The 72,089-nt window shown below is 42.9% G+C and overlaps 3 protein-coding genes across 3 annotated transcripts in view; 1 reads left to right on the forward strand and 2 right to left on the reverse strand.

The window, feature by feature from the left end:
* Positions 1 to 4,225: 4,225 nt before the first annotated feature.
* LOC142385915 (interferon-related developmental regulator 1-like) lies at positions 4,226 to 25,527 on the forward strand. The gene is made up of 11 exons (XM_075472596.1): positions 4,226 to 4,445; positions 6,007 to 6,112; positions 6,205 to 6,286; positions 7,064 to 7,301; positions 8,569 to 8,655; positions 8,735 to 8,785; positions 8,878 to 9,015; positions 24,411 to 24,503; positions 24,617 to 24,745; positions 24,825 to 24,920; positions 24,995 to 25,527. The coding sequence occupies exons 1-11, from the start codon at positions 4,416 to 4,418 to the stop codon at positions 25,079 to 25,081; spliced, it is 1,137 nt and encodes a 378-aa protein (XP_075328711.1). The 5' UTR covers positions 4,226 to 4,415; the 3' UTR covers positions 25,082 to 25,527.
* Positions 10,490 to 15,779, reverse strand: LOC142385156 (interferon-related developmental regulator 1-like). The gene is made up of 12 exons (XM_075471399.1): positions 15,539 to 15,779; positions 13,898 to 14,002; positions 13,724 to 13,805; positions 12,821 to 12,945; positions 12,515 to 12,672; positions 12,374 to 12,424; positions 11,948 to 12,126; positions 11,757 to 11,865; positions 11,515 to 11,649; positions 11,273 to 11,401; positions 11,098 to 11,193; positions 10,490 to 11,023 (listed from the first exon to the last, which is right to left on the reverse strand). Exons 1-12 carry the CDS (start codon positions 15,567 to 15,569, stop codon positions 10,937 to 10,939), a joined length of 1,287 nt encoding a protein of 428 aa, XP_075327514.1. The 5' UTR covers positions 15,570 to 15,779; the 3' UTR covers positions 10,490 to 10,936.
* A 41,552-nt stretch (positions 25,528 to 67,079) lies between the features above and the next one.
* Positions 67,080 to 72,089, reverse strand: part of tmem168a (transmembrane protein 168a) — a 16,290-nt gene continuing 11,280 nt past the window's right edge. Inside the window, exon 6 of the mRNA XM_075471400.1 lies at positions 67,080 to 68,156. Within this exon, the coding sequence (XP_075327515.1) occupies positions 67,606 to 68,156 (551 nt within the window). The 3' untranslated portion in view covers positions 67,080 to 67,605. The remainder of the gene's footprint in view (positions 68,157 to 72,089) is intronic.

Below are 72,089 nucleotides of genomic sequence, written 5' to 3' on the forward strand. Positions count from 1 at the left end.
ATGTTATCTTTTCTTTTATCAAAGGAATTAAATCTTTGTCCTTGATTTTGGCTTTTGATAATATATATCACTTTGTATAATTTCATATAATTTCACTTTGAGATCACACATTACATACCATCTTTCTGTTTTACCTGTCAGGGTCTGTCTTGTCTGTTCATTGTTTATTTTTGTTAGTCTTGTCAGTTCCCTGTTTTATTTTTTCCTCACTTCCTGTTGTGTGTTACTTTAGGTTTCTTGACTTCCGCTGTGTGTGATTGCCCATTGTTTTCACCTGTGTCCTGTTTATTTATACCTTTTCTCCCCAGCGTTTCTTCATCAGATTGTCTGCGTATTTGGTGTAGCTTTCCGGCGATTTATTCCCTCATGATATATACATTACTGATTATTTTGACTTTGGCCTTGTTCTCTGGATATCCCTTTTTGCCTTTTTGCCTAGCGATTTTGTACCTTTGCCTTTACGGACTGCCTTCACGTGTACCGCCTTGGAATAAACTCCCTTACTTCTACCTCGTCTGCCTCTGGTCTGCTCTGTGGGTCCACTGTCTGCCTGATCCTGACACTACCCAAAACATTTACCATGACTTTTTATTTTTATCTATTTGTTTCATTTATTTATTTATCCAATTATCATCATTATTGTTAGTAGTATTATTGTTGTTGTCTAATATACAGTCATTTTAATGTTTATAATTTTTGAGCTTCTTGACTAATTTGAATTTCCCCCATTGTGGGATGAATAAAGATTTTTTCTATTCTATTCTATGTAAATCTTTGATCATTTAATATTTTGCTGCAGCAGTCTGATTACCATTTGATGATTAATGGATGTTCTGTTCTATTCTATTCTATTCTATTGAATGCCGTCTCAGGCGTTCTAAATCAACTGTTTGCATGACTATTTACTCTATGATAGAACATTCCACCCAGGATTCCTTTATGTTTGATGTTCACATCTTACAGTTCTTCCTTTATGAACGCCCAAAACACCTGACGCTTTTCTGAAAAGCTCCTCTAATTGCAGAAAAAAACCTTCCCATCATGGTTTTCTTTTTTGGGGGTTTCATATATAAGTGGTATTGAAGGGATGAAATTAGAACTTTTTCAAATGCACTGTCTGAAGCCATGGCTGCACTCACCACACTTTCTGCAGAGCCAAATGTTCTGCACAGGTCTTTAAACACAACCCTGGTGATATCTTGAAGATTTTCCTCGTTCATGAGGATATAATTTCTTTTCACTTTAGTCATCACCAGGAATGTTATCCTGTCTTTTATCAAAGGAATTAAATCTTTGTCCTTGATTTCGGCTTTTGATAAAAGCCTCAAAAACAGAGCAACGACGAGGTTGTTTGTCAGAAACTCTTTAGTAGACTCTGTTGACTCTGCAGAAAATTCCTCAACAATCGGATTAAAAGTAACTTTCTTTTTAGCAGTTTTTGTTGTTTTTAAATTATCATCGTGATGTTTGAGAATACTTTTGAGTTGTGGACCGTCGTCGGGAGCTTGAGTCTTTGTTGTTTTTAAGTTATCATCGTGATGTTTGAGAATACTTTTGAGTTGTGGACCGTCGTCGGGAGCTTGAGTCTTTGTTGTTTTTAAGTTATCATCGTGATGTTTGAGAATACTTTTGTGTTGTGCACCGTCGTCGGGAGCTTGAGTCTTTGTTGTTTTTAAGTTATCATCGTGATGTTTGAGAATACTTTTGTGTTGTGCACCGTCGTCGGGAGCTTGAGTCTTTGTTGTTTTTAAGTTATCATCGTGATGTTTGAGAATACTTTTGTGTTGTGCACCGTCGCCGTGAGCTTGTGACACGTGACTTGAATCGGAGGGTGACGCTGGGATTGTCAAGGACTCGGGTCCAGTCTGTGAATCTTCAGGTGGTAGAGCCCCTTTTTTAAGAAGGTTTTCAATATCTGTGAGTGCGCCTGCTACTTTAGCACTCTGAACTGGATCTGTCATCATCCAAAGAAAAACTGGCTGAAGAAACTTCCCAACAACATCTTCTGTGATGGAATACAGAACCTCGGGAGAAAAGTCCTTCTGTGTTCCCTCCATTGTATTTTTGGTTTCTGAAATGACTGAGTCTGATAGAAATAGACCCTTTGGTACAAAGGGAAGCTGATACACTTGGTCAGTCATCAAATGAGTGTACATCTCATCCGTTAAATCTTTTGAAAACGTCCGAACTTCCTTGGAACGCATGATGTTCTCCAGTTTCTCATTGAGCTCTTCTTCTGAACACCTGATTTCAGTCATCAAGTTGTTCAGATTTGTTTCGAAGGTGTCGAAATTAATCTCCGAAGTCCCCTGTTTTGTCATTGTGACCAATCTTTTCTTGGTGATCGCAGGTGAAGTTTCAGGCTCAGGAGACTCAGCCTCATCCATTTCCCCTTCAGGTAGAGGGGACTTCGAATTGTGCTCCATCTTCACGACAAATTGTTCATCTTGTCTCTCAAACGATTGCTTCAGATCCATCCTCATGTTGTCAAAGTGTTTCTTAACAAAACTGGAGAAAAAGGACGGCTGTTTTGGTCCTGTCTCTTTCGGGGTATCCGTCGGTCCAGGATTTGAGGCAAAGAAACGTCTCACTTCATCAATGATCAGGTCCATATTAAAAAGAGGTCCATGTGGAACACTGCTCCCGCTGGATCCAGCAGGACCCGCAGACTCGGGAGTTTCAACATTTTCCATGATGATGTCGACGATTTCAGCCGCTGCCCTATTTGCTGAGGGAGAGGGGCTGATGGGTAAACTGTTAGCACTTTCCTGAGTGGAACTCGATGTCTCAGATTTTGACCATTTCATCAGGATGTTGCTTATATCCTCAGTTAGTGAATCCTCAGAAATGAATGGTCTTTCGCTGTCAAATGATTGAAGGTTTTTAGTTTTACCTATACCTGTGCATTGTCTGGGACATTTGGTGTTAAGTGTCACTAAGCATCCTCTTAGATAGCTGGCAGCATGAGCAATCATGTCGCCAAGACATCTGATAGTAGACACGAGGCCACTGACGAAAATAGCAGGATTTGGGGGTAAATGTCTTGTTTCCATTACTTTGATTAAGAGAGAATTAACTCTCTCTTCTATCTCTTCCTCAGTCAGTTCGGTGAGTTCTTGGATGCCTCCATAGCTGTCTTGAGGGGCATTTAGACAGGTGGAGAAACTTTTGGTCAAGGACTCTCCAAGGTCAACTTTTACAGCTGTCAAAGTTAAATCCCCGTAATCCATGTTTTTTGGAGTGCGCTCTCGAGCCTTGGGAAGCCAGAATCTTAAGAGAACTGTTGACACAGTCTGTATAATGTCTGTTAACATTGCTGCAAGAATGGCTTGCATTTTAAAATCCGTTTTGCCAGCAACCAGCGAGGCCCACTGGGCTGCTGTGACTTTTTCCAGATGTCTTTTCACAATTGGAAGGATGTCTTCTTCTGTAATTGTGGATGTTTCCATCTGGATTCTGGTGAATTTCATTTTGTAGATCTTTCTTCTTCTCTGTATAGATGCAAAATAAAATTCTCGATGTGTCTTCACAAGATGTCTGCAATCCAGTAATTGTTGTAAGCGAGGTTTAGGGACACCTCCCGACCTAGGTGTAGGGGGCTTATAACAATTAAGTATGACGCAATTAAGTATGACGCACTAACGCACATCAGAGTATGACGTCACATAGAATGGTTAAAAAAAATAGTGGTGATAAACATCAGAGACGATGGAATTTTGGTCACGTGATCGCAATGCTGCATCTGCCCATCGGGAGCAAAGGGAAGATTCCCGCTGGGACACTTACGAGTTGGACCGCCGTCCCGATCAGGGAGAAAAGGTCTCGTGTCTGCCTGCAGATAGTATTATTATAGTATTATTTTTATTAGAAGTAGAAGAACTAACAGTAGTAATCGTGTAATATCTGTACACTCAGTACTTAAACTGCGTAGCCTATAAAAGTCATACAACATGCTTATTTCATGTATTTCAAGGCTCAGAGCGGATTTACACTTTCTGCACTGAAATAGCTATTTGCGACATAAACGGAGCGCTTTCAGGTTCAGTTTTCACTTCAGACAACTAAGCATAGCTATATGTTTCACCAAAGCAACCATAAATGGTTAGAGCCCTCTTCAGTGCTCTTGGCATCACGCGCGAACACACGCCACTATTCCGGGATTGGTCAGGAATGCCGGGAACCCTCCTCGTGACATGTCTGCCGGTATAAATACAGCGAGGCGCCGTGTTGTTATGCAGTTTTGGTGTATCAGAGGAAAATGTATCGTCTCGGCCAACAGTCTAGCCCCAAGATCGCCTTCGATTTTTTTTTATCCACTGTGCCACGGGATCATTTTCACTTTACTAGACAATACAATAAAAGCTGGTCGTGTATTGGCTGACTTTTGATCAAATTTGCCTTGAATCTGCACGAAAATGCCGAGGAACAAGAAGAAGAATAGCAGGGGAGAGTAAACGAGCGGCCTCGACGCTCTGGCCTTGCTTCTGCGTGGTCCTTCGGCTGGCGGTAGTTGTAGTTCTTTCTTTATTGTCGTTCCATCAAATGCAATTTAACGTGGTTACACTACGGACTACAAACGTTGGAAGCTGAGCTGTGTTAGATTCGGTTCTTTTAGTAGGAGGCTCAAGAACGGACCGAAGTAATTCAAGTGAAAATGAAGTGTTTATTTGTAGTCACACATCAAAGCATAACAGCGCTGGGCTCAGTGGAACAAAGCTCCCGCAGGAAGGCTGTCAGACTGAGCCATGATTTCCGGGTATCATGTTTATTTATAGCCTGATTGGTTGGACTCACATTCGACCGAGTATGATTGGACATGAGTAGGTTCAACATGCTTCGTCATATTCTCTGGATCAGCCCAAAACAATGTGTGCGTGTGTGTGTGTGTGTGTGTGTGTGTGTGTGAATCTGCCCTTGCTTTCCCAGGCTTTCCTAATTGTTTTGTCTTTCTACTCCTGGATCACTTTAGGTCATATGGAATAGTACTGAGACTTATTTCATTCATAATGTCTAAGAACAAAGCCAATTTTAACAACTGGTTTTTGAGTAACCTACAACAGTTATAAATGTGTACCAAACAGAAACCCTCTATCCTCTCACCTTGGAAACTAACAACGGCCACTCCCTGTCCGAAGGAAAATACACATGCGGTTGCTAGGTCAACATTATTTATCACTAGATAAATCTAATATTCTCTTAATACTCTAACATATTTTACCACTGTTTACGGCTTTATATAGTACAAAACAAAAAGTGGATTGAAGCAAAGTAGATTGGCTCCAACTGCATTAACGGTCAGCTGAAATTGCGTGTAACAAACACAAACATGCCTTCCAGAGGTGAATTTAGGCCAAGGCAGTGTCGCCTGTTGAGTCTGGTTTCAGTTTTATCTCCTATCTGAGGATAACTTTAGCCGGAATTTCTCAGAAGCCTGACTCGTAAAAATATAAACATTTAACAGGAGTCAAGATTTAACACTTATTTTAACTCCCAGGTTAATCTGGATTTCCACACAGGTCTCGGCGGGTTTCCTGTCTGCAGGGTTTCATTCTACTTTAGTCTCTTCTCGATGGTATTAACAAAAGTCCCCTTTCTTGGAAAATAGCTGACGTGAACTGTGGACTTTGGTTTGACCGGCTGCACACTTCCTCCTTTTACTGTGTCAAATCACTATCTGTTTATTCTGAACACGAGCTTTAAAACGGGGGCTGTAATTGCAGTGGTGGAGCCATGTTTCGGTGACCCGTGTGGCTCCAACCTGATCGCCGTTGTTTAAGCAGACAGCTAAAGTGAGTTTATTCCGATAGCCTTTTCATATGAGATGATACAAGCAGGACGGGATAAGCCGTGCAGAGGACACGCGACTGATTAGATAGCTGTGGTATTTGCTGTAGTACCTGTGTGGCGCTTGGGTTGCATAATAGTCTCACACCGGCCGGCTGTGCTGTTCCAGTGACTTTGATTATACTGAATTGCCTGTGTTTGTGTCACTCTGCTTCATTCTTAGGGGGCCAGCATGGAGCTGTGCAGCCTTTCAGTGATGAAGATGCCTCCATTGAGACCCTCAGTCACTGCAGCACCTTCAGTGACACCACAAGTGTGGCGGAGGAAGGTAGGTCCGGTTTGTATTCAGTGTTTTTGGCCTTTTGCTTGAACTTAAGCTTGTTTAACGAGTCTGTTTTCTACACCTTGTTGTGATTTCAGGCGCCGAGGCCAGTGAGGACACAGCCCAGGAGGATTTCCAGTATAAGCTGAAGGGGTTCATAGACAGCACTGTGGATAAGAGGTTCAAGTCCTGCCTTGTCTAAATTTTTACATGTTATCTGAGCTCCGGTGCACGTTTTTACACGTCCACAAAGCGAATTCAGTAAAAAAAGGAGTTCCACAAGAAAAACAGCGTGTTGTTTTCACAAAGAGTTTGCAACAACACACGGTTTTAGTGTTGTGGTCACCTTTTTAAACCAAAATTGGCACTTTTTATGCAGAATTTCAAACAATTTCCACTTGCTTAAACCTCTACCAATTGACTGCTTCCATAAACTGAAGTGGACTTAGGTTATTCATATAATTTAAGCAGAGAGATGGATGGTGATTTGATGGAAATGTATCTTTAAGTTTGTACGGATGAATATAAGACGCTACAGTTGGAGTCGGGGTGAGCAATCCTTCGCATTTGCTAGACACGGTGGGAATCGGTGAAAAGTTGTCTTGTTCCTGTTTTTCCCGCGGTGATCATGTGAAGTGCTGCTGCATTTTGTCACGCAGTACACATCCAGATGCAATGAAATGCACAACAAAATGCAGAGCAAACAGGCTATGTGCCTCAGATAAAGAACGGGCCGAACCAAACGTGTAACCTGCAACATGATGCGCTGCGGTGTGGCGTCACGTTGCCTTTAAACGAACTTCTGGAGTTTATCTTTCCAGGAATCATGATTCAATCACTGCTCATCAAAGCTGGACCTAATTTTTAGAAAGACATTTGACCTGGGACTGAACACATATAGTACCCTGCCTCTGTGTTTGTGTGGCGGTGTTAATGTTGGTGTATCTGTTTCCTCAGTGCTAAGACCCGACAGGGAGCTTTGGATGGGCTTAAGACGGCGATGGCTACACGGATCCTGTATGAGTTCATCTCAGAGAGAAGGATGACCATCACAGACAGCATCGAGCGTTGCCTTAAGAAAGGTACCAGAGAAGATAAAGATGCTTGTTGTTGTCGGCAGGTATTCTTTACTGATTGCACAGTTGACAACATGCGGGGGTTGTGGTACAGTTCCAGCAGCAGAAATGAGATGCTGGTGGGTTGAATGCTCGCGCGAGCGGTGTTGACCCTATATAGTGGCGGAAGTCGATGCGCGCCAGTAGTTGCAATTTTCTCCGTCACAGAGGTGGCGCTGCTAAGTGAAGGTTACCTCTACGCTACAACCACGAAAGTGGAGAAGAAAACAATGCCGCTGTCAAGAGCAGGAATACTGTAATTAATGATGCTGCTGCAGTTTTCGGATCATTTTAATTTTTTTAATTCAGTTAAAAGAGGTGAAGGTTTGAAGCCCCCGGCATCAACAGAGTCTCTGCCCTCTTCTTTGCCTTCACGTATCTGTAGGGTGACCACCTGCTCAAAAGCCAAAGGGGGGACAAGGGTGGACGCCTCACTGCCGCCAGACTCTTAGTGGTTTTTCGCATTTCTAGCACATACTACCTTACATGGTATATCAATTTATATATATATATATATATATATATATATCGATTCCTCTGTTATTGGTGATGTAATATATAACAATAATTATGATAACAATAATATTTTGAACATTCAATGACACACACTTTTTTTATCCACAAACCACAATCCACAACTAGATCTAGTCAAGTGTGCCGCGCCAACTGACTGACTGAAGTGCCTAGTGATGAGGTGCGTGAATTGACGTTCATCATCACTGCGAACGCTGAGTCAATTGTCATGGCAACAACAAATATTTGATAACAGCCAGCCTGTCAGATGCGACTGCAAAGGGTGTGTGTGTGCGCGCGCGTGTGGATCTGTTGTAGCTCTACAGTCTGCGGCGACTGTGCTGTTCTGAAATGTCAAGTAACGCTCGTTTGGCTATCTGGGTGGCGCGGGGAAAGTGACAACCCCAGCAAGAATCAATTATGCGGGACAAGCTCTGAATTTGCGGGACGGACTATTTTGGCCTCGAACGCTGTACGCGCACGCGCTATGCGGGACGGTTGGTCATCCTACGTATCTGTCCCGTAGCTTCTTCCACACATTCTTACAGAACTCTCCCTGTTTCCCCAAAGTTCTGCCCATCTCTGTGCACCAGTTTGGGGAGTTTACGTGCTCCCTGTGCTGTTTCACTGCAGTTTCGTACAGCTGCCTGTACAAACGCACCTCCTCACTGAGCCTGGTCTCACATCGGTCCATCCGGTTCGTTGTGCTCGGCGCCGCCAAGTTACAAAAATCGACTGGTGCACGACAACGCGCAGCGCCGTCTTTTCAAGGGAAGCACCAGGCCTGATGCGTCATTTTGACGTCACGGTGCGACACCGCCGTGACAGACGCGGCAACCATGCTACCGCCTTAAGACTCTGAAACCCATCTTCAAAAACATCCTGGCAGATGGATCAGCCAACATACAAGCCAGACAAGCTGTGAGTGTGATTGTGGGGATTTTTCTGAGTTCTGTCTGGATTTTTCCACTGAAGTTTGTTTGTTTTGTTTCTGTCAAAGGTGGCGACAAGTCTGGGACTCTGCACACTTGTTGCAGAAGATGACATTTTGGTGAGTTTGCAAGAACTTCTGTGTCTGGCCACGACTTGACACGAGTGTTTTTAGACTGAGAGATGACGTGTAATGTCGGATCCCTGCTGCAGGACGTGCAGGCCACCATGGAGTGTTTTGAGAACCTGTTCACCCGGTTGTACGCAAAGGCAGACGGGACCTGTCCTTCCACGAGTCCGCAGACGAGCCAGCTCTACACCAACGCCGAAAGATATCAACAAAAAAAACGGGCAAAAAGACATGAACCGAAAAACTAAACATGGATTGAAACTCAAAAACGTGACCTAAAACATGAAACTAAAAACAAGAGTCCATGGACGTGACAAGTGTATGTACCCTTCATTTTTTGATAGAAAAAACACAAATAAACAGTATGGCAGACCATGTCAGGTTCAACCCTTTTCATTGAGCTTTTGAGACTTTGGCTCCCTGACTAAAACACAGATGTTTGCGTTTATTCAGGCTTTCATTGAAAATCTTCCATCGCTTCAAGGAGCCAGTTTCAAGGTTAAGGATTTATTTGAGATGTACGCTGGATGAGGCCAACATGACAGCCTCCTGTGTCAAAGAAAACCAAAACGTTTTACTTTGCGTCCATCAGTCTGTCCGTTCAAAAGCATGTGTGTTAGCGGTCGTGTATCTGTTAGTCTCTAAATATGATACAGATATTTGTCTTTGTGACTCTTCAGGGATGTGAGTATGTGTGTGTTTCTGTATCAGAGCAATGGAGTTGGTATCATTTGAGATTGCTTACATATGTGTAAATCCATGTGTGCTATATGGTAGCTGAGGTTTATATTCCAGATGATTCATGTCAGCATCACATCTACCTGTGTGAGCTGTTTGACTTTAGGTCAAAGCTCTCCATTTTGTGGGAAATCTGTTTCTCCGGCTGTCCCAGTTTTAGCACCGTAACAACAACGAGGCTTTGCTGCTCACGTCGATGTGTCATTTGTGTTACTGTGGAAATTAGAGCGAGTTTTAAAAGCTGTCTCTTCAGCTTTTGCAACAAAATCCTCCTCCTTGTTTGTATTGCCTGTTGGGCAGTTGGAAGGTACTCCTGTGATTTAAGGCTTCTAGTTCAAAAAGTAAAGTTGTGATGGCTATGAAAGTCACGTCATGAGTAAGAGGACAAATTTTCCAAAGAATTGATAGTAAAATTATGTCTGTAGGTTAAAGGTTTGTGTTACACAGTGACAGGTTTCTGTACTGGGCCACTGTCAGTTGGAGCCTCCACTTTACACACGAATATTCCGTCTCATTGGAATGCATTATAAACTCAGCACGGTCGTTATGTAACTATGGAGACCGAACCGCAGCTGGGCACAAAGAAACAGGTACAAACTGTAGCGGTGGGACACTTTTCAACCACGCGCACTCTTGAAACTCTAATGTCCTGAGCAGAAACCATGAAAATTATTTTTTGAGCGCCGAAAGGTACAGATTAGCGTGCTGATGTGTTCAAAATGCAGCAGCTCTATTGCTCCCGAGGTGCTCGGTTCCCGAACAGGTTCAGCAATTGCTCCCACCAACAGACAACGTTATTGATGGGACCGTGTGTGGCTGCGTGACATTTACCTTTATCACGGGCCATTCCTCGCCGCTCACAGCCACCGTTACTGCTCTATAAAACAGTTTAGAACCACCTGGGGGGGGGGTGAAAAGTTGCTCAGTTTTTAAATACAGGAAAACAAGAAAACAATGTGCTTTTCCAGTGTTTATTTCACCATCCTTAGTCCTTAACATTATATACCCACTAAACAACATTTAGCTTACATAAATAATCTGCTACGGTTAACTAATTAGTGCAACTTAATATGAAATCCAGAGGGTTGGGTCAGACACAAAATATTTGTCTTGATGGAAAAACTATGTTACAAGACAAATTATGGAAATTTTTCAATAAATTACATTTTAGGGGGAAAAAAGAAAGGTCACGTGATGAGAAACTATACATCGAATGTACAACATAGCTATTCTGGGCACAGAATACTTCCTTTTCATGTGTAAAGTACTACACAACCCACGGTCCCATTTCAAAAGTCGAAACAAAGTGTTTCTTCCTGGTGGACGAACACATGAGCACAAACTGCATCTAAAAGCGGGGGGTAGAATCAACGAGTAAAGAAAAAGAAAGGCATAAGAAAAAGATTAAAACTCTCCCACATCCACCCTCTTGTCTCTGAACTTGCTCCTGGCCTTGGTCCGAGCCTTGAACGCGGCAGAGTTATGGAGATGCTGGAAAACAAAAGCGAGGCGATTAGATGGAAGCCGGGAGGGAGTCCGACACACAGACGATGGGAGCAGCTTACCCTTTCAAAGCGAGAAATTTTCATGGCCTTCATTGTGGCCGAATCAACCAGCATGGGTGGTCCCAGTTCAAACACGTCTCTGATGAACTCGTTCGCCTGGTTGGAGAACAGTGAATCATTAGGCTGAATGTAGGAAGCCCACATTTATGGTGAGACAACAAGGAAGGAAACATACCTGCAGGTGGTAATTCATTCCCGAGCCCACAAACTCCCTGAAGGCATCGTATGTCCTCTTTCTAACCCAGCTGTCAATGGTCATGCGTTCCGTCCCAAAGCGAATCGTCTCTGACTGGAAGTCACCTTCCTGGAAAATATAAAAATCAATCAGCACCCGGAATCCTGTGAGAATGGGCCTAAAACGTTCACCAATCACCATTAAGCCATCCGGAGTAAAAAGCAGGAAACAAAGAGACTCACCTCAACAGCCCTGAGTACGTCCCTGAACACAGACCGCTGCTTCCTCTTATCCGTCTTGGCTCTGTGCTTGTTGCAGTCGGTGGCTAACGCGTTCAGCTTATCGCAGAGTTCATCCCACTCACTGAATTCAAACTCCTAAAGAGACAGACAGAGATAAAAAAAAAAATATATCAATTGTGAGCCCTAAAAATGTAAGACACACTGGAAACAGACTGAAGCTTCATCTAAAAACCACAACTTACAGGATCGATATCCCTGGCCAGCTCGAAGAGCAGGGCGATGGTCTCCCCTGCAGCGATTCGCATGTTGACATCGTCGCTCTCGAGCAGCCTCGGTAGTTTGGACAGGTGTCTGCACAGCAAAGTATCAGTCCATTCAACAATCCCCGGTATAAATAATGCCAGTAAACATTCACTCTGGCCGTCGGTCTTACTTGTGCAGGATGTCTTTGAGCTGGTTGGCTGAGCAGATGGTGAGCAGCAGCGCCCAGGAAAGGAGGGCGTTGGTGTAGAGCTGGCTCGTCTGCGGACTCGTGGAAGGACAGGTCCCGTCTGCCTTTGCGTACAACCGGGTGAACAGGTTCTCAAAACACTCCATGGTGGCCTGCACGTCCTGCAGCAGGGATCCGACATTACACGTCATCTCTCAGTCTAAAAACACTCGTGTCAAGTCGTCGCCACACATAAAATATTTACGAGACGATGCTTAAGTTTAGCTGCCGATCCTGCTGACTTCATGAGAGCAGATCCGGCGCAATGATGTGCACAAACACAGATGTGACAGAACGCTGTCTCAGCAGGCTGCCCTCCAGCCCAGATGTCACACCACAAATCAGACACAGAAGTTCTTGCAAACTCACCAAAATGTCATCTTCTGCAACAAGTGTGCAGAGTCCCAGACTTGTCGCCACCTTTGACAGAAACAAAACAAACAAACTTCAGCCGACGTCGAGTGGAAAAATCCAGACAGAACTCAGAAAAATCCCCACAATCACACTCACAGCTTGTCTGGCTTGTATGTTGGCTGATCCATCTGCCAGGATGTTTTTGAAGATGGGTTTCAGAGTCTTAAACACCTCTTCGCTCTCAATTCCAGAGCCCAACTGAATGCACAACAAGCAGGCTAAAGAAGCTGCCGCTCGCTGCTCCTCGCCTTTGCCTGAGGAAGAATTTTTCCATGAGCATTCAACCCACCAGCATCTCATTTCTGCTGCTGGAACTGTACCACAACCCCCGCATGTTGTCAACTGTGCAATCAGTAAAGAATACCTGCCGACAACAACAAGCATCTTTATCTTCTCTGGTACCTTTCTTAAGGCAACGCTCGATGCTGTCTGTGATGGTCATCCTTCTCTCTGAGATGAACTCATACAGGATCCGTGTAGCCATCGCCGTCTTAAGCCCATCCAAAGCTCCCTGTCGGGTCTTAGCACTGAGGAAACAGATACACCAACATTAACACCGCCACACAAACACAGAGGCAGGGTACTATATGTGTTCAGTCCCAGGTCAATTGTCTTTCTAAAAATTAGGTCCAGCTTTGATGAGCAGTGATTGAATCATGATTCCTGGAAAGATAAACTCCAGAAGTTTGTTTTAAGGCAACGTGACGCCACACCGCAGCGCATCATGTTGCAGGTTACACGTTTGGTTCGGCCCGTTCTTTATCTGAGGCACATAGCCTGTTTGCTCTGCATTTTGTTGTGCATTTCATTCCATCTGGATGTGTACTGCGTGACAAAGTGCAGCAGCACTTCACATGATCACCGCGGGAAAAACAGGAACAAGACAACTTTTCACCGATTCCCACCGTGTCTAGCAAATGCGAAGGATTGCTCACCCCGACTCCAACTGTAGCGTCTTATATTCATCCGTACAAACTTAAAGATACATTTCCATCAAATCACCATCCATCTCTCTGCTTAAATTATATGAATAACCTAAGTCCACTTCAGTTTATGGAAGCAGTCAATTGGTAGAGGTTTAAGCAAGTGGAAATTGTTTAAAATTCTGCATAAAAAGTGCCAATTTTGGTTTAAAAAGGTGACCACAACACTAAAACCGTGTGTTGTTGCAAACTCTTTGTGAAAACAACACGCTGTTTTTCTTGTGGAACTCCTTTTTTTTACTGAATTCGCTTTGTGGACGTGTAAAAACGTGCACCGGAGCTCAGATAACATGTAAAAATTTAGACAAGGCAGGACTTGAACCTCTTATCCACAGTGCTGTCTATGAACCCCTTCAGCTTATACTGGAAATCCTCCTGGGCTGTGTCCTCACTGGCCTCGGCGCCTGAAATCACAACAAGGTGTAGAAAACAGACTCGTTAAACAAGCTTAAGTTCAAGCAAAAGGCCAAAAACACTGAATACAAACCGGACCTACCTTCCTCCGCCACACTTGTGGTGTCACTGAAGGTGCTGCAGTGACTGAGGGTCTCAATGGAGGCATCTTCATCACTGAAAGGCTGCACAGCTCCATGCTGGCCCCCTAAGAATGAAGCAGAGTGACACAAACACAGGCAATTCAGTATAATCAAAGTCACTGGAACAGCACAGCCGGCCGGTGTGAGACTATTATGCAACCCAAGCGCCACACAGGTACTACAGCAAATACCACAGCTATCTAATCAGTCGCGTGTCCTCTGCACGGCTTATCCCGTACTGCTTGTATCATCTCATATGAAAAGGCTATCGGAATAAACTCACTTTAGCTGTCTGCTTAAACAACCGCGATCAGGTTGGAGCCACACGGGTCACCGAAACATGGCTACACCACTGCAATTACAGCCCCCGTTTTAAAGCTCGTGTTCAGAATAAACAGATAGTGATTTGACACAGTAAAAGGAGGAAGTGTGCAGCCGGTCAAACCAAAGTCCACAGTTCACGTCAGCTATTTTCCAAGAAAGGGAACTTTTGTTAATACCATCGAGAAGAGACTAAAGTAGAATGAAACCCTGCAGACAGGAAACCCGCCGAGACCTGTGTGGAAATCCAGATTAACCTGGGAGTTAAAATAAGTGTTAAATCTTGACTCCTGTTAAATGTTTATGTTTTTACGAGTCAGGCTTCTGAGAAATTCCGGCTAAAGTTATCCTCAGATAGGAGATAAAACTGAAACCAGACTCAACAGGCGACACTGCCTTGGCCTAAATTCACCTCTGGAAGGCATGTTTGTGTTTGTTAGCTTACTCCCATAACACAGAAGTCTCACAGCTAAACGTGAATGTCTTTGGATACTTCAAGCCATGACAAACACTTGATTTCAAGTAGCTATCTTATCAAATCGCCAGCCGTTGTATTTTTGTAGAGGACATGCGTTGACGTGGACTATTTTCCCCGGAACCGCTGGTATCTAAAACTGGGGCCGCCTCTTAACCACCCGCCATCAGTCCAAAATGTCCGCCTTCCACCGCTACGAAGGGATAACCCTCCAAAAAGCCAATATACAAACACAAAACAACTATCACGCGTTAAAGTTGAATGTCAGCTAACGTTAGCCGATAATAACGTCTGTAGACGCAATTTCAGCTGACCTTTAATGCGGTTGGAGCCAATCCACTTCGCTTCAATCCACTTTGTTTTGTACTATATAAAGCCGTAAACAGTGGTAAAATATGTTAGAGTATCAAGAGAATATTAGATTTATCTATCGATAAATAATGTTGACCTAGCAACCGCATGTGTATTTTCCTTCGGACAGGGAGTGGCCGTTGTTAGTTTCCAAGGTGAGAGGATAGAGGGTTTCTGTTTGGTACACATTTATAACTGTTGTAGGTTACTCGAAAACCAGTATATAACCGTATCGTTGCAATTTTGCAAGTAACCGTAACAACGGTTGCTGTTTTGTGTCGACGGCTAGCTAGCTTAGTGTGTTCACAGGTCAGCTTCCAACGTTTGTAGTCCGTAGTGTAACCACGTTAAATTGCATTCAATGGAACGACAATAAAGAAAGAACTACAACTACCGTCAGCCGAAGGACCACGCAGAAGCTAGGCCAGAGCGTCGAGGCCGCTCGTTTACTTACCCCTGCTATTTTTCTTCTTGTTCCTCGGCATTTTCGTGCAGATTCAAGGCAAATTTGATCAAAAGTCAGCCAATACACGACCAGCTTTTATTGTATTGTCTAGTAAAGTGAAAATGATCCCGTGGCACAGTGGATAAAAAAAAATCGAAGGCGATCTTGGGGCTAGACTGTTGGCCGAGACGATACATTTTCCTCTCATACACCAAAACTGCATAACAACACGGCGCCTCGCTGTATTTATACCGGCAGACATGTCACGAGGAGGGTTCCCGGCATTCCTGACCAATCCCGGAATAGTGGCGTGTGTTCGCGCGTGATGCCAAGAGCACTGAAGAGGGCTCTAACCATTTATGGTTGCTTTGGTGAAACATATAGCTATGCTTAGTTGTCTGAAGTGAAAACTGAACCTGAAAGCGCTCCGTTTATGTCGCAAATACCTATTTCAGTGCAGAAAGTGTAAATCCGCTCTGAGCCTTATACATGAAATAAGCATGTTGTATGACTTTTAAAGGCAGTTTAAGTACTGAGTGTACAGATATTACACGATTACTACTGTTAGTTCTTCTACTTCTAATAAAAATAATACTATAATAATACTATCTGTAGGCAGACACGAGACCTTTTCTCCCTGATCGGGACGGCGGTCCAACTCGTAAGTGTCCCAGCGGGAATCTTCCCTTTGCTCCCGATGGGCAACTGCAGCATTGCGATCACGTGACCAAAATTCCATCGTCTCTGATGTTTATCACCACTATTTTTTTTAACCATTCTATGTGACGTCATACTCTGATGTGCGTTAGTGCGTCATACTTAATTGCGTCATACTTAATTGTTATAAGCCCCCTACACCTAGGTTGGGAGGTGTCCCTAAACCTCGCTTACAACCATTACTGGATTGCAGACATCTTGTGAAGACACATCGAGAATTTTATTTTGCATCTGGACAGAGAAGAAGAACGATGTACAAAATGAAATCAAGCGGTATGCAGGAGGAATTATTCACAATTACAGAAAAAGACATCCTTCCAATTGTGAAAAGACATCTGGAAAAAGTCACAGCAGCTCAATGGACCTCGCTGCTTGCTGGCAAAATGGTTTTTAAATTGCAAGTCATTCTTGCAGCGATGGTAACAGACATTATACAGACTGTGTCAGCAGTTCTCTTAAGAGCTGTGCTTCCCAAGAGGGATCCCAAGGGTTTCATCTGGAGAACCGTAAAAGTTGACCTTGGAAAGTCCTTTAACAAAAGTTTCTCCACCTGTCTAAATGCCCCTCAAGACAGCTATGGAGGCATCCAAGAACTCACCGAACTGACTGAGGAAGAGATAGAAGAGAGAGTTAATTCTCTCGTAGTCACAATAAAGGAAAAAAGGCATTTACCCCCAAAGCCTGCTATTTTCGTCAGTGGCCTCGTGTCTAATATCATATGTCTTTACGACATGATTGCTCAAGCTGCCAGCTATCTAAGAGGATGCTTAGTGACAGTTAACACCAAATGTCCCAGACAATGCACAGGTATAGGTAAAACTAAAAACCTTCAATCATTTGACAGCGAAAGACCATTCATTTCTGAGGATTCACTAACTGAGGATATAAGCAACATCCTGATGAAATGGTCAAAATCTGAGACATCGAGTTCCACTCAGGAAAGTGCTAACAGTTTACCCATCAGCCCCTCTCCCTCAGCAAATAGGGCAGCGGATGAAATCGTCGACATCATCATGGAAAATGCTGAAACTCCCGAGTCTGCGGGTCCTGCTGGATCCAGCGGGAGCAGTGTTCCACATGGACCTCTTTTTAATATGGACCTGATCATTGATGAAGTGAGACGTTTCTTTGCCTCAAATCCTGGACCGATGGATACCCCGAAAGAGATAGAACCAGAAGAGCAGTCCTTCTTCTCCAGTTTTGTTAGGACACACTTTGACAACATGAGGATGGATCTGAAGCAATCGTTTGAGAGACAAGATGAACAATTTGTCTTGAAGTTGGTGTCTTATGGGCCTGAAACTTCACCTGCGATCACCAAGAAAAGATTGGTCACAATGACAAAACAGGGGACTTCGGAGATTAATTTCGACACCTTAGAAACAAATCTGAACAACTTGATGACTGAAATCAGGTTTTCAGAAGAAGGGCTCTATTGGAAACTGGAGGACATCATGCATTCCGAGGAAGTTTCGACATTTTCAAAAGATTTAACGGATGAGATGTACACTCATTTGATGACTGACCAAGTGTATCAGCTTCCCTTTGTACCAAAGGGTCTATTTCTATCAGACTCAGTCATTTCAGAAACCAAAAAGACAATGGAGGGAACACAGAAGGACTTTTCTCCCGAGGTTCTGTATTCCATCACAGAAGATGCTGTTGGGAAGTTTCTTCAGCCATTTTTTCTTTGGATGATGACAGAACCAGTTCAGAGTGCTAAAGTAGCAGGCGCACTCACAGATATTGAAAACCTTCTTAAAAAAGGGGCTCAACCACCTGAAGATTCACAGACTGGACCCGAGTCCTTGACAATCCCAGCGTCACCCTCCGATTCAAGTCACGTGTCACAAGCTCCCGACGACGGTGCACAACACAAAACTATTCTCAAACATCACGATGATAATTTAAAAACAACAAAGACTGCTAAAAAGAAAGTTACTTTTAATCCGATTGATGAGGAATTTTCTGCAGAGTCAACAGAGTCTACTAAAGAGTTTCTGACAAACAACCTCGTCGTTGCTCTGTTTTTGAGGCTTTTATCAAAAGCCGAAATCAAGGACAAAGATTTAATTCCTTTGATAAAAGAAAAGATAACATTCCTGGTGATGACTAAAGTGAAAAGAAATTATATCCTCATGAACGAGGAAAATCTTCAAGATATCACCAAGGTTGTGTTTAAAGACCTGTGCAGAACATTTGGCTCTGCAGAAAGTGTGGTGAGTGCAGCCATGGCTTCAGACAGTGCATTTGAAAAAGTTCTAATTTCATCCCTTCAATACCACTTATATATGAAACCCCCAAAAAAGAAAACCATGATGGGAAGGTTTTTTTCTGCAATTAGAGGAGCTTTTCAGAAAAGCGTCAGGTGTTTTGGGTGTTCATAAAGGAAGAACTGTAAGATGTGAACATCAAACATAAAGGAATCCTGGGTGGAATGTTCTATCATAGAGTAAATAGTCATGCAAACAGTTGATTTAGAACGCCTGAGACGGCATTCAATAGAATAGAATAGAACAGAACATCCATTAATCATCAAATGGTAATCAGACTGCTGCAGCAAAATATTGAATGATCAAAGATTTACATAGAATAGAATAGAAAAAATCTTTATTCATCCCACAATGGGGGAAATTCAAATTAGTCAAGAAGCTCAAAAATTATAAACATTAAAATGACTGTATATTAGACAACAACAATAATACTACTAACAATAATGATGATAATTGGATAAATAAATAAATGAAACAAATAGATAAAAATAAAAAGTCATGGTAAATGTTTTGGGTAGTGTCAGGATCAGGCAGACAGTGGACCCACAGAGCAGACCAGAGGCAGACGAGGTAGAAGTAAGGGAGTTTATTCCAAGGCGGTACACGTGAAGGCAGTCCGTAAAGGCAAAGGTACAAAATTGCTAGGCAAAAAGGTAAAAAGGGATATCCAGAGAACAAGGCAAAAGTGGAAATAATCAGGAATGTATATATCACGAGGGAATAAATCGCCGGAAAGCTACACCAAATACGCAGACAATCTGACAAAGACACACTGGGGAGAAAAGGTATAAATAAACAGGACACAGGTGAAAACAATGGGCAATCACACACAGCGGAAGTCAAGAAACCTAAAGTAACGCACAACAGGAAGTGAGGAAAAAATAAAACAGGAAACTGACAAGACTAACAAAAATAGACAATGAACAGACAAGACAGACCCTGACAGGTAAAACAGAATGATGGTATGTAATGTGTGATCTCAAAGTGAAATTATATGAAATTATACAAAGTGATATATATTATCAAAAGCCGAAATCAAGGACAAAGATTTAATTCCTTTGATAAAAGAAAAGATAACATACCTGGTGATGACTAAAGTGGAAAGAAATGATATCCTCATGAACGAGAAAAATCTTCACGATATCACCAGGGTTGTGTTTAAAGACCTGTGCAGAACATTTGGCTCTGCAGAAAGTGTGCTGAGTGCAGCCATGGCTTCAGACAGTGCATTTGATAAAGTTCTAATTTCATCCCTTCAATACCACTTATATATGAAACCCCCAAAAAAGAAAACCATGATGGGAAGGTTTTTTTCTGCAATTAGAGGAGCTTTTCAGAAAAGCGTCAGGTGTTTTGGGTGTTCATAAAGGAAGAACTGTAAGATGTGAACATCAAACATAAAGGAATCCTGGGTGGAATGTTCTATCATAGAGTAAATAGTCATGCAAACAGTTGATTTAGAACGCCTGAGACGGCATTCAATAGAATAGAATAGAACAGAACATCCATTAATCATCAAATGGTAATCAGACTGCTGCAGCAAAATATTGAATGATCAAAGATTTACATAGAATAGAATAGAATAGAAAAATTCTTTATTCATCCCACAATGGGGGAAATTCAAATTAGTCAAGAAGCTCAAAAATTATAAATATTAAAATGACAGTATATTAGACAACAACAATAATACTACTAACAATAATGATGATAATTGGATAAATAAATAAATTAAACAAATAGATCAAAATAAAAAGTCATGGTAAATGTTTTGGGTAGTGTCAGGATCAGGCAGACAGTGGACCCACAGAGCAGACCAGAGGCAGACGAGGTAGAAGTAACGGAGTTTATTCCAAGGCGGTACACGTGAAGGCAGTCCGTAAAGGCAAAGGTACAAAATTGCTAGGCAAAAAGGTAAAAAGGGATATCCAGAGAACAAGGCAAAAGTCGAAATAACCAGGAATGTATATATCACGAGGGAATAAATCGCCGGAAAGCTACACCAAATACGCAGACAATCTGACAAAGACACACTGGGGAGAAAAGGTATAAATAAACAGGACACAGGTGAAAACAATGGGCAATCACACACAGCGGAAGTCAAGAAACCTAAAGTAACGCACAACAGGAAGTGAGGAAAAAATAAAACAGGAAACTGACAAGACTAACAAAAATAAACAATGAACAGACAAGACAGACCCTGACAGGTAAAACAGAATGATGGTATGTAATGTGTGATCTCAAAGTGAAATTATATCGTTACAGAATACGTTATTGCCCAAAAGAAAATAAATAAACTTCAAATACAAAATAAGAACTAAAGGTGATGCTGAGAGTTATTGTACAAAACTATTAATGTGGGTAGGAACACCTCCTGTACCAGCCCATATGACAGCAAAGCCTAAAAAGGCTTTTTCTGAACACATTTAGCTGTTTGATTCAAGATTCAAGATTCAAGAGGGTTTATTGTCATTCCAGCCATATACACAGTACACAGTAGCCTGGCTGACGCGTCCACAATCTCGATGAGATGGTGGTCTGGGAACTAGGTGTGCATTTTCTCGTATTTGAGGCGTGGTTTACGAATGCCTAGAGCCGTTTATTGGGTGCTACGAATGTCAATCAAATGACGTCAGGTATTTCCCATGCTGCTTTGCGCGCGATTCATAGCCAATTGTATCACTTATACCAGATAACGACAGAAATTCGACGAGGAAGAAGAAAAAAATGAAAAATAAAAGTAAACTTGCGCTCTAAGCTACTTAAATTGACAACAAAGTAGGCCTATATGCTATATTCTACATGAATTTTTATGTTGTAGAGTTGTGAATTTATTTTAATAATGGAGAAATTGAGCAGCCTTGCTTTGTTGTCTACAGTAGTAGCTCAACCCTCATCTTACTTTGAAGCTCCCAGCTCCCAGAAGTGACGTCGACGTAGCTTTAGCAGCAGAAAAGCTATCAGGCTTGTGTTGATGAGTGGCCTGGAAAACCAGCGCCAACTGCTGGACGGCAAAATGTTTTGCCTGCGGTTGGGTCTGGCCTCGAACCACTTTTCATTTTGAAAATACTGCCCTGAATCTGGCAGATGGCAAGTAAACCAATCACAACGCAGAGATGTGTTTTGAATCAACACGGGCGGGGCAGAGGGTTCTGGTGCGGGGTTTTGAGGGAGTGACGACAGAGCAGTGCGACGTTGGGCAGTGGAAGCGAACATAGACAGCGAAAGCACAACAAGAAAGATGGCGGCGGCAATGGAACAGCGCTCGTTTGATTCAGCCTTGGCATCAGTTTTGGAAGAGTCCCCTCCCACCAAAGCTTTCTGTCGCGCTTACTACGTTACAGTCAGTTGCGCTGATTGGTCAGAGCGTTGGCCTATAGGCACAGACACGGTTTGAAAGACAACGGGTTGTGCTCATCAACAATGTTCCGTTGTATCCATTGATCGGAGCCAGACTAAATTAGACATCCAATCCATTTAGGCTGGTTTATCAGGCTAGTTGATGAGGGATATCGATCCTGTAAGTTGTGGTTTTTAGATGAAGCTTCAGTCTGTTTCCAGTGTGTCTTACATTTTTAGGGCTCACAATTGATATTTTTTTTTTATCTCTGTCTGTCTCTTTAGGAGTTTGAATTCAGTGAGTGGGATGAACTCTGCGATAAGCTGAAGGCAAGGCAAGGCAATTTTATTTATAGAGCACAATTCATATACAGGGCAATTCAAAGTGCTTTACAGCTACATAAAATCACAAGAAGGCAATAAAACCATTAAAAAGGAATAAAAAAATAAAAAATAAAAGAAAGAAATTAAAAAAGAAAGAAATTTAAAACCCATTAAAATAATCATTAAGTAATTAAAAAGTGAAGAGTGCAGATAAAATACTTTCAGGTGTCATATGCACAGCTAAATAGAACTGTTTTCAGCCTGGATTTAAACATTGTCAGAGTTGAGGCCTGTCTCACATCTTCTGGAAGACTGTTCCAGATTTTAGGGGCATAAAACTGAAACGCAGCCTCACCTTGTTTAGTCCTGACTCTGGGCACCAGCAGGAGACCCCTCCCTGAGGTTCTCAGAGCCCGAGTTGGTTCATATGGCTCTAACATGTCAGAGATGTACTTTGGCGCTTGACCGTGAAGAGACTTGTACACAAGCAGAGCTGTTTTAAAGTCTATTCTCTGAGCGACAGGAAGCCAGTGCAGAGACCTGAGCACTGGACTAATATGGTCGTATTTCCTGGTTCTAGTCAGGACTCGAGCAGCAGCGTTCTGGATGTACTGCAGCTGTCTTATAGCCCGTTTAGAGAGCCCAGTGAGCAGGCCGTTACAGTAGTCTAACCTGCTGGAGACAAACGCATGGATCAGTCTCTCTAAGTCTGGTTTAGACACTATTCCTTTGATTCTGGCAATGTTTTTTAGATGGAAAAAAGCTGCTGATGTTACAGATTTAATGTGGCTGTTAAAGTTCAGGTCTGAGTCCAATATGACCCCGAGATTTCTAACTTGATAGTTAGGTTTTAGAGAGAGAGTCTCAAGGTGACTGATAACACTTTCTCTTTGTTTCTGTGGGCCACAGACAATGATTTCAGTTTTGTCTGAGTTTAGCTGGAGGAAATTGTTTTGCATCCACACACTGATCTGTTCGATGCAGCGACACAGTGTATCTACAGGCCCGTGTTCTCCTGCCGTCAGTGACACGTAGATCTGAGTGTCATCTGCATAATTGTGGTAGGACACATTATAGCTGCGTATTAGCTGGCCTAGTGGAAGCATGTACAGATTGAACAATACGGGTCCCAGGATTGACCCCTGGGGAACCCCACAGGTCATAGCCATTTGGTCTGAGACACAGTTACCAATTTCAACAAAATATTTCCTGTCGTCCAGATAGGACTTGAACCAGTTTAAAGCACGACCAGAGATTCCCACCCAGTCTTCTAACCTCTGTAATAAGATCGCATGGTCAACTGTGTCAAAGGCAGCACTCAGGTCCAGCAGAACTAAGACTGTGACTCTACTTGCATCTGTGTTCAGGCGGATGTCATTTGTCACCTTGATCAGAGCTGTCTCAGTGCTGTGGTGGGGCCTAAAGCCTGATTGGAAAGTATCAAAAGCATTGTTAGACAGGAGAAAGTCACTAAGCTGTTGGTATACAACTTTTTCTAGGACTTTGCCTAAGAATGGCAGGTTTGATTTGGGCCGGTAGTTGTTCAGTACTGTGGCATCAAGATTGCTCTTCTTTAGAAGAGGCTTAATGACAGCAGTTTTTAAGGCCTTTGGAAATGTTCCAGTCTGGAGTGAGATGTTGACTAGATGAGCAAGTTGTGGTAACAAACTGCTCAGCACAGACTTTAGGAATCTAGTGGGTAACTCATCAAGGCAGCACGTTGATGAACTCAGACTGCAGATGGTCTCTTTGACTGTTTTGTCAGTAACAGGTGTGAAATGTGTCAGCTCTAGGTGTTTAGCTGGCTGCAGAGTAGTTATTTGTGTTGTGGAAATTATTGCATTTTTAATGCCTTGCCTTGAATATTGCAAACTCATTACACTTGGATGTAGAAATGAGTTCTAAAGGCAGTGAAACTGGAGGGTTTGTTAATCTGTTTACTGTAGCAAACAGGACACGAGAGTTGTTACTGCAGTTTTTGATGATTTCAGAAAAATAACTCTCCCTTGTTCTACGCAAAGTCTGGTTGAACACACATAGCTTTTCTTTGTAAGTCTCATAATGAACCTGGAGCTTTGACTTGCGCCATTTCCGTTCGGCTCTCCGGCACTCCCTTTTCTGTGCCCTGACCGACTCTTCTTTCCTCCATGGCGCCCTTTGCCTACTTTTAACCATTCTAACCTTGACAGGAGCAATGGTATCCAAAACATTTAAGAGACTTGATGTGTAAGAACGCGTTAGCCACCGACTGTAACAAGCACAGAGCCAAGACGGATAAGAGGAAGCAGCGGTCTGTGTTCAGGGACGTACTCAGGGCTGTTGAGGTGAGTCTCTTTGTTTCCTGCTTTTTACTCCGGATGGCTTAATGGTGATTGGTGAACGTTTTAGGCCCATTCTCACAGGATTCCGGGTGCTGATTGATTTTTATATTTTCCAGGAAGGTGACTTCCAGTCAGAGACGATTCGCTTTGGGACGGAACGCATGACCATTGACAGCTGGGTTAGAAAGAGGACATACGATGCCTTCAGGGAGTTTGTGGGCTCGGGAATGAATTACCACCTGCAGGTATGTTTCCTTCCTTGTTGTCTCACCATAAAGGTGGGCTTCCTACATTCAGCCTAATGATTCACTGTTCTCCAACCAGGCGAACGAGTTCATCAGAGACGTGTTTGAACTGGGACCACCCATGCTGGTTGATTCGGCCACAATGAAGGCCATGAAAATTTCTCGCTTTGAAAGGGTAAGCTGCTCTCATCGTCTGTGTGTCGGACTCCCTCCCGGCTTCCATCTAATCGCCTCGCTTTTGTTTTCCAGCATCTCCATAACTCTGCCGCGTTCAAGGCTCGGACCAAGGCCAGGAGCAAGTTCAGAGACAAGAGGGTGGATGTGGGAGAGTTTTAATCTTTTTCTTACGCCTTTCTTTTTCTTTACTCGTTGATTCTACCCCCCGCTTTTAGATGCAGTTTGTGCTCATGTGTTCGTCCACCAGGAAGAAACACTTTGTTTCGACTTTCGAAATGGGACCGTGGGTTGTGTAGTACTTTACACATGAAAAGGAAGTATTCTGTGCCCAGAATAGCTATGTTGTACATTTGATGTATAGTTTCTCATCACGTGACCTTTCTTTTTTCCCCCTAAATTTAATTTATTGGAAAATTTCCATAATTTGTCTTGTAACATAGTTTTTCCATCAAGACAAATATTTTGTGTCTGACCCAACCCTCTGGATTTCATATTAAGTTGCACTAATTAGTTAACCGTAGCAGATTATTTATGTAAGCTAAATGTTGTTTAGTGGGTATATAATGTTAAGGACTAAGGATGGTGAAATAAACACTGGAAAAGCACATTGTTTTCTTGTTTTCCTGTATTTAAAAACTGAGCAACTTTTCACCCCCCCCCCAGGTGGGACTAAACTGTTTTATAGAGCAGTAACGGTGGCTGTGAGCGGCGATGAATGGCCCGTGATCAAGGTAAATGTCACGCAGCCACACACGGTCCCATCAATAACGTTGTCTGTTGGTGGGAGCAATTGCTGAACCTGTTCGGAAACCGAGCACCTCGGGAGCAATAGAGCTGCTGCATTTTCCTGCCAAGTGCAGTGCTGCCTACTGGGGGAGCGTTGAGGTGCTGATGAGAACTCACCCTTCAAATCGCCCGACCGATTGTGTCATAGCTGGACACGAAGTCTCTTATGGAACATCTGTCATTTCCCCCAGTTAAATTGTGTTAAATCGGAGGTTTAAATCATCTCTGCTTTGTTCTGTTTTGAACAGGCTCTTGTTTAGTCTGATATCCAACATGTGGATGTTTAATTTAATGCAATATGCACTTATGACCTAATTCAGATATCCTAAAAGCACCATTTTCTAGTTCTTAAGACTTGGTGTGATATCTCGTGCTCCTTTCCTCCATCCTCGGTGAAACCAAGAAGAAATGCAGAGGGAAACGTTGTGGCTGTTTAAGGTCGTGCTGTGCAAACTTTAAGGCTGTCTCATGCAGGGCTTCTTACGGGAGACAGCTGTCTCCTGCAATAAAACACAAAGGCGCAGGTGGTTTCTTCCTCCACATTATGCAAGACCAGGCCATTCATTACAAACTGGGGGGTCGTTCCTTTGCATTTCACTTTTTATGCTAAGGGGTTTGGATTCAGAAAAGGAGCTTTAACGGGCTGCAGTGGTAGTTGTCGCTTGTTTCTCTCTGCCTTTTGTTCCTGTTGTGTTTGATTTGTTCAGGCTTTCAGTTGCATTGTTGAGCAGCCAAACCAGGCGGTAATCCCATGCTCCCTAACACCGTCTGGTAGAACATCAAGAACCAGGAAATCCTTTCCTTTATTTACACTCTGGAGCCTTTTAGAGAAAATACATCCTTCCTCAATATCAGGACATGTGAGATGATTCAAATTAGTTTCACTTCTCGGCAAGTTTGTAAAGTTGGTGCAAAAAAAATGATCCGTGACTGTGTGAAGATACTAAAGAACACAATGCCTGATGCAATTTGGGAGCAAATGTAAATGTACTTTATTTATACAGCCCTTTACAGACCATCCTTACGATGTACCAAAGTGCTTTACAGCAGGTAATGAATATACAAAAGAATAAGTAAAAACAGTGAAAGCAATAAAATACAACAAAATCAAATAAGATAAGTGTCATCATACTACTGGGTATTAAAAGCAATCCTAAATAAGTAGGTTTTTAGCCTAGATTTGAAGATATGTGACACGAACCCAGTCAGAGCAACCACAGGTGGGCGGGTCATGGTACGAGGCCGCATGGGTACAACAGGAAGATTATATTTATATATGGCGGCATGAATGCCTGCAGCCTCCAGAAGCTTGGCAGAGAAGGAATATCCAAAGGAACTTTTAAAGAAGAAAAAGTGGAAAGATACTTTAAAGAGCATGAAATCAGGCTTATGAAAAGTTGAGCTTTTCATAAGTAAATCTGCTAGAGTTCAACATAAAACTAGTGTGGACAAGAGGACTTTTGTTGGACAACCCCAGTTACAAAAGTTGAACACATCAAATAGTGAAGGTTGGATATTTTATGATTAACTATCTGCTCCGGCCAGCTTGCGGTTCACACCTCTGACCAGTTGAATGAAAGATTTGACGCATCAGAACTCACAAAAGACGACAAAGGAGCAGCTGAAGTAACACTTGCACAGTCAACACAGCTCCCACTGAAACCATCAAATGCCACGCTAAAAAGGTGGAGTCGGACAAATACCTGCAGCTGCTCTCACATGCTAATGCTAATGTAAAACTGCATGGTAGCAGCTTTAATCAGTGTTTATTGTAAAAGAGGAAAAATAAGAAAGAGAACTTGGTTCTGGTGTCGATGGAAAACAAATTTCCTCAGCTATCTAAGGCTTCGGTGTAGATAAACATTATCATTTGATTAGATCACTCCTATCTCAGCTGCAACAGCCAGCCAGGTAGAGAGGAATGTGTTGAATGTTAATGGACCATTGTTATTATTCGCATTTCATCAGGGTCGCGTTGTATTCAGATGAAAAGCATTACCATGCAATTAGGAGGGGTAAAAGAGGATGAAATGAACAACACAGCTGATAAGGTGTCTCAGCTTTAATCAATATTTTGCCTTTTTTGCGTGTTGTTGAGCGCTCATCTCAGTTTAGGGGACATTGTTGGGCGGACGAAGGGCAAAACAGAATTTAAGGAGAGGAAAGTGCATTTTTCTGCCTTATTATCGCCTTATAACGGACTGTTGCCATTGAGCATTGGTGTGACATTGTCTTTAAGTTCACTCACATTCCAAAGCAACTGATTTTCTGCCATATAAAACAATGTTTGGTTTGACTTTCCAGTCTCTGTGGCACACAACTGCAGCAAAAATTGCCTCAAGCAAAGCCATTGTATGGCAGTCAGACACACATACAAGCGAAGATGGCCCTGTTTACACACACACACACACACACACACACACACACCCTCTCCAGATGGATGCTTTTCAATGGTTAACCAGGTTAATGTATTTATTCCACTTGTGAGCTTCAGGCACATCAGCAGCTGTTACCCCGTCACCCCCTGCAGATGAGCCTGTTTCTTTGTGGATGTGTGATGTTGACAATGGAGTGCCACATACCTGTACTCCCTGCTCTCCCTCCTCTCCCTCCTCTCCCTCCTCCCCTCCAGGATCTCTTTTTTTTTTCCCCTGGCCCTGCTCCCTGGAGCCATGTGTACACAGCAGCTATCACAATGAAAAATGGATAGAGAGATTAGCCGCACTTTGTCACTGAATGGATGTTGTGTGTTCTCCATCCCAAGACGCCAAAGGGCTTGTTGTTGTGACTGATAAAATGGCTACTGCCTCCTATGACTGCACGGAAATACAGCCATAGTGGAAGATTTGTACGGCTCTCTGTCACCTTGTGTACCACAAAGTGAGTGCACGGCAGGATGATTTCTGCTTTAAGTTTGGACAGTAGAAACTGGCATGTTTAGCTTTTTTGAGCCATTTGAAGCCGTTCTGCATCTGCTTGGTTTCTAGGGGAACATCATCCTGTGTCAGATCAGCTGTGGAATAATAAGATAGCTGTGGAGGTGGGGAGGCGGCACAGAGACTGTGAGGGAAGTCACCGCCACAGCAGGAACACAATAACCCCAGAGACAACTGGTGTATGTGTTTATTCTGGCTGTCGGGACGTGTTTTTATCTCAGCCAGCCTTCGTTGGTATTGAGCACTGAGCTGCAGCATTACCATAGCGACAGGTTTTGCGTTATCCAAGATACTGCACACATAACAAAATCACCACGTTAGTTGATCACTTAATTGTACCCACTTATTGACAGGTCTGCACACAGTTTAGAAAAGTTAAAGTTCACGCTCACACACTCCCACGGGGAAAAAAAACATGTTGGCTGTTATTCCCACAGTGAGTAGATTTGGATGTGTGTGCTTCTATGCTCTGTATGTTGAATAAAAAGTGACCGGTTGCTCAATATAGTCATGCTTTTGGCCTATAGGGCCTGTCTTCTTTCATCATCGTCGTCTGAGCTGAGAAAAGCAGCAGAAGATGACTCAAGATTACGCTCTGCAAACGTTTTATTGATGGCTTTCAGTGTTCAATGGAAGGCTTAGTTTTCCTGGTTATCGCATTATGGGGGGAAACAGGCTTGTATTTGACATCCTAGCTTTAGGGAGGAGCTGTTTTCTGGTAGATAACCAAATACCAGAAATGGTTCTTAAACTTAAAATGGTCATTATTCTGTTGAAAAAGACAGAAAAGATCATTAGTTGTACCCATGCAGATGGACTTGCAGTCTGTATCTTTTGCAAATGAGACGCTTCTCGTCATCCAGTGATGTAGACGAGGCAATCCGTGATGTTGTCCATATCCGAACCTGTTCAGATAGTAACAGGCACTTTGATGAACAAGCCTCCAAAACTCAGACTTTTCTTTCGCCCGTTTAATGCGATGAAACTGGCCCAACATGTAATCCCTGAACGTTGTGTTCCAGACTAGGAATCGATAGATTCTGTTTCACAACAGCCTCACAAACAGTTGTTAGAGTGTGTTGCGTTATTGTGTCTCTACTGGGGAGAAAAACAAACAAAATAGCTCAATTATGTTAATCTACAGCATGCAGTTTTCTGGGGAGAAGTGTTGCTTTAATCGTGTCAGTTCAGCCCGAGAGGTTATGTTTTTAAGGAAAGAATCAGTAAGAGGTTAAATCTCCATCTCCTCCTGTTTCTCACTGGAAAGCCTATCTGTTAGCTGAACGTAGGGGGGGGGGGGGGGTGTACTCATAACACCTGCCCTTTCATTGGTCACCTGTGATAGCCTTTTCACATATACTGCCTGGGACAATAAAGCTTAAAATGGCAGCTGACAATGAAAGATAATGGTGCCGTCTCCATGTAAAAGCATCCATGTCCCATGAAAGTACCACCGCGCAGAATTTAAATAATCAGATTAAATAGATCAAAAGGCACAAAAGCGGATAAACTATACAATAACTAATGGGTAAATCAAACCTCTGCGTTTACTGCAAAGTCACTTTTACGGTTAACATTGGGGCGCGAGGATATTTCAAAGAACATAATCAATAAGGCAGCATTATTTCTGCGTGACAAGATGAAATGCCATGCAGGGGATAATAAATTGTTTGTTCTCTTGTGAGTGCTTGGCTAGACGCAGCGTAATGAAAAATTGATAGCACAATTTAGTCAACGTTTGATGGATCTCCATCATGTGCTCTGACAGCAGAGCCAGCAGCAAACCACGTGAATAGTAAACATATTTAAAGAATGATTCGGCCAGAGAAACACCTGAGTTTATCTGTGCTTTATCCGATGTTAGTGAGGCGTATCTGCATCACATCTCTCTGGAGATATAAAACTGCGAACCTCCTCAGTGTACAGTTAATTTTGCTTACTTTGCTCTTAACCTGACTAAAATGTCTCTGCAGTCTGGGAAATGATGTCAAGGTGGGTGTAATGTTAATCTTCACCAGGTGGGGGCGCTTGTTCACCGTTTAGCCATCAACTGTATCACACATGAAATGATGGTAATCACCTCTGTGCTTGTAAAGGAGCATAACTGATAACACGGGCTGTCACTCTGAGGGAAAACATGATGTCATTAAACCACACGGGCATACACATTATAAAATAAGTATGTTTTTATTTTCAGCCGCTTGATTTTGATGGATTAAGACTACAATATTACGCCCCCCTCCTGACTAATTCAGACAGTATTTGTGTTTGTACTGGAATGATCTGAACGGATGACCTGGACTCGAGGTCTATGGGTCACAGCAAAAACATATAGCGACTGAATTCCTCACTTCTCATTCATCTCCCAGGAAAACAGAGCAAGCCTTATCTCATACTGTGCAAAGCTGACACCATATGGAATGTGGTTGTAGACTTGAAATAGAGTCAAGCGATACGCATTTGTCGTGCTGGGCGCAGATGCATTGTAGCCCCCACACTGCGTTACTCATAGCTACTGTACACTCACACATAAACGTGCATTACGTGCGAGTGCACGTGCACTTACAAGCACTGTTGCACTTTATTCTTCCACCTCTCCCTCAACAACCTTTTCCTTCCCTCTCTGCCCCGCACCCCGCCCTCCTTTTCTGTCTCTCACACACTCACAAACCCCCCCTTTCCTCTGTCTGTGCAGCAGTGACGAGCTCAGACCCCCGTCAGGGCTGACAACTGTTCGCCGGATGATGCCACAGAGAGGAGGCAAGAGGCCATAGTTAAGGGGATGACACTGTCTCCGTGTTCTGCAGCATCAGCCCCACACATTTAGAAAATGCAGCCCAGAAAAGCCACCATCTGTCAGGATGCCTCTCTCTTAGAAAGCCAATTTGTGACCTTCTCTCTTATCATTACCCCATTAGATTATTTTTCCATAATGAATAGGGTTAATACATTTAATACATAATACTAACATCTGAGGCTTAATCTAAGGGAGGCAGATGCTTTAGCTCCTGTACTAAAGCGCTGACTAACAGCCTGAGTCACAAGCAGCACTGCAAGATAGCAGGCTTTCCCCTCCCTGTGCTCTCCTTCTATCTTCTTCTTAAAATTAAACAGCTTAGACATTGCAAAAATAATTGGATGGTGACTTCACAGCATGGTGGAGAAATAAAGTTTGACATTTGAGAGGAATGCTGTGGTGAGTTTGTCAGTAACTACGAGGCTACAGCTAGGAGAGAGTCAGCTTAGCTTCAGAGGTGCTCGTAAACAGAATTAACATGAAGTTGAGCTAATCCAGCTTTTACCCGCAGGTATAACCACAAGTGGGCATTTTCATACCCTCGCTTTTGTGCAGATTAGATAAGCAAATAAATGTTGTCAGTTACTGCTTCAGCGTTAGTTGGGGGGTTTCAGAGCTTTTTGGACAGAAACATCACAATTTAACTCCACATTCTAAGTATTTCTGCCGTGAAACGTCAAAAAAGAAAGACAAATCAACAAATCCATCAAATTTATTTAAGTATATTCAATGATCGAATAAATTTCAACTTTTGTAGCTGTTCTTATCTCATGGTCAAATAGTAGCTAAAATGTAGCTAATGCTACTTGCAGTTATTTTATTGAAATGTCATGAGAACATGTGTGACCACATGTTAAATTTTAATATGATACATGGTGTATGACCATGATTTCTGCCTGTGACACCTCAGATGCTGAAGAAAACAACTCCTACACTAATTAACAATGGAATCACAGATTGTTAGCAAAAGAAATGGTATAGGCCTACTGTGCATTTTTAGTTTTGCATGCATTTGCAGAGTAGTTTTGCATTAACTGTACACAAGAGGTTCAAGTAACTGTATACAAAACAGTACGCAAGCTTTGGCCAGACTATTAGTCCTGATTAGTATTATTATTTGCAACCTTTAACTGTAGCCTATGTACAGGATTTATGATAAGTTCAGAAATAAATGGAAATTGAACTGAACCGTATCTTATTAATCCTCAAATTGAATATTATATTGCTGCAGTATACATTAGTGTTTGGAAAATGAAATAAAGTCATACAAAAAAAATCAATTAAATCAGAGTTTGATGGTCATAATACTTGTAAGATGTTTCCAGGAAGTGATGCAAAGAGGAAACTTAATTAGATTATCCTGTGGAGGCTAAGACAAAAACTGTGCACGGCATTTAAAGCGCCTGGAGGAATATGGAGTGGCGGTTTCACCCATGCAGGCTTCATTGAGTTGAATGAAATCTATGATTTCAGCTTGTAGTATTCACTGTACACAGAAGTACGTACAGCTCCTTGGGTGAAGACCAAGGTTGAATGCACAACTTAAGTCAACAAAGATTTCCTTTAAAGATATTCACAGACTTACTGGGGTATTATCATGTGTAGTCGAGCTTGTCCTTCAAAGGTTGTCACTGCCAGTTCTGCATCCAAACACTAGTAAAGGGTGCCACGCCATTAATTGTGTCCATGTTTGTTTGTTTTATTCAGTCACACAGTATACAACAAATGTGTTAGGTACAATCATAGCATTTGTTAAGTGACTGAAACGGCACAGGCTGAAGCGTAATGCTTATATTTAAGCCAATAAAGTAAAAAAATAGAAGAATAATGAAGCAAAATCATTAATAAACACAAAATCCTTCACAAATTATAAATACTTGTAGCCCTCAAAAATTGCGTTAGAAACCATTGTTTTAAAAAACAAAAATGTACTACAATTTCTTACATTTATATTAGCATCATTCCATAATGAAACCCCAACAACAGATATGCATGTCCTTTTCATTTCTTTTTTGGCCTTTGGTACAGAAAATTTGTGTCTCTTGAATTATACTTTGTTTCTTGAGATGAGAAAAACCTTTGTATGCTGACTGGGAGTAACTTTGATTTCATGTTCATGTTTCATTTCATTGTTTCATGTTGTGAATATAATCTCCAACTCATAATGAATATTAATGAAAATAAGGGGTCAACGAACTGACCTGTGAAGCACTCTGAAACTTAGATCCTGCCACAGCTGCAGCTGTTTGTTTGATCCATCACTCACCCATCCATCAAGACATTTCTTTACTGTGTGATGGCCTGCAGTAGAATACCTGCCTCATATCTTTTCTTTCAGCTCTGAACGTGCGCGCTGTAGTGATGTTTGCCCAGGACAGATGATAAAAAAAAAAGAATTTAAAAGAAAATCCGACTGACATTGATCTTGGTCTATTCTGGAAAGCAAAGTTTCCCGTCAGCCATTTGCAGGATTTATATTGTTTCACTTTTGCCAGAGGGGATGTGTACATCAGCTGTTCCGTAATCAATTTTCTGTCTCCACCTGGTTATTTTTATGCAGGCACACACCGGTGTGTATCAGATTGTGTGTCTTGCACCTTAATAGGAGACTGTGATAATGTATTCATGAAGTCATCAATTAATCTGTCACTCATGGGATGAAAGCAGCTCAGCCTTATTTTCAGTGTTCACAGTGGATCAAAGCCGACATGGCGGGTTGCATGACATGCACCTTTATAGAGGAGACAAATTTTACAGGATACTTTATGAGGTGCACAATTGCTGCACAAAGACACACTTTTCACTCCCACAGATGTTGAGACAACCCCCCCTCACATACACACACATCCCACAACTGTTTCGCTTTGCCAGGAAGGCTGTTGCCAAGGCACAGAATGAGCGAGTTGATTGGTCGTCTCTGCTCATCACTGCAGGAATTCACCAGCTGGATTGGCTGGTTTAATAAAGGAAGCTTTTCAAGATGTTCTCTTATCTGCTCCTTCACCAGCCATTGGATCTCTCATTACTCTCATTATTGATACACACTTCTCATCCTCTTTAATTTGCTCCGCTTCAGAATTTCTTCTTTTAATACCGGCTCTCTCTCCCTTTTTTTCTTCTTCTTCTTAAACCAGGCAAGGTGTGAGAGGCTACAGATCTGTCCACATCATTATAAGAATCATGATGTCTGAAATGATCCGAGCTATTTGGACTCCCGCTACCACATGTATGATGGATTGATGCTGATGCTGTATGCAGTGGTTATACGACACATGCATCATCATAGAATAAAAATCCTGTGTATGCTAGCAGCCCACACAGGCACTTTAGCTGTCAGTGGTTTATATCTGTTGATAAGCACCAATAACAAAATATGTCCTCGGCTTCAGGGTGAGCATGCTTGTGTGTGTTTGATGCATGACTGCGAGTGTGCGTGCCTCACGCCTCTGGCCGTGTGTGACTGTGTGTGTGCGACAGCGCTTCGATGTATGTTCTGAATTAAAAAAAGGTCGCTCAGAGCAAGGATGACTGCTCCAGCAGCCCCCTCACATACACACAGCCAATCTCCATCTACAAAGATGGTATCGTTGTTTACGTGCTCCCTCCTGAATAGAACAAAAGGGGTGAAAATGCATACCCTAAAAAACAACAGGTGCTTATGTAACTGTTTATGTTTATGTATTTGGCAGAGACTTGCTAATGAGGACACAATGCAGCTAACATCAAAGCTGACAATAAGCTTCAAAGAAGGAAAACCACCAGTCAGACTCTGTCAGAGGTGACAGGGGTGACGGTGTAGAAATAGAGTGCAGTGGAGGGGGTAGGGAAGTATGGTGTAAGAGCTAGAGTCGGAGATGCTCTCTGAAGAGTAAGAATGTAATGTAAGAGCTGCGTCTTCAAGAGTTTCTTGAAGATATTCAGGGACGCCCCTGTTCTGGTAGCGCTCAGTAGGTTATTCCACCATCGTGGAACAACACATGAAAGAGTCTGGATGGTCTTGTAGGCGCTGCTAGACGACAATCCTTTGACCACCGGAGTAACCCAGTTGTGACGTAAGCCTTTATGAGAGCATTCAAGTAGATGGGAGCCGTTCCATTAAAGGACAAGACCGTTTTTTTTGACATTGGGCCCTTGATTTCACATTATAACATGATGTTCTACTCACCCCTGCTTGTTGTTGGTCATTTGGAGCTGTTCCGAAGATATTCGAGAGGCGTCTGGCTGCTCTCTTGAGATATTCGGCCATGAAACGGTTTCCTATGGGCAAGCTTATACAGGCACAAACTATGCTGTTTATAATTTATTAATTACTGTACACTAGCACTGATAACGTGGAGGTGCGTCGCTTACTTAAAAAAATCCGGGTTACTAATTTTGAATTTTTGTCGCAAAGTGGGTGTTACTGACGTCATCATCGTGCTACTGCCACAGACAGCCCACAGACAAACACACACAGACTTTACGACAAAAATTCAAAATTACAGTAACCCGGATTTTTTTAAGTAAGCGACGCACCTCCACGTTATCAATGCTAGTGTGCAGTAATTAATAAATTATAAACAGCATAGTTTGTGCCTGTATAAGCTTGCCCATAGGAAACCGTTTCATGGCCGAATATCTCAAGAGAGCAGCCAGACGCCTCTCGAATATCTTCGGAACGGCTCCAAATTACCAACAACAAGCAGGGGTGAGTAGAACATCATGTTATAATGTGAAATCAAGGGCCCAATGTCAAAAAAACGGTCTTGTCCTTTAAGGACTCTGTAGGCTAACATCAGTGACTTGAATTTGATGCGGGCGGCTAAGGGCAGCCAGTGGAGCTGTACGAACAGAGTGGTCACGTGTGCTCTTTTAGGCTGATTGAAGACCAGGCGCGCCGCCATCTTCTTGACAATCTGCAGAGGTTTCACAGCAAAGGCTGGGAGACCAGTTAGGAGAGCGTTGCAGTAGTCAAACTGGGAGATGACCATAGTCTGCACCAGGAGCTGGGTGGTGTGTTGGGTTAGGTACGGCCTGATCTTTTTTATGTTTAACAATGCGAATCAGCATGATCGAGGGCCAGAGGCAACATGATCTTTAAAGGTCAACTGGTCATCAATCATGACAGCCAAGTTTCTAGCTACCTTTGATGGAGCAAGAGATAGGGATTCAGCTTGGATGCAAATGCTGTGGTGTATGGTTGGTTTGGCTGTGAGGACAAGCAGTTCAGTTTTAGAGAGGTTTAGTTGGAGATGATGGGCTTTCATCCATGTCGATATGACAGTCTGAGAATCGTGCTGAGACTGTGTGGTCGTCTGGTGGGAATGACAGATAGAGCTGGGTGTCGTCAGCATAGCAGAAGCCATGTGATCGGATGATCTGGCCCAGTGAGGTGGTGTATATGGCAAAGAGAAGAGGTCCCAGTATTGAGCCTTGGGGGACCTCTGTGGCGAGGTGGTGAGTTCGACATGTGAGAAAAAATAGCACAATTGTCACAACTGTCTGATATATTGATGCCAAAGTTAATCGAGGATTAGAGTTGCGACAGACAATGAAAGAAGGAATAATTCCCCCTAACAGCATTCATTCCCTTGTAAATACATTTTACTTGTTCCTCCTGACAAGAAATGAAGTCCTTAATGGACCTTTGGTGCATTCACATCTTTAATTTGAGCTGTTTCAATCATCCAAAATGCATAATGAGAGGTGTGATAAGTGCCGAACTCTCAATTATTACAGAAACTATGAACACACAGTTTATGAATTAAACCTCAAAAGGCTGAATGTAGCTTTTACTGCAACCACCAAAAGTGTGCTTGCTGGTATGTTGCCATAGTGCAGTGCAGCTGTGTGATGCACATACCGCTCACTGACCATGATTCTCCACCACTCTCCAACAGGCAGCATTATCTTTATCACCTCCTCCAGTAAAATATGAGCAGCAGAACACGAGGCAGGAAGAAGCCAGTTATTGTCAGTTAGCAAAACTGTTTATATTCGTCACTCTTTTTATTTCACATTCGGGGTTTAAATGTATTCCATCATCATTCTTTACAAGGTCTGATGAATGCATTGATGTTATTTACAGCCAGCTGTGTTCCTTTCCATCAGCGCGGTCACCCTTCGGATGTTTACTGCACTTCCACGTTGACCTATTTGGTGACAGGAAGGGGGGTTTAATAATAGGAAAGGTTCCACTTCTCACCTCAAGCACTCGTGTTGTTGGCGTCTTTAACTGTGTCTGTGCCAGGGTGTGCAAAAAGAGACCGTAATGAAGCCCTTAAATGTTTCAATTACATTCTTTAATATGTTACATAGGAAAGTAAAGATTTAACATGCTGGGTTTGATGACACAGTGTGACAATAAATCCCACACATGTGGTTATAAATCCACAAGAGAAACAACTTGTCAACTGTCAAACGATCTATCAATTAAGCTGTGACAGGTAAGACATGCAGTGTGTCATGGTAATCCCTGTTTGCATGTTTTGTTCCTGGTTCGTTATGCCTTTTTCTTCATGTATGTGCTAATTTGTCCGAATCTGAAACCTGAAATAACAGCTGTCAGTGAAAAGATACATCCTGGCTGCACAGAAGAACCTTATAACCCCGATAACACAATTTTCCTGTAGAAGCCCTGTCTCACTGCAAACCTGAACACAAGACAAAGTCCATAACGGAGCCCAGTGTCACCGCATTTTGTACAAAAGTCATGAAACAATGGGCTTTTGGGGTGTCCAGGATTTTCAAAACAAACTCTGTGGACGTACCAAGCAGGAAGTCACCCTGTGAATGTGTCTCCAGGACGTCTCCGTTTTGCTCATAAAAATACACAATTTCTTCACGGGAACCTGAGAAAACCACCCCACCATACACACACTCCCCAATCGGGTCTTTTCCATAATAAAAATGGCTTTCTGAAAATAGATTTTAGAGCTTATTTTTGTTCTCTTGGCTCCTCTTTTCATGGTTTTGCTTCACTTGCACTCCCCTAAGAAGCAATGTTGATAAATAATAAATCAGATTGTTTTTCCTGATAGCATCGTTGCTCACTGCCAAAAGCAGGAAACGGTCCAAAATACAAGATGTGTCGCTTGTTGTTCAGTCCTAAAGTGTTTCCTGTGGTAAGATTAGATGGGTTCATTTCAGGACCAGAGATGCCAGAGGAACAGACGTGCTCCTCCAGCATGACTAGTTAAGAGCAGGAAAATCTACTATTCACAAGACTCCCTCTGTTATAAGACCATACAGTTTACAAGACACTGTATTAAATTTACAGCTTGCTCGCTGGGACCCTCTTGACTCATGGGGAAGTCAAACTCAATCCAGAAGATCCTGAAAGAGTCTTAAAAGTCTTAAAGGTAACATCACTGATGATGTGTCCAGGGTGCATCAAGTTGATGTATATGATACAAGTTACAGTTTAGGCAACAATTTCATCGTTGGATCTAGTCTTAGTTTTTCAGGTGAATGGAAAAAGGAATCTATAACTTGACTGTATTTCTGCTCTCTCCGCTGACTAATTTCGAAATTCTTTTCTTTGTTTCTTCTCTTTCTTTAAATATGAAATCACATGCACAATACGCATTCTTTTCCATCAATTTTTTTAAAGCTCCCCTGTCTCACTCCTTTCGTTTCTTCTCACAAGAATAGCAAATAAATCTACCACCAACATGCTGCTCTTTACACAGTAAGTGTAATGATAATGGCGCTGTACAGTCAGTTAATTCTAACCTCTGTTAGAAGGATCAGTTGCTGCAGCTACTTTGCTTTCAGTGGTATCCCACCAGTTTTTTAATCCACACATGGCCACTATTCAATCTGAAGCAGAACGGCATTTTTACAATGAGAAGATTTCCAAGATTTGTGTAAATAACTATCTGCCATTATCGCTGTCTAGTTAAAACTCTGCTGCAGATCTGATGAAATGAGCCGATTTCTATCGAAACCAATTTCCAGTTCACTCTCAGAAAATTTCAGATTTTCTTGTCCTCATCTGGCAGATCTTAGGCATCACAAAGTCCAGTTGTCATGTCAAAACCCACAGATTTTCCACCGTAGAGCGTAGAGAGCGGAAGAAAAAGCAAACAAACAAAGACTCTCAGACAGTTAAACCTAATTAAGATCAATTTCACCGGAGGGTGAACTGCCCACAGTGTTTATGTGGTGATTGATTTGGAGATGTGTTCATAGGTCAATGAGTGTGGGTGGAAAGAACCCTATATGCATTCACCCCATTTACTGCCATTCCTGTCAAACCCACTCGTGTATTTGAGATGATGCACTGAATTAAATTCTGTTCACTTTTAAGCAACGTTCTCAGAGAGTGGGAGGAAGAGGGTGGAGCAAAGACGGTTCATTTTCTATTTACATTTAGTTTGACTCACACCTTCTGCTGCTGTTACAGTTACTTGGTTAGATTTAAGCAACATAATTTCCTGGTTAGGTTTAGTAGGAGGCTGTTGGATTTTAAAATACGTAGCTTTATCTGGCGTGAGTGGAAGCGACGCAGAAATACACAGTTCTGCAATATTTACCCAAAACAAGGTTAAAAATCATAAAATTTACAAAAGAAAAAGGCAAAACTTTACAAGAAGGTACACAACTTTTGCTTCGTTACCATGGAACAAATGAGGATCTTACAAATTAGGGGTAATTAGGATGCTTCTTCTGATTTGAAACATAACAGGTGAAGTCGGTGTTGACGTTAAAACACTTTGATTTAGAGTGTATTTTGTGTAATATCGGTCTGAACATTTTAAAATGAGATGTTTCCAGAAGTTGCCTGTCCTCACCTGCAGGCACAGAGTTACCACGGCGATGAGATCTTTCCGTACAGGGGTGAGTTTAATGACGCAAAGCCTCATAATGAAATGCTCAAAATAAAAAAAGCACCTTTGTTTAGGCCTTATTTCAGCAGACCTTTCAATGCGTCGGTTCAGTTTACACTACACCTGCTGTCTTAAACCTCCTTAATCCAGATCTAAGACGCACAAGCTTCACAGCAAAATATATAGAAATGTGGCAATAACTGCAAGTGAAATTGTTGTTGGAGATACTTCAGGAGCTAGATCAGCTGTTAGCAACCGATAGTTGTCCAAGGAACCTTATTATGCTGGGAAAAGAAAGACATGATGAAATAACGCCTTAATTATGGGCATAATGATCTCCTCCAAGCTGCTTTTTTCACCTTTTTTCACCAACAAAACTGTGAAAAATGTGCATCACTTTGTCTTCCAGTTCAAAACCATTTCAGATTTCTGCCAACTTTTCAAAGTCAAACACTTTTTTATGCCTTTGCCTGTGTTCCCTGAACATTTTCTGCAGCTCTACATCAAATTGTTTCCTTCTTTTTTGTTGTTGATTTGAAGAAAACACAGATCTTGACGATTCCTGTGGACGCTATGGTTCTGCATCAAGAAACAGAGATGATTTCCATCCCGCATACCACTGATAAAAGTGACAGCGATGCCAGCCTTAGACCAAATGTTCAAAGCGTCTAGATGTTGCTACTGCAGAGCGCCTACAGACAGGGGATCTCATCCTCCAATTTCTTTCATGTTCCAACGATGGCAAAATATCACAGATTTTAAAAAAAGACATGAGGAAGACTTGACGCTTGGTGACCGAGCTAGAAAAGTTATATTAATCAGAAATTGTGGTCCAACACAACCTGCAGATACAGTTTAATGCCACACCTTCATGTAATCGAAATGGGAAAGAATGGAAAACATGCTACATTAGCAATGGAAAGTACAGGGAATACACAAATTATTCAACTAATATGTAAATAAGCCATGTTTTAATAGGCCAAATGGGTTTAATAGATCAATTCAGTTGTTTCTGGTCACGTAGAAGCTAAAACAGCTTTGGCCAGTGCACCCCTCTTGTTTGATACCTATTCCCTGCATTCATCAACATAGATCACATTATGGAAATAAGATTGACGAGGTGCTTATCTCTGCCTGCCAACAGGAGAGTGTCACAGAGAGGAAAACCTGCTCCCTGATAGAATATAAAAAAAAAGACTCCAGCAGAGTTTTCAGGTGCCAGGAAACAGAACGCGATGAACTAAATCATAAATCGCAGCCGTCACATTGCCTCCTTCACTCTGCCATGAAATGTTAACCACATCCGACGAGAACCAGCGCCCCTCTTTGCCAGTCAATGAGTTGCTATAACAACAGGTCTTAACACAGAAAAAGCAGGTTTGAAGTCTTGAGGAAAAACGAGTCTGCATGAAAAGGATGCTGCTTGCCGACTGCGTCCACTCTGTAGGATGATGGAGCTCCTAAATGTAATTCAGATCATTTGTTTCCATTTGGTCAAAGAGGGAGAGCTAATGAATAAGAAGTAATTTTCCATATTCAGAGACAACGAGTGTCATTGTCAATGGGATGAGTTCCCCTTCATCTATTAACCTCTGAACAGGTGGCCATGAACCTGAGACCTCGCAACTTATTACCAATGCTTCTAATTAGACTTTTGGCTCCCTTTGATCCCACATCTTGTTATTCACCGCAGTGGTTTCCCCTGCGCTTTTTGAGTTCAAGTCTGTAAATCTCCTCTGCCTCCTCTTCCCCCCCTTCGCCACGTGAAAGTCATAACTCAAGTCTTTGCGTCCTCAGCTGACTGCGCAGCCTCCATTTAGAGCATCACATCACAAGGCGCTTTGGTCTCAAGGTTGTCCTCACGGTTGAATATCAACCCTGGTAACACTGATCTGCACATGTCTCAGAGAAAGATGGATGGATGTTGGATGAAAGTTAAAGCTCTCAAGGATGCCTAGCAAGAAAAGAAAAATAACTCGCCAGCATTTTTTTTTTTTTTTTCCACCGGTAGAATTACACAGGATTGCATTTGCAATGCGATTAAGTTGGACCTCATCCTGTCGCTGCAGGCACTTCCCAGATGCAATTCTGCCTCCAAGCTGCAAGAAAGTAACCTGAAGTGGAGATCAGATAATATTGAACCGGGCTGTGAGTCCATTTCCCCCCTCTTCAGAGGCTCCCATAATTCCAGAAAAGCTTCTCCTTTCCCCATAATGATCCCGCTAAATCTCCACAGCTGCCTCCCTGAAGAGGGCAACAGCCTCCGGACCTGTAAGTAAAACCACAGAGCGTGCACAGTGAGGCCAGTAAACATGGATGATTTGCTCCCGAACACATTGAAACGCCCCAACTTCATCCCTGGGGTTGCAAAGGAGACTTTGTGTATAGATATACATAAATATATATCTATACACACACAAATAAGAGGGATAGGTGAGGAAAGGAGGAAAAGTGACCGATCTGGGCTAGAAAAGATGAAGAGGGACGAAGTGAATAGAAAGAAGCCACTAAACCTGCTCTGATTGCTCACCAGAGCATGTGTGTGCTTTGATTAGCCCTCCAGTGAAGTGGTTCAAACCAAATAGATCCTCCGTGTTTGTATCAGCTCCACACTAATTAAACAAAACCTGCTTTTTCATTGCATGATTCTGCACTGATTAGATTTAAGGTGAGGCGGCTCATTCAAGTGAAACGCTGTTGATTTTTTAGCTTTGAAGCAGCAAAGTAAAACCTCCGTTCTCCTGAAGGAGCTGCGACCAACAAGTATCCTGAGGTCACCTGATGTAAAGAGACATTTTCCAGTCACGTGGAAGGAAAGTAATATCACATGAAAAACACAAAAAATTGAAAAAAAAAACACTGACATTACTGTGTTCTTTCTCATTTTACCTCATATCTTTGTTACCAACTCCACCAACACAATAAACTTCACGTCGGCTGATTGACCCGGTTGAAGTCCAGCAGAACCCGCTGCAAACATGGCCCTTTCCTCTCACTGGAAAAAATGCCCCCCCAAAAATAAGTTAAAAAACAATAAATATGAGACGTTTTTGCTTGAAATAAGCAAAAAAATCTGCCAATGGAACTAGTGAAAATCAGCTTGTCAAGATTTCTTGAAATAAAATGTGAAATTTAGGACTTTTGAGTTAAAAGTGATCTTGAAATTAGCTTAAAAACCTCTTCAAATGAAAAAAAAAAGCTTGTTTCATGTGAAATTCAACTCAAAACAATTTGTTTTCAAGACTTTTTCACATAACAAGATATTACAGATGTATTGTATTAAAACAAGTCCCTATATCTGGCTGAAATGGTACTTGTTAGGAAATTGTGTCTTATATCAAGTGTAATGAGATACTCAATGAGACAAATATACTTGGTAAGATTTAGATTTTTTCCAGTGCTGGGTTTGCCGTCAAAGCTTCCCAGCAGAGGTAGAGGGGTCTCATTTGTCTCTCTCCAGAGAATATGGCACAAACAAGCAAGTCTAAGACTTTATAAATTATTTCTTCAGCCTTAGTAATGTTAGATAACTATCTAGATCATGTGTAAGGAACCGCAGGGGAGTAGTTACTTGAAATGGATTAGTAAATACGTCTCAGAGAAAACTCTCTTCACTTTGATAGATCCTGGATTCACATTCGTAATTTCCTTGGAAGAAGAGGAGAAAAACAGAGTGATCCACCCAATGTTGAATTAAAGCTTTTGCCTTGTGCTGTGGAGCAGCCTGCCAACGTGGCCATCAATATCTGCTCATCTAATAGATGCACAGTCTTGCAAAATAAAATTGAGTTTCATTCACAGTCGCCTTGAGGATCATATTGAAACCTATCGATTGTCTGTTTTACGCTCGCCTGCGGCCACTGGTTCTGGGATGAGATGCGCTAAGTGACGCAGCCAAATGAGCGCGGTCACAGTGGCGTCAGGTGGGTTTGGGTAGCACGCGTTCTGGCCTTAACCTTGAAGTCATGTTCGACCTCGCTCTGGATAATGCCCTTGCATGGGGGAGGAGGTGGGCAGGAAAGGAGGAGGTGTGGTGGAAAGAAAGGCAAAGGGAGAGGGGAAAAAAAAACCACAGCGAGGAAGGCTGGCAGGGCATTTAAAGAGCTGCAGACACTCCAGGACGTGTGGAGGAGGAGGGAGAGGGAGGAGGAGAGGGAGGAGTAGAGCAAAAAAGGATGCCAGAAAGGTCACTAAGCAAAAATGATGAAGTCATCTCTATTAGATTTTTCTGCAGCTGCAGCCTGGATGAAGGCTGGCTGCTTGCCAAAGAGGTGAGCTGGCTTTACCTGCAGCCAGAGCTCCTCAGGCATTAGAGGCTCATCAGTTTTTTTGGATTCACATAGAATTTTAATCGATATCTTTGCCTCTTTGGATTTACGCTGCATCTTAAAAAGGCTGTGTAAACATCTTGGCCAACATCACCGCCGAAAGGAGAGATGGATCAAACTTCCCCTCAACCAGTGAACATGAGTTCACTCTGTCCGTGCGTTTGTCTCCTTGTTTGTCTCCAGTGTCTGCTGGCAATTTGTAAAAGTCCAATAACTGTTCCCAAAAAGTTTGGACACCGGTTTCCTCCAGGGCCCTGCATATGCTCGCCCGCCCGTCTCTCCGACTGCTAAACCGGTGATGCAACAAATAGGCAATCCACTCCCCATGGCCCGGGACAGCTTTAGGTCTGTTGCCCGACACAGGGAGAGCTTTGCTCCTAAGAACTTCCTCTGTTAACAATGTGTCAATATAGGTATTGACTGCATATTTTCTGAACAGTTTTCTGTTTTGCTTTTAAATTTAAATTTCCCACGAAACACACTAGAAAAAAATCTAAATCTTACCAAGTATATTTGTCTCACTGAGTATCTCATTACACTTAATATAAGACACAACTGCCTAACAAGTACCATTTCAGCCAGATATAGGGACTTGTTTTAATACAATACATCTGTAATATCTTGTTAAGTGAAAAAGTCTAGAAAACAAATTTTTTTGAGTTGAATTTCACATGAAACAAGCTTTTTTTTCATTTGAAAAGGTTTTTAAAGCTAATTTCAAGATCACTTTAACTCAAAAGTCCTAGATATCACATCTTATTTCAAGAAATCTTAACAAGTCGATTTTCACTAGTTCCATTGGTAGATTTTTTTGCTTATTTCAAGCAATAACGTCTTGTATTGGTTGTTTTTTACTTGTTTTTGGAGGGGCGTTTTTTCCAGTGCAGCGACGTGAGAGGAATATACAGCATGAGAGCAAACTTCCCTTCTACCCAAAGCCTCAATGAACCACAGTATAAACTGCAGCCCAGTCACGCTGTGTTTGCTCGGGGAATATAAGTCCTGTATGTGATGAGTAACAGAGAGCAGGTGTGCTGCATGTGACACGACAGGAGATGACTGCAGTTGGTGGGCAGGTGAGGAATAGCAAGGTCCAGAGCCACAGGAAGCATTAGTGATGCACAGAGGAGGATGAATCAGATGCAGCTATGACCAAGCTTTTTGGATGACTCTTCTGTTGCAAAGCTGCCAGCCACCCACACAGGTGCTCTCACTTACGTTGCCTGATTAGACCTCTTCAGGATCGTGTGGGAGGGTGTAAGCTGACAGGTCACACTTTAATTTCCAGTTTTAGCCCGACCTGCAGGCCAGCACTTATGTTGCGTTCTTGGTTTGTTGTGTCATTTATGTCGTGTTTATTATTACACAAACTAGGGATGCACCGATACCACTTTATTTCAAACCAATACGATACCAATACTTGGATCTGAGTACTTGCCGATACTTCTACCACAAAAACATGCAATGAATTGGAAGACAGGTTTCGGTCTCCTCAGCCTAACCACACTGTTCCTGATTAGCTCGACATCTCCCCTGGCGGCCAATCTAAAAAAATACAACAAAAATGACAAGCCACCCTCTGATCGCAGTCTTCGTGCAATAAATTGGTATTGGTTCATGGTATCAGTTAACTTTAACGAGTATATTAGAATAGTATTGGCCCGATACCCGATACCAGTGTCGGTGCACCCCTAACACAAACTGATACCGATATCACAAATAATAGTGTGACTGCCCCTTTGTGTCCTGAGGCAAAGTTTTTAAGTCATCGTGTGTAGTTTTAGTGCCTAAACCGAACCAAAACTTAAATGAAAAACAAGAAATGGAAGCTGAAATGTCTGAGATTGGTCTCAAACTCAGGTCTCGCATCTCAAAATTCTCCAACCTAATCCTCTGCCATCCCTCCAATCTCCATAGTGTTGTTCAAAAGATGAAAAGTTGAAGCATGTGCTCTTCGTATTAAATCTCGCCGCAGTTGGTGCAGTTTGCCAATACTGGGCTCAGGCAGTCATCATCATTTGTCATGATTGGCAGTTTGCCCTACTGGCTGAAAAGTGGAAGAAGTGTCCATGATGTAGCGTGTTCGACTGGAGTCTTCAGTCAAATGCACTGGTAGGTCATTTCCTGTTTCATTAACGTGCAAAAACGATTAAATCAACATTTAACCCTCTCAAAGCCAACAGCTGAATCAATCAAATCACAGTGCGAGGGATAAAAGGTGCCACTGTGAGCCCTGACAAGTGTTGCAGGCAGCAGCCGGAACCTTTCACTGCAACATTTCAAAGCTTGGAAGGTTTGTGGGGGTGGCGTGGCAAAAACCTTAACTACAACTGTCAGGTGGAGATTCCACATTTCTGCTGCTTGTTGTTGAAGTGACATTGGCTGGAGTTTTTTTTTTAAATTCAAAGATCTGATCCATCATTTTATTTCTAAGAGGGCGCTGGAAACGTTCAGGATGTCTGAAATATTTGATCAGATTGATTTATGTTACGTTTTGGCTTAATATTTTGCACACAGACACCTTGACTCTTGTATTTTTACACTTTATGGAGCTCCTCTGAGTGATATTTTTTGGTCAAGGCTCACTTCTGGCAATTCCATTCTCAGAGAATGAGTGTGCAGACTATGGGCAGTTTTGTTATAATGATAAAATAGATGTTGATGACCATGCTGTTATAGGAGCTGACGCAGCATATAGATTCTCAATATATATTTCACAAGGGAGGACAGTCAGTTTCTGCTTAATCACCCATTTTAATGCTCGCCCTGCCATCAAAAAGCACTGTATGGTTGTGAGGAAGAACCGCAAGTGTATTCCTTCTAATGGTGAGCTCTTTTCGGGGGGAAATCAATGCAGTCATGCCTCAAATGCAGACATAGAGGACGAATATTTCAAAGTTTTAATGATTGAGATTCAACTGATCTATGGCCGCTCCCTCTGCAGTTTCAGCCCGTCACATTTCTAAGGGCTCTTTGCATAACTGGGCAGGATTGGTTGTGATTTCTCAGGCAGAACGCCGAGCAGCTGACGAGCCGCTGCGACGTCGTTGGAAATGTCAAGGCAGGTCAATCAGCGCGGTGTAAAATGAAAGCCACCAATTACCTCACAACAAATCATGCAGCGTGCAGGTTTGCATGCAGATGGGTCGGGGTTGGATATTTTTAAAAAGTGAAAGCTGTCACCGAATCTGCGTGAGTTCTCATTAAAATGCTGCAGCCTTGTGTCATCAGAGGAACTGAAAGGTTCATTTGTCTCATCTAAACATAACTGCTGGCTGCTCAGACTGTGAGGGGGGGGGGGGGGGGGTAAATATTTGGGGATGTCATGCTGTTGCACAGAATTAAAGCACACAGTGAAAAAAAAAAGTAACACAGAGTGCATTATTCATAACAGAGCAGCACTAATAAATTAAGTGCTTTGTGTGTAGCAAAAAAAAAAGGTGAGAAGGAGAAATGTGAAAGAGGAGGAATGTGGAATTACAGCACGCCTGGAGGCTCCTCTATCATGCTGTCGTAAACCTGTATTACGAGGACTGCCTGCTCTTTCTGCACAAATAAATCACTTCACTAATATGACCGTAGCGTGGTGGATGACCACAGGCACCTAACAACCACACAGGAGCAGAAAACGCTTACGCAGAAACAACACCCTCCCCCATCCCGCGGTCCAGTTGTACTGACCCGAAAGGCAGAAAGCAATTTCAGCCCAGAGTACAAGCATTATTACAGGTCTTGATGGAAATGAATGGTGGGGTGGAGAGCTCGACAGGGTAATGCCTCACATTCCTTCTACCACTTTCTGGGTCAGGTGTTTCCGTAGATTCACTGCCACATGTCACTGCGGCCCACACACACACACACACACACACACACACGGTAACCATGGATGCATACAAATTTTTGAGTTTGTATTCAGAGAGTGAGGCCATTTGTTCTGCATCACATGGGTCATCTAAATTCATTATTGACTGATAATACGGCTGCTGGCAAGGACGTCCTGTTGGCAACATCTTGCCTCCTCAACTTATTATACAGGAATATAACTCCCGAATTAATTAACAAACACGCGATACTGTGGGGAACATATTTGACAGACCCCTCAAGGTTGCCACTGGAAATGGTTTTGGAAGATATTCGATGTTTTTTTTTCCCTTTGATAGAACTTTTTTTTATAGATAAAGAACAATAAGCTGCGAGCCTGCCAGGTAATAACCGGCCTAGAAGGTAATTTGCGTTCAGCCCAACATTAATTAATCCCTTTCAAGAATGGTACCTCAGTCAAACTACACAGGATGTTTTGAAATAGGTAGTTCTGAGTAAAATCCTCGTGTCCAAAAAGCATCCATTTAGAAATTAATTAGAGTCTTGCCATGGCTGCACCATCACTGTGAGTGCAAGCTGTTTTAATTAACACTGCGAGAGCTTAAGTTATCCATTTAGTTAATTCCCTGTAATGCAGCTCAAGCCAATAAATGTGCACACAGTTCACCCGTGAAAACACGCATAAATTGTGCACAAGTGTGCACAGCATTTGTGCATGCATAGCACGACGCTGGCGTACATATATCTGAGGATGTGTGCGTATGAATGCTCACGCAGGGGGACAAAGCCTGACATGCAGAGGAGAGCATGACAAAAACAAGGACAAAAGAGGGGATCATTTAGGTCATTTCCTGCATTGTTGACACCCATCTTGAAGATGCTGATGTGCTCCAGAGAGATTGCTAACACAGCCATGTCTTTTCAGTGCCTGTTTCCACATCCCCTTTCCTCCTCTGAGACAATCAATAGAAAGCTTTTTTTTTTTTTTTTTTTGCCAGTCGACAGCCAGGAATACAAAAGGACCCAGGGGTAATAAAAGTCAGTCTCTGATGTTGCAACTTCAATCTCTCAGCTGCTGGTAAACATCATTGACGAGTAAATAAAGAAAACTTGCAGCGGAGCGGCAGCTCCCGCTCTGTCTGCAGGTCAGGGCCTGACTTTCATTTATCCTCCCTTGATTATAAAGGAAGCAACAAAAAGTGGTCTGCGTGACTTCAGAGCACATTATGTACGAGTCATGTGTAATAAATATGCACCTTATCATGGCTGGCTGAAGGGAGCACAGATAAAAACTGACCATATTAGAAACATAAACTCTGGGTTTGTCATGTGAGATGCACTGCACTGTAATTTCTCTGGTGGGCACGCTTCGAACCGCCACATTAAAAAGAAATACTGATGACTGTGCGTTCAGGGACACTCTTACGGCTCTACTGTTCTTTGTTTTTTACATTTGCTAATTCAGGAACTCACAGCAGCTTAACAGGTGGCCTGATTCTGTGAAGTTTGACTTCCTGATTAATAAAAACATGACTAAAAGTCTTCTTTTGTTTTCTATATCCTGAAACAATCTAATCTCAAGGCAGTTTGTGAAATAGACACATAATAATAGTTTTTGAAGGTGCTGATTAATGGAAACAAAATGTTAAACTTTATCGATCACCACCTTTTCGACCCTTAGGGCTTTCTCGGTGATCAGTGTTGAGCTACTGTTGTCACATGAGTGCAGAGATCAGTGTGCGCCAACAGAAAACTCTCCTCCTGAGGGACGTTTTCTGCACTGCATAAAGAAATGCATGGACACAGGGCTGGGACTAGCAAACGATTTCAACTGCTCAATGCCTGTTCTTTCGTCAAATTGACTGTGGGAGTCATTGAATGTGAGCAAAGTGGAAGATGATGAGTTCTTGTTTGACACCTTGGTCTAGAAGGTCCATTTGGTGGCAGTAATGCAGCAACAGACACAGCGAGAGCTACGAAAGCAGCTGTAGCTGCGGCTAGTAGCTGAAGTATCAGTCGTGGTGGTATAAGCTGTGTTCACAGCAGGTTCAGGAATACTTTGGACACGAGTTGTAACAAGTGATCATAAATCAAATCAAATCAAATTTATTTGTATAGCACATACCATGTCCAAAACAATTCAAAGTGCTTCACATAAAATAAAAGCATTGCAGCGGGGAGTGTAAAAAAGGATATAAAGAGAAACAAATAAAATAACATTTGGTGAAAGTTTAATCTCCACTGGCAGTTGGTTCCACTTGTTTGCAGCATGACAGCTAAATGCTGCTTCTCCGTGTTTAGTCTGGACTCTGGACTGGACCAGCTGACACTGGAGCATATACAAGTTAAACAGAAGAGGTCCAAGAATTGACCCCTGGGGGACACCAGGGCCGGGTGAAGTTCCTCGAAGCACTGAGGCTTTCAAACAAATTGTTCTGAAAAATGTTTCATTTCGAGGGTTTGAACGCTCACCTGCCAATCAAAACAGCTGTTTGCTGCAGTGGGAAACGTTAAAGGAGAGCTGGGCTTTCACTTGGCACAGCTTTGGGTTTTTGTTCTTTTTTGCAGCTAAGCTAAAGATAAATTCCTTTTTATCATTAAATCTTTTTCTTTTCGCCCCTCTCCTGGCGCATTTCAGCTAGTTTTGCTTTAGCTGTCCGTCTGTGTCCTTTTACAGTGCTCATTAATGGTTATCGGTCTGTACTTTTGTTGTCCCGCTACCATCCGGTAAATGGAATAACCACAAAAGTTCGTGTCATTCTAACTAGTAAAATTTATACACTGGAAAAAATGCCTCTCCAAAAATAAGTAAAAAAACAACAAATACAAGACGTTTTTGCTTGAAATAAGCAAAAAAATCTGCCAATGGAACTAGTGAAAATCGGCTTGTCAAGATTTCTTGAAATAAGATGTGATATTTAGGACTTTTGAGTTAAAAGAGATCTTGAAATTAGCTTAAAAACCTCTTCAAATGTAAAAAAAAAAGCTTGTTTCATGTGAAATATGACTCAAAACAAGATGTTTTCAAGACTTTTTCACTTAACAAGATATTCAAGATGTATTGTATTAAAACAAGTCCCTATATCTGGCTGAAATGGTACTTGTTAGGCAATTGTGTCTTATATTAAGTGTAATGAGATACTCAATGAGACAAATATACTTGGTAAGATTTAGATTTTTTCCAGTGTAGCAGGTATGAAATGTGCAGAGATGTAAAAAGCCGCCCAATTCTCAACTTGACATGATACCTATTTGCAATTCAGCTGCATTTTTGTCAGTTGTTTTTGTCTGTGATGCAGTAGGTCAAGGGGGCATATTGCCACCTATCATACCAGAGTCAGACATACTTCAGTCAATTAATCAATTCCTCTCTTATGCTGGTACATGGGGACAAGGACACAAGCCCATTTAAAATAGCCTAGTCAAGCAATAACCCTGGCTCAACTTAACTGTGCATGTAAATGTACTGACTTACATTACTTACCCTGAGTAAATATATTCTCATCAGCTTTGTGTGTGCTTTTCCAGATAGACGGTGTACAGTCAAGCTTTGAAGCCTTTATTTCCAGAGTCCCCCGTTTGTGTTTCAGCCTGTTCTTGGACGTGTTTTGTTTCTATCTCATTATTCAGATTTATTTTTGGCTGAACTTGTATTTCTTTTATAATCAGTGAAGTGAATGAGTGGAGAAAATATCAGTCACGTCTTTGACTTTTCACCCACGTGTGTGGGACTAATGTTTTTTGGCCTGATCTCACAACAAAACATGATAAAACTGCAGGAGGACTCAAAAGGACTCAAAAATGGTGAAACTAAGCTTTTTCCCCTATTCTGATCCATATACAAATACTGCTTAGGTCTGGGTTTGTGAGCAACCTCCTACATCTGCATATGTGTTCCAGCACTGAAACGGCTCTGGTCAAAGTGTTAAACGACATCAGGTTGAATACTGATTCTGGTAATGTTTCAGTCCTGGTTCTGTTAGACCTCAGTGCTGCATTTGATACTGTAGATCACAGAATCCTGTTGCACAGGCTGGAAAACTGGGTTGGACTTTCTGGAGCGGTCCTTAACTGGTTCAGGTCCTACTTAGAAGGCCGGAGTTATTTTGTTACAATTGGCAGCTATGAATCTGAGCGAGTGGCCATGACTTGTGGAGTCCCCCAGGGGTCAATTCTTGGACCTCTTCTGTTTAACTTGTATATGCTCCCTTTGGGTCAGATATTGCAGAACTTTAACATCAATTATCACAGTTAAGGTCTTTTAACTGGACTTCCCAAAAAGAGCATTAAACATCTGCAGCTCATCCAGAACGCTGCTGCTAGAGTTTTAACCCAGACTAAGAGAACTGAACACATCACACCAGTTTTAAAATCTTTACTCTGGCTTCCAGTCAGTCACAGAATAGATTTTACAAGCCTGCTGATGGTTTACAAATCCCAGAATGGTTTAGGCCCAAAATACATCTGTGATATGTTCAGAGAATATAAAGCCAGCAGAGCTCTTAGATCCAAGGACTCAGGCCAGCTGGTCCAGTCCAGAGTCCAGACTAAACATGGAGAAGCAGCATTTAGCTGTTATGCTGCAAACAAGTGGAACAAACTGCCAGTGGAGATTAAACTTTCACCAAATGGAGACATTTTTGAATCCAGGTTAAAAACATTTCTTTTCTCATGCATGAAATCTGCACGATATCTTTTAACTTATCTGGACTGTTGCTTATTTTTAAATTAATTTGAATTATTTTATGTGTTTGTCTTTATATTCTTTTATGTATTTTTAATGCTTCTTACACTCCCTGCTGCAATGCTTTTATTCTATGTGAAGCACTTTGAATTGTTTTGTACATGAAATGTGCTATACAAATAAATTTGACTTAGACTTTTGACTTTCCAAGGTGCAGTTTCCACTTTTTCTTGCGATTAATAGGCCAAAACATTCATAAGGGGGGGGAAAGGGAACGATGGAAGGAGTTAATCCACGAGCCTTCATGCAAGAGATGCTGGTTTGAGATCTAAATAAAACAAAGTATTACCCTTATATTAACAGGATTTCTGTCTCCTGTCTCCTTCCAAAGGTCACTCTTACACAAATCCGCTGGTAAAGTTAAGAATATGCATAATTCCCATTTGCTGTTTCAGTCAATTTATTGAATATGCACCAGGTCATGATTTCAAACGGCCCTGTGGTCTACTCAGACGTAATTAAACCAAATACGATCAACCGGGCCGGGTGTTAAAACAGCTCAACCTGAAACAGAGGCTGAGCAACTCAAGGAGAAGCAGCAGTAATGGGAAAGAGAAGGGGAAGGTCGGCAGCAGATTAACGGTCAAGGAAAAGAAATGTCATCAAAGACAGCCATCGAGAAAATATATATTTAAAAGAAAAAGATACAGTTTGAACCCCATGGTGTCCTTGAAGGCATCGTTAAAACGGCGCCACGGGAGCTGCTTCGGTGAGGTTTTAATCGTGCTCTGTGTTTTGATTAAGAAATGATCAAATCATTCAGACAAACTTATTTTATATTGCACGTTTCATGCATTAAAATGCAATGAGCCCCTCAGGTGATGAGACAGGTCGAGGCGTCTCATGGCTCATTTGGGATAATTCGACAGGCAATTAATACACAAGCTACTTTTGTTAATTTCCCTCATGACATGCCTATTGTTTTTCTTTTTAAAAAAATTATTATTAAAAACAGATAATTACTTAAAACTTTTGATTACAAGGTTGAATACCATAAGAGTTGGGGTTGATTCCTCTTTCTTCCGAGAGTTAATGTGAGAGGCGAAGGGATTTTAGCAGAAGGAAAGTTTAAGTAGTTTAGTTCAGAAGAAAGAGGTTTCTTGTTATGCCCTCCGACAACCAACTGCTTCGCTTTGTAAAAGCAAAATGTTTCTTCAGGATTATTTCGGCGGCTGATTAGTTTGGAACCTTGTTTGAGATATTTCTTGGTTTCATAACGTGCCGAATGAGTGGCAGACTCGTGTTGTAATGCTGTATGTTTAGAGTCATTCTAAACATACATTATGTCTATTCAGTATCGGTTTTTAATTCAATTCAATTCAATTCAGCTTTATTTATATCGCGCCAAATTACAACAAATGTCATCTCAAGCCAATTGGAGTTCAATTCATTGCAATCATAATCCAATGAAATCCAATTGAATTGATTTCAAAATAATCCAATTCATTCATATAGAGCCAATTCAAAAACTATTTCCTAGCTAAGGAAACCAACAGATTGCACCGAAACTTGTCATCAGTCCAATCTCCCGTCCTGAGCGTGCCTGAGGCGACTGTGGAGAGGAACGACTCCGTTTTAACAGGAAGAAACCTCTGGCAGAACCAGAACCAGGAAGGGTGGCCATCCGCTTCCACCAGCTGGGGTTTGAGAAGACAGAAAAGAGGGGACAACAAACACTGTAACACTATTCAAAGGATACCTGTTGGAACAGGGAAACACGAGTTAATGACCACAATAATGTCACATGTACAAAATATCATTTGAGAAATTAAACAGGGGAAAAAGAGAGTAAAGTGAGGAAAGGTGTGAATGTTTAAGGATCACCTGAGCCATCCCTAACTATAAGCTTGATCAAAAAGAAAAGTTTTAAGCCTAATCTTAAAGTAAGAGAGGGTGTCTGCTTCCTGGACATTTACTGGCAGCTTATTCCACAGAGAGGGGCCTGATAACTGAAGGCACTGCCTCCCATTCTACTTTTAGAAACTCTGGGAACCTCAAGTAAACCTGCAGTCTGAGAGCAAAGTGCTCTGTCAGGAAAACATCCAACTATGAGATCTTAAAGATATGATGGGGCTCTGTCATCAAGAGCTTTATATGTGAGGAGAAGAAACTTAGATTCTATTCTGAATTTAACAGGGAGCCAATGAAGAGAAGCTAAAACTAGAGAAATATGATCTCTGTTAGTTATCATCAGAATTAATTTTCAGCCTTGTCCCTTGAGTTCACAGGTTAAAAGACATATGGTCGATAATATCATGTCTAATGTATCTAATCTTTAATGTATGCTCTGTACGGCAGATGATGAAATCTCATTCTTTACAATGACACATTATTTATTGAACACTCACTCCTTCACAGAGCAAAAAAGAGCCTCTGGTCTTTGCTCATGAAAGACTGAGCTTCTCTGGAATTCTCTTCTTATAGCCAATCATGTCACTCACCAGTGGCCAATTAACCTCGTTAGGCTTGAGCGGTTCCATCAGGTGATATTTTGACCATGAGGGAGACTTTTCCAGTCTTTTGTAACCCCTGCATTTTTAAAAAATCAATTTCCATCACTGTATTTGTTGCTTATATTTTCCGCTGGACAACAGACTAAACCAGAGATTTAACCCTGAGGCTGTCCACAGGAAGAGAGAATCTGGGTTCTTCAACGTGTTGCATATCTTTTACATGCAGTCATCTCTTTGGACAGCAACAACTACTGACCTTTAATCTAAATAACATAACATTAAGATGATGATGTGTACATTATAAGAAGATGAAACATGGATAAATATGGATTCCATTCATGTTGTTAACATTTTACAGAGCCCTGTCTGATTGATTATTCATGTGTATTTTACAAAATTTCCCCCTATCCAGCTGTAATATTTTCACCCATCCGTAGCTTTCATCATATCTAAACCCAGAACACAAAATTGTGTCCGACCAGGACTTCTGCCTCAGCCCAAAACGTACGTCTTTTGTTCACGGACCGATTCAATGTTGCCAGATCTTGAGGCCCAAATGAGGAAACCAAATCTATGAAAACAAGCCTAAAACAGTCAACTATATACGTTTTTAAAAATGAGAATGTGTCGCAAGATGCTACTGGGATGTCACAGTGTGATTAGGGTGGATACATGTCCACATTACAGTTTTTTTCAATTGTTTACATGCGATTTTGACAAAATATAATCACCATTATCCAAAACCACACTCAATTCGCATAATTCCTAGATTGTTTGCCAAATGACACACTTCAGTCAAAACATATACACATATTTGTGAAAATGCTATTAGTTTTCATTTAACCAACACAGTCCTCAATGCTACTGCAGCCAGTTTCACACTGCTGGGATAATTAAAAAACACATTTGTAAAAAAAAAACTAATTTTAGGAAATAGCATGTGCTAGATTTTTGGCCAGACATTGTTATGTAAGGGATAATTTAGATGTAAAAAAAAATAGTGACAAACCCATAACATTCTTCATGATTAGTTTGAGATATAGGGAGAATGTACACAAATAGGCCTACTATAAACTTTACCAAGTACTGCACAACACTGATGCTGCAAACTGAATATTTCAAGTATTTATTTCAATACTTACATTTTTTCTTACCATAATCAGTTACAGTAATCAGCCAACAATGAAATCAATGAAACAAATAAAATCTGTAGACAAATTAAAAATGACAGCATGAATTAGGTACACTTTGACTCTGAAGAAAAACTGTAAAAGCAACAAGAACATTGTAACTATTCATCATCTCTCTGTCTGGCTGGATCAGGCCATAAGATTTAATCCACATCACAGGCTATGTCATAGGTTCATAGGTCAAACGGTCATAGGGCTGCAGGTCGTATACCTTCCATCGCCATGCTGAAAAAAACTCTTCTATTGGACTCAGGAAGGGGGAGTATGGGGGAAGGTATAAGACTTCAAATTCAGGGGGCGCATGGAACCACTTCTGGACCAGAGCAGCCCGATGGAATGAGACATTTGTCCAAGTAAATGCAAGTATTAGATTTGCATTATAGGGTGCCAGAGTTGGTGGTGGAGGACCCCATTTTGTGTAATAGCAGCTCAAAGGGTGATGTTACCCCCTCGTTGCCCTGGCATATTGGTGATTGCCCTGTGTCCAATTACATTTCTAACTCTTCTTCTTCTTCATCATCTTGTAGCTCCTTCTATTTTTGTTGAAGACCTGCTGCCTTTTATAGCACACCTGAGTGCTGCGTTTTCAAATTAGCACGTGTGCTTCCACACCCGGTGGATGTGATAATCTAATTTGTTCATTAGTGTGGTCATTGGCAATCCGGGGGCGTTTGCAATGACAAGAAAGTAACCTCACAATCCTTATCTGTGTTTAAGGTGTGAAAATGTGTGTAGAGTTGTACAAATCACTGTGTGTAATGTTGTGCAAATACGTGGAGGTGTTTTGCTCATTGGAGTAGAATTTTTATTTTAGTGTGTAAACAATCATAAAAAACTGTTAAGCACATCACATAGCGCTTGAAAGTGGATTTCTTCATATTAGTTCTTCAGAAATGGCCACCACGAGAGGGTTCTTTTCAAGATTATTTATTTAAACTATAAGTGAGTATTGTTTTCCTTTTTCATCCAACAGAATGAGGTTCCACCTTATCAGTGCAAAATATATGCCCTTGTTAATTTACCACTGTTCCTCTTTGGTAATTCACACGTACAAAACAGAAGCGGATCAGCACTGCATCAACGTGTGCGTATGACACAGCAGGATGGCATCGCTGAATCAACTGCTACAAAATAAGCTGCACCCACCAGGTCAGAATTAAAGGTTTTGCTTCAGATTTCATCCCTTTATGGCCCAAAAGCTGTTGACAGCAAATAAAAGCAAAAATAAAATCTTGTTTTGTCTCATTTTTGTCATTTTGTCTCTATGCAGTTTCCTTCTCCTCTTCTTCTTCTGTTGGTTAAAGGGCAGATTAGATGCTGCTGTGACTCATGTCCCTTCTGGTGGTTCCAATTGTAAAATCAGTAAAATCCATTGCATCCCAAAAGTATCTCAGCTGTACATTATGTAGCTGATTTTAATATTAGATCAACTCTGTTGATATCTGTATTTGAATTTCTAAGGATTTACACAGTTTTGTCTACAAAGAGCACCTTGCTGTGCACATGGTGGTGTATTATGGAGTTGTTCTTCTGCATATAAATGGAGCCAATCTGACCCAACTTATGGCTGACTGATCTGTAGCCCTGATGCTGCACAAGCTTCTGAAGATCATGGACAACACTTCAAAGCCTCTGTAGAAGATGGTGATTAAACAGCAGAGGGTCCTCCGTCTGAATCTTCTTTGGCTTAGCCTTCCATAATAATTCTTAATAATGACTATATGTGTTTCCCCCCTATCTATTTATCTATTAACCAGTTTATTTGTTATCTACATCTGTTTATTTTTATTTTCTTTGAATTATCAGTCAGTTTTTACACTGTGAAAATACAGTGTCCCTTTGGGGATAAGTGAGTATACTGTTAAATTAATTCAGTACAGCTGCACTTTGGATATAATGAGCTTTTTCTTCGTATTTCTTGACAGTCAAACCACATTTTGCCCCCTGGTTTGTTCTCTTATCTGTTTGCTCTCCTTCTCAATGCCTGTTCCTCTATCTTCCTGGTCCGTCTCCTTCCCATTTTTTTTCTCAGTGATTTACTTTCTCTAAGCCGCTTCACTCTGTCCAATATGGTTGAGTATGGCCGGGATGCACCCACTCTGCAGAGGGATAACTACAGTCCTCTACGGGATTACGTGTTTCTAATATTTTTTTGTGTCTTTTTCTCTGGATGGGCTTATTTATCTTGTTCTTGTAAAATGTTTGTTTTTGTGTTCTTAACCTCAAACCTATGCTGAGTACATCCCTGCTTTTCTCTGTTTACCCTGCATTCGGGGCCATGCAGTCATCTGCCTCTAAATTAGGCTATTCCATGCCGTTGCCCAATTGCCCAGCAGCATGATGCTCTGATTGCAGCAGTTTAACTGTGCCAGGGCTTCAGCCTGCTTTTAATTCCCACTGTAAACCCTGACGTTACCATCTGTGTGGGCAAACACAAAGGACTCTTTGCATTATGTATGTCAGTATCCTATGTATGCATGTGCAGAGAGAAACCTGAGAGTGAAAAAGTATGAGTGTGGACATATCTTGTCACTGAAGGACAGGACTTTTACCCCTTTAGCTTTACCCTGACCACACAGTCCCACTGTTCTGCCTACTTTTATCCATATTTTTCCCCTCCTCCCATTTTTTAAGCTATTTCCTCTGATTTCCTCACGTTGCTCCACCTTCTTTTTACTTTATTTTTTTACTGCTGGTCAGTCAGACAAGCTGTCTTTTCCACTATTTATCAGGTCATCCTTCCCCTCCTGTCCTCAGGTTTTTGCCTCTCTCTTCTCTCTGCGCTCAGATCCCGGCTGGCGAACAGAGCGAGCCAGCTGTGAGGCTGCAATCAAACGAGTTCCTGCTAAACCTCCTGGGGTCCTGCTGACATTACGCACAAGCACAGAAAGAGAGAAAAATGTGTGCATGTCCTTGCCATCACGTGCATGCACACTCACACACAACATAACTGCCTGACCAGTAGGTCAGAGACAAATTTATAGTCACCCCTAATACCAAAATGACGCTTTGGTTCTGATTTGACTTTGGCTCTTTGCACCAAAGGATTCCCTTCATAATTCATAGAAAACCCACTCAAATCTCCTTTAGGATTTTCTTTGCCACTGAGGAAAGGTCATGGTCTGTATTCTGAACGTATCTCACACTGACTAGTTTTAAAGGGAGTGTGCAAAAAGCCTCCACATGAGAAGCAGTTTCCTACGAGGGCAGAAGTAAGCACAACTTATGGTAAATACGCAGGAGAGCTAAGACCTCTTTCGAAATCTGTCATCTTGTGTAGCAGCCATCCTTTAATCCCTACTTCAACTCCAACTTTTTTTAATGCCTGAGCTATATTTAAAGCCAGCTGGCTGCTGGTTACAGGCAGTAAACAGGTATATCTCCAGCCGGTGTCTAAGTATGTTATTATGTCATGGTCGAAAGGAGACCCTGAGAGTGGCTCCAGACCCCTTTTGCTGGCAGGCAGACAAACTGAAGATCGGCAGAGCAGGAGAGTGAGTCATGCATCAGCACTGCATTAGCTGGAGAGACAATTTCAAGGCACGATTGGAGTCTGTATAGACACATTGCAGGGAGCAGCGTGGGCATTAATTCTGTCTGACATCAGCTTCTGCTCAAATTATGAATTGATGAAGACGTTCAAGCATTGCACAGAACAGTCCGAACCACACCAGCCAACAACAATACACCTATACACAGAAGGGCTGCTTATGTGCTCCGGTGTCATTATATCTACCGTTTTAAATCATGTTTGACTTTCTCTGTTATGCTAATACTATTCAAAAGCTACAGTTATATCATATTACTTCCATAAATAGTAAGAATAATGTTGAAATTATCAAAAGATTAAACCTAAAAAAAAATAAGGGCGCTGTGAGATAATAATTATACAATATTTACTCAATTTGTCTTGAATATGGGTTATATATTCCTTTGCTCTCTTCCTTGGGATAAGATTAAGAGAACTTAAAGTATCAAACACACCATCTCATTTTATTTAAAAAATAACTATTCGTAACTTCACATCGTAATCAATTCTCTTGTATTCTTAGTTAAACATGAGCAGCAGTGCTGTTTGAGTTCAAAAGCTAATGTAATAAAGCAGTAAATGGCAGAAATAAAACTTTACATAGTGAGTGTTTCAGAGAAGTTATATTTCAAAGCACAAATAATTGTGTCAACACGTCTGCACGACCACGTGGGAAGGTGCCACATCACCAGATTCAATTTGAATGTCCTTTCTGTGTAATAATCTTCAACATACAAATAATGAATTAATATTACCCACAAAATTAAATGATTCTGCTTCTAAGGACTCTTAAGCAGCAAACCGATGACGAGAAAAAGCTGCGACGGCAGTGCCTTTGTCTCCGAAAAGAAATACGTCTTGAACACATCGCAAAAACAACCAGCCTGATGCACGAGTCTATCAATTATTTAGTAAAGTTAAATAAATGCAAACAAAACAACATATGTGGAAAATCAGGTCATGATCACTTCAGTTTTTACTATCCAGCATGGTTTTGGTTCAATTATAAGCTGTATTAATGTGTTTAGGCTCAAAAACATGCACTGTTTTGCACGTGTGCTTTTGAGCATCATACTTTATGCGTAGGAAAATAATACATTTCAAGTTGTATTGACTTACTACAGTTCATTCACGACACCGATCAGCCATTCAGAGTGATGTATCTCTCACTGCACAACCTGATTGTTTACCTGATTTAAAGTGATGAATTGGATAAAAAAAAGCCTGGACAGGGTCTGACGGAGCCAACCACAGGCGACAAAGACAAGTGAGCCGGGCGCCCAGTTGTCAGGTCGGTGCCCTTAAGCTGACAGAGAGATGAGCACCTTATGACTGGCCAGCAGTAGCACACTCCATCAGCACCTGGATCCCCACCGCAGTGCACCATGGTCCATTTTGACCGAAATACAGTGAAACTTCTGTTTGCAACTTTTGATGTAGGCTTGTGTGCTTTATTGTGCAAGAAAAGTTTCAGCGGAAAATTCCAACAGCACTACAAAAGAAAATGAATGTCTGACTCACTACCTTGAGCACCGTGTAATGGACAAGTGGATAATTCAAACCCAACCACAGTGGGCAGACAGGAGTCTGAACTAACAGCTTCTTTTTAAATGTCCTTACACTTACTGGTGGCTGCAGCATTTGCACAAAAGTTGCACCGTCAGAGTTTATGTTTATGCTAAATCTGCCTTTAAACCTGATATTTATCAGCCTGGTGCACTTTGTTTCTAGCCTGGCGACGCCATCCTATGTACTTCCGCCCAAAGATTTTGGCTCCGCACATAGTCTGGCCAAATCCTCCTACCTCGGTTCGCTCAGTGTTTTGCCAATCAGCAAACAGTTGCGAGTGGTGACGCAGAACTCACGCGCGGAATCCATTGTAGTCCATATAATTGTAGTTCAACCGCAGCGGAAATAAACATGGCGACGGAAGAACGCTAGAAGCTATCCATGAAGTTGTCTCAACTCTGGAGAGCATTACACAATTAAAACGAGAGCAAGAGGAATGCCTCTTCAATATTGTTAGTGGCAAGGATGTCGAAGCTCTCCTTCCAACTGGCTTTGGGAAAAGTTTGATTTATCAAATGGTACCGGTATAATGAAAGCGGATGTGGGAAGCGTGATTCGCGAGCTAGAGCCTCGCGAGAGTAAGCATGAACCTCGGCGCATAACCAACGTCATTTCTAAACATTATGATTGGTTAAGGGAACTCCGTTACTCCAATGAATTTAAGTTGCTGGGTAAGGTCCCGCCCTCCATGGAAACGGATTCCTCTTGGGTTTTCCCAGACTGTTTGACAGAGTCAACAGTCGGCTTTCGCCCAGGCTACTTTGTTTCCCCCGCTCACATGTAAATAGTTTCCCACTGCAGTCTTATTCAAAAAGAATAACCATTCATCAATCTGTATGAATCTAGTCTTTATGGTGAGTAACAACTGGAGGACCAAAATGCAGGGCGGGTGTAGTCGGTCCACAACTGAAGCAAAATACATATATCAAACTGAAATGACAGACTTAGACTTGCAGTTTATACACAAACACGTCACAAACACTCAGGGATGTGAAAAAGAGAACAGAAAAAGGAAGAAGGAGTGACGAGGCAATATATACGAACACGTAGGAGCTGAGGAGACACAGGCGATGTCAGACATCACCCACAAGGGAAATTATCCTCTTTAAATTACATGAGAAAAGGATCAAATTCTAACAAATAAAACGTCATCTGAACCAGAAACTCTGAGGGACAAAACTTGGAAAAATTAAATCCAAAGCCCAAGTCAGCAGGCCGCACCACAAGGACATTAGAAGCATCAGCGAAACCGCTTTGGATTTCCTCCTCTTAGTCTTAGGAGTGTGCAGCTCGCCGCGTGGCACACCCGTATCTGAGCTGGCACGGTGACAGTTATGAACCCAGACACCCACTGTGCTCTTTGCTAATCTAACATGAACGTACATAAAACACAATCGGGGCAATTGAACAGAGAACATAATAGAGCAAACATACGACGAGTAAGTATGACTTAATGAATTAACACAAACCCAAACCTCCCTTATCGCAGCGACTCGTCACCCCACTAGAAAGTAATGGAACTGTGAAGGCTGTGGCAGATAAAATGCTGTCAGCTGGTTGTTTTCTTCTGCTTCACTTCCTGCTGCCTTTCTTGATTATATACTTAGCACAAGCTATTATTGCATGCATATCAGTCTCCTCAGCCTGAAAATATGCTCACATAATGAGAATAGATGCTTTATTACCCCTCGCCACATGCGCTAACTTTGCTGATGGACACACCGATATTGAATCAACAGCAACGAATGCAGTGAAATTAGACTTCAAACTTCAATCTTCAATCCACAAAGCAGTGGGCTGTGTCGTGCTGTGGCTTCAAAACGAGAAGGTCCCTGGGTTAGATCTCTGCAGGGACCTTTCTACGTGTTTTTCCTCAGGTAGTCGAGCTTCCTCCCACAGTCCAAACACCAGGCATGTTGACTGTGAGCAGCATGGCTGTTTGTCCCTGTGCCGGTCCTGTGATCAACCAGAGGTTGCATCGTTGCATGTAGTTCTCACCTAAAGAGAATCCTTCTCTGATGTGTTTGTAACTTTGCTTTGAAGGAATCTCCTTGGCACAAGCCGTGAAAATTGCATGACTGTCAGTGGAACGATCCTACCGGGTGAAACCTGGGATGACTTGGGGAGACATCTGGACTCCCAGATGTGAGACGAGAATAGAAAACTCATCTGTTTCACCAGCCCTGCTCTGCCTCGTCCTGTCCCGCCTCAACCCAACTGTGACAACACAGCTAATTACAGAACCTCCGATCCCACACAGATCGCTGACAGTCTTGTTAGCCTCCGATTTGCACTTTTAATTGAATCAGGGATATATCTGCATCATCTGGCTCTCACTGAGTATATTTGCTTGTTTAGGAGAACCAACAGCTCCATTGGATTTAGGATGAGTCTAAACCAAAGGATCTTTCTGATGGCACAACTGAAAAGGTTTCAGATCTCATCCTGATACCAGTGCGTGCAGCATAGATTTACACAATGTTTATCTGTGCAGGTTTCTGGTCCAGATAAAGCAACACGGGTGGAGGTTTGCATGAAAAGATAAGAGTGGAACAGTAAAATCCAGATGCCTGCCCACACAAAATGCATTCCACTTGTTTATCCTCTCATAATCTTGACCCTCACTTTATATATATATATATATATATATATATATGTTATAACTGAGAATATAAGGTGTGCTCTCTCAGCTTTACTTCTGCAGCTGCTTGAAAATCTTGCCCAAAGCTACTTCGAATCCGTGTATCATGAATAATCTTTTCACGTCTCTGAGCTGAATTTATAAAATCTTCATATTTCAGCCGACATTGTCGTGTCAGTGAACTTTCAAGGTGATCGAAACCTTAACTGACTGTTCTGGAAAGACTTTCATCATCTGCCCCACACGTGCAAAACTGCACCCACGGTAGTCAAAGAAGCTGTTCTGAATGTTTATTCACTTCCCCGCCAAGTTAGATAAGAAGATTGATTTGTAAACATGAACCCAAAGCCAGCTGCCAGGTAGCTCCCTGCCAACTAACACGGCTTCTGTTACAAACTATGATATTAAAATGACCATATGGTTGTCAGGGAAAGTGCAATGTTGAGAAATCTCCCCGAGAGCTGGGAGATTTGGGCTGCCCTTCCGCGTGGCGGGGAGTCCCGCATGGTTAAACGGCCACTAAATGCCCTTGTAATTTGAGATAATGGCTTTGACATTTCAATGTCAGACATACTGCGAGTCACAGCGAGCAGGCCTTTTGGAAAGCAGGACAAAGTAAAGTTGGAGAAGTGATGCTGCTGAGTGTGTACTCTCTCCCCCCATTACTGTGCAACGCCGAGCCCTCATTTTTCAATCGTTTCCCATCATACCAGCAATCTATTTATCAAAACATATGCAAGAATGAGGCAGTTCTGAGCAGCTTTAAAGTGAATATCTGCTCTGAGCTCCTTTCTCCTCCAACACAGCCTGAACCCTCTCAGACGAGCTTTCTGTCCTTTCTTTAAGGAGTCTTCAGGAATAGTTCTCCAGGCTTCTTGAAGGACATCCCAAAGCTCTTCTTTGGATGTGGGCTGCCTTTTGTTCCGTTCTCTGTCAACATGATCCCACCCTGCTTCAGTAATGTTGAGCTTCGGGCTCTGGGGAGGATTCATCCCTCCATCAGACCTGCTGCCACTGATTTTCAGCCCACTTCTTGTGTCCTTTGGCACAGCTCAGCCTTTTCTCCCTGTTTCCCTTCCTTAAGAACGGCTTCTTGACAGCCACCCTTCCATGGAGCCCATTTCTGATGAGGCTTGGGCCAACAGCAGATGGATCAGCTGAAGGTCAAGATGCATCTCTCAGCTCCTGTGTCAGGTCTTTGCTGGATTGTTTTCCCAATTTTCTTAAGGACATCCTTATCAGATCCTGTTCATCTGCTGCAGATAGCATTTTAGGGACAAACTGCCCATTATGCCTAGATGTGCCAAGATTTAAAGTAATAGCTCTTTGGGAACAACATTGGTGGAAAAATACAATTTTAAGCCATCAAATGAAATATAAAATGGGTTCTTTGCCAAGTTGTCTGTTATGTGTAGATGCAAGACTGCCTCATTCCTTGAGCTGGGTGCCTCTGTTAGACATAGAAATGAGACATATTCCTCTGAAAATGTCAAAAATGTTTATTTAAAAAAAGGATCTGGCTCCTTTAAAGCAAAATAGAAAGAGAAAAAGGGGGGAAGTGATTAAGGAGATCATTTTAGCTTTAAAAATCATAGAAAGCTAATAGCTAATAGGACAGACAACTATTTAAGATAACAATGAATAGAAAGAATAGACCATATGCTTAATAGTTGGATCAAAATGTAGTTTAATAATGATTAAATGGTAGAATGAATCACCTTGCAGCAGGATAAACGCAAACAGAGAAACAGCTGTTAAATTGATAAAGTTCTGGTGCTAAGACTCATCTTCTGAATGCATTTATTTCCTCAACTATCAGTAGAAATGACGGGCACTAATTACCCCACAGCAACAGAGCAAGGCGGGGAAGAATTGGTGGATGCACACATGTATCTGTGCTGATGTGTGTGCTGCAGTGAGGCCTGACTCAGCTAATCCACCAGGGCTTTGGAGGCAGCTGGCTGTTTTATTAGCTAATCATGTTTTAGGAGGTGAATCTACCTCGTAATATAATATTCTTAATTACTCCAACTATATACATGAATGCCTCACCTTAGCGTTTGACCCCAGCTTCCATGCTACAGCATGAAGAGTGCACCCACAACTTGCTTTTACATGCATGTGCTCCACTAAAGCTGCTGTCGGCACTCAGCTTGTTGCTCATATGTGTCAAATACTGTGTTACTACCTTAAAAAAAAACAGCTTCCATCTTCTCAAGGTCTTACCAAACGCTGCCCACGGTGCACGAGCCAGGACGCCCAGCGGTGCCTAGAACACATCCGTGGGTCCGAGGAGAAAGTGGAGTGAGCAGATCCCCTCGGAGAGAACGTGTCACGTATCGTTTTATGACCCATTCTCATCTCCATGCAGCTCATAATCCTAATATTTGCCAAGAAACGTTCGCCTTTCCACGGAGTAGAATCTGTATTTACCGAGTGTCCGTTAAGCCAGGGACGATAAGGCAACCGTCACTTTCTCCTTCCTGTTCACATCCGTTTGAATCTAATCAAACTCACGCTGCCTCTTCGCATTTCTCGACTACATCAGACAGTTTGATTTGTTTCAGTTTATTACACAAGTTTTGTTCTGACGTTTTAAGACACATGTGGAATAAGGTGCCAGTATTACAGTTGAACCACTTTGGAAAGACACACCTTCAGACCCACAACAGTCATTTCATCCCAACTAAACAAATGAAGATAAGGGGGGGGGGTACGTATTGATAAATGATGATCCAAAACCCCACTTTAAGGCACTACGTTACAGATAATTATGGCACGCAATCATTTTCTTTTCGATTAAACAGGAAATAAAGGTCAGAAGCATAAGAAAACTATTTAAAAATATACACGTAACCAACTGATCCCAAGTGTAAACTTTTGGTCTTTATCTTCTTCTTGTGTGAAGACATCAGAAGTTAAATCCGATGTAAAAATAAAAGTATTCAAATGGTTTGAAGTTTCAACGTTTTGATGCATATCTTCTGGTTGGTGCATTCAGTATAACAGGTGCAGAAGTACAGTCTTTCTTCTCAAACACAAACACTTCATATCCAGCTAAATCGAGCCGGATGCCATCTATGAGTGCACCAGTTTGATGCCCTGCCCAGTGTCCAGTACGGCCGGGGGGAACCAGGCCAGTTTGCACCTCCTGAAGCAGCGCAAACACACGCTACAGAACCAGAACAGGTTGAGGCCGCAGCACCAGTTGGACAGGTGCACCAGGGGATACGTAGCCTTGGGAAAGTGGGTCTTCCAGTGCTTGGCGACGTCGCTCCCGGTGGGAAGGTGAAGCGTGTAGTCGCTCCAGCGTTTGGACACGGCGTACATCGCCGTCACGGCCCTCCCCTTTTCGGACCACTGGGTGTCACTGGCCGGGTTGCAGTTGAACTCCACCCATTCCGACGTGAAGTCACCAAGGAAGGGGACGTCTCCGCCTTCTGGGTCCATCCTGGAGGCCGCCAGCTCGGCTCCCTGCACCGCCACATAGACTCCCTCCACCCGGCGCACCTCCTTGACCCAAGGGAGGGAGTTCTCCGTGTCCAGGACCACGATCAGGCGGGAACAGTGGCCGGCGTGCTTCTCCTTCCACATGTCCAGCAACTGGGCCAGGGTGAGACTCTCGCCTCCTGCAGGAATGGGATAAAAGGAGTCATAAACCCAAGTAAAGGAAGTCAATATAACACCTCCACTTTGCCAAGGACGCCTAAACATCTACCGGCAGAGTGAAGGCAACTCCACCCTTCAGGATGGTGACTCAGGGACGTGATTATCTTTTCAGCGGGGATCTTTCCCTCGGTGTTTGCAGCCGCACGTAGTGATAATACGTGAAGTAATCTGTGAACAGAGGAGCAGGAGCTGACACGGCGTTAACCTCGTGGATGCAGTCACTTTCACAGAATCCTCACCGTCGGAATCGCAACTTTGAACGGAGTCGATTGAGGCAATTTGAACTCTTACGTCTGGTTTGTCTGATCTGTGCGAGCCAGCCCGACTGACTGGGACTGGAAATGATGAAAGGGATAGAAATCAGACTCATTCTGGCTGCAAACTGTTATCTTCCTGCTGCAGACTCAATCAACACTTGTTGTTTTTTTTGTTTTTTTAAACTCTAGTTCAAGTCTTGGGGAATTATTTATTGTCTGAACGAGATAACTTTGAAGAGATGAAGCTTGTGATGCATTTAAAAATATCAAAAGTCACTTTTTGATGTTTAAAACATACAAAAATATATATTAGTCCGACCATGCATAATCCCAATAATGAATAAAATGCTGGGATCTGATGACTCGCAGGCCTTTTCCATGTCATACTCCAACCATTCAGTGACCTTTGATGTATTATGAAGGGGACCACTTCCTTCGGGACAGAAATATTTTATCCTAACTTTTTATCCATTTGCAGAGACACCCGAATGCTTCCCAGCACTTACTCTGCGTCACATTTTTCCCTTTGCCACCTCTTTTAATTTTAAGGTTTCCAGCTGAACATTTCATCACTCGGAAGTTGCTTTGTTTCAACTGAAGAGTATAAAGTGGTTTTTAGTTTGTGAAAGACTTTTTATTCATAGTGGGGTTTTTTCACCTGCATTTTGTCAAAATTACCTTTAAGATCAGGCTGAAAACGAAAGTTACGTATGTAACTACGGTTCTATGAATCCTGGATGACCGCCAGAGGCGGTGCTTTCAAGCACTGGATGATACATCTTGCGCATGCGCAGGTCGAGTGTTAATACCAACAACGTCACTCGTGACCCCCTGCTGACCCCGGAGAGCCTATATACTTCCGGCAACATCAGCAGGTCAGTCCTTACAGAATCTTCTCGCGAGTATACGAGGATTCTGAGTGACAGAACGCTCTGGCGGTCATCCAGGATTCATAGAACCGTAGTTACATACGTAACTTTCGTTCTATTTCATCCATACTGACCGCCAGAGGCGGTGCTTTCAAGCACTGGATGACTAATACCAGAAGAGTCACGAGGAATCCGGCACTTACTCACTTTATTGAGAGGAAGCAGCAGAGTCGGGCAGCAGGACCACAGCCAACGGGTTGGGAGTGGCAACATTCACCCGATAGAACCTGGAGAAGGTACTCGGTGACGCCCATGACGCTGCCTCACAGATGTCTTCCAGGGGAACGCCCCGTAGGGCTGCCCATGAGGTCGAGACAGCTCTGGTGGAGTGGCAGCTCACCCCAGCTGGCTGGGGGCGCCCACTTCCCTCATATGCCTGGGTGATGGCGTCCACCACCCAGTGAGACAGTCGCTGTTTAGAGAGCGCACAGCCTCTCCGAGGGCCACCGTAGCAGAGGAAGGGCTGGTCCGACTGCCTGATACCGGCAGTCGCGGCCACGTAGGCTCTCAGAGCCCGCACAGGGCACAGTAGGCGTAACCTGTCCTCCCCCTCCGGGGGAACAAACTGTGCCAGGTGGATAGGTCTGTTAGATGAAGACAGCACCTTCGGGAGAAAAGCGGGGTTCGGCCATAGAGAAACCCCTGAGCCATCCGAGTTCCACCTCATGCAGGAGTCGCTCACCGACAGAGCATGCAGCTCCCCGACGCGCTTCGCTGACGCGATAGCGAGTAGAAAGGCGGTCTTAGCGGAGACCCACCTCAGCCCTGCCTGAGCAAGGGGTTCAAAGGGAGGCGCGCACAGGGCGCCGAGCACCAGGTGCAGATCCCATGGCGGGGTGCGCCGCACTCGTGGGGGGCGCAGCCGCCGCGCACCTTTCAGGAAAAGGGACACCAACCTGTGGCTTCCCACCGTGCCGTTATCCACTCGAGCATGCCGAGAGGAAATGGCCGCCACATACACCCTCAGGGTAGCGGGGGACCGGCCGTCATCCAGGAGTGACTGGAGGAACTCCAGAATCCTAGGGACAGGACAGTGCACAGGGTCCTCACCCCTGTCCAAGCACCATGTAGTGAACAGCCGCCACCTCTGTTCATAAAGCGCCCGGGTAGAAGGCGCCCTCGCGTTTAGGATGGTATGGCATACCTCGCCAGAGCACTCAGTCAGCATCGGGTCGGGCCCTGCAGTGGCCAGACCCACAGCTGCAGGCGGGACGGGTCGGGATGCCAGATCCGACCCTGCCACTGAGACAGGAGATCCCTCCTGTCGGGGAGGCGCCATGGGGAACCCCTGCAGAGCCTGTGCAGCAGTGGAAACCACGTCCTCCCTGGCCAAAGGGGGGCTACCAACAGCAGCCTGTGGCCCTGCTGGAGGACCCTCTGTAGCGTAGGGACTATCAGAGGGATCGGCGGGAAAGCATAGAGGAGAACCTCTGGCCAGTCGTGGCCCAGAGCATCCTGTCCCAGGGGACTGCTCTCCTCTGTCAGGGAGAACCAGAGGGGGCAATGGGTCGACTCTTCTGAGGCAAAGAGGTCCACATTTGCTCTGCCGAAGGTGGCCCAGATATTGAGCACCACCTCCGGATGGAGCTGCCAATCCCCCGGCGGAGGCTTGCCACGGGAGAGCAAGTCCGCCGTCTGGTTGCGCTCCCCGGGCAAATACATTGCCTTTAGGCTGGCTAAGCGTGGTGCTGCCCACAGCAGGAGGTCCCGGGATGCCTGCAGTAGCAGTGCAGACCTGGTGCCACCTTGGTGGTTTATGTGGGAGACGGCCGAAACATTGTCCGACCGTACGAGTACATGTCGGCCCCTCAAGAAAGGGAGGAAAGCCTGCAACGCTCTGTGTACAGCCCGCAGCTCTAGTGCGTTGATGTGCTGTGAGCGGTCCCGCGCCGGCCACAGCCCCTGAGCCGTCCGGTTCTGCCACACGGCGCCCCACCCCGAGAGGGAGGCGTCCGTCGTGACTGCCTCGCGATGGGATGCAATGGAGCCCATGGGCATGCCCTGGAGGAGAAACGAACGCTTCCTCCACGGGGCCAGAGCAAGAAGGCAACGGTGGGACACCGCAAGCCTCCTGTGCCGGTGTCTCCTGGCGTCCAGGTGAAAGCTGTGCAACCACCTCTGGAGGGGACGCAGCGACAGCAATCCTAAGGGGACCACAGCAGCCGCAGCTGTCAGTTTCCCCAGGACGCGTAAGAACTCCACATAGTGGAACCGCCTGCCTTCCCGAAACGGGAGGAGGTGGCGGAGGATGTCGTTCACCCGCCGTGGCGACGGGCAGGCCATCATGGTGACCGCATCGAGGGTCACCCCAAGAAAAACTGTGCTCTGTGATGGGACCAGGCCACTCTTTGTAAAATTCACCCTGAGGCCCAAACGGGCCACATGGGAAAGAAGACACGTCGTGTCGAGGGCCACCTGAGACTGGGACGGCGCACAGACGAGCCAGTCGTCCAGATACGGCAAGATCTTCATGCCCCGCGACTGTAGGTGCGAGAGGGCTGCCGTCACACACCTGGTGAACACCCGTGGGGAGAGGGAGAGACCAAACGGGAGCACCCTGAACTGGAAATGACGCCCCTGAAAGGCGAATCGCAGAAACTGCCGATGGTGTGGCGCCACAGGAACGTGAAAGTAGGCATCCTCCAGGTCTATGGAGGTAAACCACTCCCCTCTGGAGACCGTACGCAGAACCTCTGCAGTGGTCAAC

The sequence above is a fragment of the Odontesthes bonariensis genome, chromosome 8 (assembly GCF_027942865.1).
Source record: "Odontesthes bonariensis isolate fOdoBon6 chromosome 8, fOdoBon6.hap1, whole genome shotgun sequence".
Classification (NCBI taxonomy): Eukaryota; Metazoa; Chordata; class Actinopteri; order Atheriniformes; family Atherinopsidae; genus Odontesthes; species Odontesthes bonariensis.

Bases quoted from the DNA above. Each gene is read 5' to 3' on its own strand.
- LOC142385915 (XM_075472596.1), top strand. From the start codon at position 4,416: ATGCCGAGGAACAAGAAGAAGAATAGCAGG. The intron at 6,287-7,063 runs GTTCAAGTCCTG...CTGTTTCCTCAG, and splicing joins GACAGCACTGTGGATAAGAG to TGCTAAGACCCGACAGGGAG. The intron at 8,786-8,877 runs GTGAGTTTGCAA...TCCCTGCTGCAG, and splicing joins TTGCAGAAGATGACATTTTG to GACGTGCAGGCCACCATGGA.
- LOC142385156 (XM_075471399.1), bottom strand. From the start codon at position 15,569: ATGCCGAGGAACAAGAAGAAAAATAGCAGGG. The intron at 12,673-12,820 runs GTACCAGAGAAG...ATTCTTCCTCAG, and splicing joins CGAGCGTTGCCTTAAGAAAG to GCAAAGGCGAGGAGCAGCGA. The intron at 11,650-11,756 runs GTAAGTTGTGGT...CTGTCTCTTTAG, and splicing joins TGGCCAGGGATATCGATCCT to GAGTTTGAATTCAGTGAGTG.